General features: G+C 37.7%; 1 protein-coding gene and 1 pseudogene across 2 annotated transcripts; one reads left to right on the forward strand and one right to left on the reverse strand.

Annotated features, from left to right (window-relative positions):
- Nucleotides 1–490: 490 nt before the first annotated feature.
- On the reverse strand, nucleotides 491–43,406 carry APELA (apelin receptor early endogenous ligand). Of its 2 annotated transcripts, XR_002322345.2 has the most exons (4): nucleotides 43,146–43,406; nucleotides 41,311–41,400; nucleotides 28,462–28,556; nucleotides 491–2,582 (listed from the first exon to the last, which is right to left on the reverse strand). XR_002322345.2 is itself a non-coding variant. In XM_020976348.2 (3 exons), the coding sequence occupies exons 1-2, from the start codon at nucleotides 43,219–43,221 to the stop codon at nucleotides 41,312–41,314; spliced, it is 165 nt and encodes a 54-aa protein (XP_020832007.1). In that variant the 5' UTR covers nucleotides 43,222–43,402; the 3' UTR covers nucleotides 491–2,582; nucleotide 41,311. The 2 variants fall into 2 exon arrangements, 1 of the variants encoding a protein (XP_020832007.1); XM_020976348.2 differs by lacking the exon at nucleotides 28,462–28,556 and having other exon boundaries at nucleotides 43,146–43,402.
- Nucleotides 43,407–61,027: 17,621 nt separating this feature from the next.
- On the forward strand, nucleotides 61,028–61,627 carry LOC110200927 (small ribosomal subunit protein eS19 pseudogene; annotated as a pseudogene).
- The last annotated feature ends 10,462 nt before the right edge of the window (nucleotides 61,628–72,089 follow it).

Raw genomic sequence — 72,089 nt, forward strand, 5'->3', positions numbered from 1 at the left:
TCCTACAGATAAAGAAGCTGTGGTCCAAAGAGGTAAATGACTTGACTAGGCACGCACAAGGAATAATCATCATCACAAGCAGGATTTGAACCCAGATCCTGTTACTCTGAGGAAACACTCTTTCCTGTATACCATGCCATGGGGGTTGGGGGTGTGTGGTGTGGTGGAGATATTAAGACCAGAAGTAAAATTTAAGAAAGTAAAAAGAATTTCCCCAAAGTCTTGGCACAATTAATTGCCATTGTGATCATTTTATCTATAAGAGTAATGAAGATATATAAACTAACTTTGTTTTGTTTTGTTTCGCTAGGCAATGGTTTAAGTGACTTACCCAGGGTCACAACAGCTAGTGTCAAGTCTGAGGCTGGATTTAAACTCAGGTCCTCCTGACTCTAGGACTGTATCCACTGTGCCACCTAGCTGCCCCTATAAACTAACTTTGAATGACTGTATTGAGTGCTTTTTTCAGGCTTAAAAAACATGAAAAACAAAAGAAGTAATTTTTTTTATTTGTCAAATATCAGTTAACTAAGAAACAGCTTTTTAAAAATGTACCCACTTAATAAATTTATAAAAGAAAGAAGGTGGATTTAATTTTTTTCTAGCAACACAGGGTCTAATGAAAAAATAAAATAAAACATTGTAAAATGTTATTAAATGAGATATATTTGAAGTGCATAAGGTTTTTTCTTTTTACAAAATATACAGACATATTTATAAACATAAATATCATAGACAGAAACATTATTATTATTCAGATGCATTTGTAGTAAAGACCTACAATTCATCCAGAAATCTAGGATTTTTTGATAACCTAGTTTTTAAAGGAGAGTAGTTTCTTAAAATTCTTCAGTTTATGTTTTTGCTTTACTCTGCATTATTTGAAATCTTTGTACCCAGTAAAACAATTTGAACAATAGATGAAACGAAGAGTCAGGTATTCCAATGTGTTTCCATGAGGTTTTCAATGTAAAATCTACCTATGTCTGAATCCAAATTCTTTCATTTTTATAAAAAAGGATTTGAGATTCCTAGCACCTTTTTTGTTCTACCAAGGATCACAATCACCAGTTTAAGCATGCTGTTTTCAATATGGAAGTTGTTTATGAATTTCCTGAATTTTGTTTTTGAAGCTAACTTCTAGTCAAATAGTGAAAACCATTTAATCCCAATACAATACAAACAAATATTGTATAATTGAAGTCAATCTAACAAACCCAAAATTTCCAAAGATGGTGTATTTTCCCTTCACTCTCCCCCTTTTTTCTCCCTCTACTGAACCTCCTCAGTTCATTAGTAATTTTCTAGTCTCTTTCTTATGGTATTTATTTCATTGTAATTGGGTACTTGTTTTTGATCTTTCCCTATTAGATTTTACGTTCCTTGAAGACAGAAATTTTGTTTATTCATTTTTATATCGCCATCCTCCCCTTAGAGGGGAATCATTGTGCCTCTGAAATAATAGTGCTGAAAAAAAATGTGTTGAATTGATTAATTTCCGTGTTTTGCTAATATTGGTGCAACAACAGGTAAAGTACAAAGAGGAAAAACTTTTAAAAAATGAGATACAAATTAATCTACTTAAGAATTGACTAGTATAATTAAATTTTAAATTCTTAAATGGGCTACCTTGGAAACATGAAATCTTAAAGCTGGATGGCACTTTTAAGATAACATTGCATAAGAATTTATCTTTACAATTTAATTGTATCTGTCAAGCAGAAATCTACTAGGAGTCATGCTTCAGAAATTTAGATTTTTATTTCTCAGGATGTCTTGATGCTAAGACATTTCAGAAATGAACAACTTGAACCTTTAAAATAATCTGTCAATTGAGAATGATTTTATACTTTCCATTTATATATTACAATAGGCATTTGAAAATTTTAAGTGACCAATTTTAAGTGACTTAAATATTAACACTCATTTGTTTAAAATGGCAACTATTAGTTTCCTACTTATAAGTCTTGTCTGGATGCAACCACTGGATTCAGTGTTTTCTATTTTATTTCTACAGTCAGGTTGGTAAAATTCGACTGTCAGATACAGTTGTGTATTAGATTTTTTCTTCTGATCAAAGAAATATAGCTTAAGTAGTTTTTTAAACTTGAAAACTATAGTTAGTATTCCTGGAGTTAGAAACAATAGTTTAAAATTCTTCTAGCTTGTTTGGTTTAGATGCATTTATGGTAAGGATGTATAAATTCACACAGAAATCTAGGATTTTCCACTCTAATAATACCACTATAATTTATGAAAAGTTTTTTTCTTTCAAAACTATAAACATCCTGATTTGCAGAAAAATAAATTGACCAGCTTGGTATGATGGCAGATCAGTAAGAGTAAATTTTCTGGATTCCTGCTTTTTTCTCTGGAAGTGAAACCAGATACTTCAGATTTCCTTGATGCTCACAAATAATCAGTTGTCCTTGGGTGATTTCAGATGATTCTTTCAGTTGGAGGACTCCTACACAGATCACAATGTTGTAATAATGAGGTTTTCTTGAGTAGGACTCTTTGCTTCATTCTTTCTTCCTTCCTCATTTCCTGCCAATCCAGGTTTACTAAGAAATGGTTTTTACCTTTGGGACAAAAGGAAGAGAAACACTAAATAGATGTAATATCTAGTCAGCCAGTTTCCATATATCCTTCAAAAAATAAATCTTAAGCTGTAAAAACAGAATTGGGTTTCAAGGAGTTTTTTGGAGGCACTTTATGGCAGCCATTTTAGTGATATTAACTGAAAGAGTTCTTAGAATGGTGGTTTCCAACCTATTGGCTGAAGAATCCTGGAGGTAATGAATGGGTAACAGTTATTACAAAGAATCTGTGAGTCCATCTACATGGTAACCCTTGTCATTTTGATCTTTTCCTTCCCAAGGCACATAAATGGATTACTTTTTTTTTCCCCTCCCAAATCTCTATTGATAATTCTGGATAAAAATCATTTAAAAGAATTGCTCAATTTATAATAGCTTTCTGTTATGTGTTACGTGTTTCCTCATTCAAGAGATACAACTACTGTATCATATGTGAGGATCTTGGGGATTTTTTATGTTAAAGATCCTCATTTTTTTTTTTTTTTTGCTTTTAGGCAATTGGTCTTGCCCAGGGTCACACAGCTAGTAAGTGTCAAGTGTTTGGTCTGAGGCTGAATTTGAACTCAGGTCCTCCTGACTTCAGGGCCAGTGCTCTATCCACTCCGCCACCTAGCTGCCCCTAAAAAAAAAAGATCCTCATAATAAAAATGGTTGGGAGCGACTTCCAAAGATATCATCTCATCCATTTTACAGCTGAGATACAGGTGAGAGCAGAGATGTTAAATGTCATATAGTCACATAGCCAGTTAACCACATAGCCTGAAAATAGAAACAGTGTTAGCCCTCAAACGCAGGTCTCTCTTCTATGGTACTATAAACATAACAGGGTAGGTAGGTGGCGCAGTGAATAGAGCTCTGGTCTTGGGAGTCAGGAGGACTTGAGTTCAAATCCAGTCTCAGAAACAAGACACTTAATAGCTGTGTGACCCTGGGCAAGTCTCTTAACTCCATTGCCTCACCAAAAATCAGAAAGAAAACAAAAAACAATGTACTTTTCTCCATAAGAATACACACTGAATAGCAATTTTGAAGAGGTCTCAGATGCAGTTCTAGGGTTTTTTTGTTTTCATATTGACTACATTAGTAATTGTGATTATTTTTGGTGATATGTTGAATCAATAGACTGTGAAAAACAGATTTAAGAATAAACAGATTAACTATTTGCCTGAAGCTAAGTTGTTTCTTTCTGTTACATTTTTCTACCCTTACTGCATACCAAAATGTTGCATACCAAAGATTGTTTTCCTTTTAATTAGAGGACCAGATTACTAAAGTTTGTTTGAGCAACCTCAATTAGTATCTGGGTCCCTTATTGTTCTACTTTTACTAATGAGGGGGAGTATTTTCAGTGAAAGCAAATATCCTTGTAATGCAGTCTTCTGTTTGTTTATCATGTTTGATTTCAATTAGGCAAACAGATAACCACTGACTGGGCCTCCCTTCTGTCTATCTCCATTAAGTGGGTGAAGCCTTCCAAAGAGTGGTGAGCAGGCCACTCACTGAAGCTCTGCTAGGAATGAATATTTTAACAATCAGATTCAAAATGTATTCTAGCAGCTGAGAATAACTGTCTAGTTTTCAGTTGAGAGGAAAATAATCTTTTATGGGATAGGGATCGCTGGTACCAAGAACAGAAACAACCAAACAACAAACATTAAAAAGTTACTGTGTGCCAAGTACCATTTTAAATACAAGATAGTCCTGAAATAGTCTTTGCCCCAAGGGAGCATCTGAGAAAAAGTATGCGCCCAAATTATTGTTTGTCCTTCATTTCAAAGAGGGCCAGTGACATCATGGTGTGATGTTTTGACTTGCAAGTGAATTGAATTTGTGAGGTAGAGTTGCACTAAGTTGTCAGCCTCACTTTCTCTTCCAGTCATGGAAGTCCAGTGGCCAGACAAAAGTCAGGATGACTAGAGATGGTGAGGAATGCAGTGGATGACCTTGAAGTCTGTGATGTCTCACCAAGCTCTAAGCTCTCCCTAGCGCCTTCTTCATCCTTTATTGCCATTGGAACAAATTGTTCTCATCTTCCCATTCCACAAGTCTTCACATGTTTGGGGTAGACATCCCTCTAACTCACCAATGGGTTGAGTCCTATTGGTTACCCTCAACTTGGTTTAGCCCATCTGCCAGAAGGTTTTACTAGGTTGTGGCTGCTGCACATGCTACAGCTTCTTGGAGCCACAGGTGAAAATTGAGTGTCAGGTGGATGCCAAAGGTGGATGAGCAGCACTGAAAAAGGCAAGAAGCCCTCACATCAGAGGGACTATCCAAACACCTCATATGCCTCAAAGAAATCAGTACAAAATATACGTAAAATAATGGGGAAAGGGAATCAGGAAAGACCTGATGTAGCACAGCATTCAGCTGAGCTCTTTGAAGGATGCTAGTTAGGCTTCTAAGAAGCAGATGTGAGGAGGGTGGGCATTCTAGGCATTGGGGGCAAGAGAAAAGGAACCCAGACTAGAAATGGATTCTCCAGGTGAGTAGCAGCCAATTGGCCAAATTGGATAGAACACAGAATGCAGAGTCTGGTAGAGTGGAGTAATGTGGGAAAAATACTGGAAGAATAGGCTGGAGCTAGATGGTGAAGGGCCTTAAATGCCAGAGAAGTTTGTATTTCATCAATGTAGTAGAGTGGAAAGATCTATGGATTTGGAGTTGAATACTTGGATTTGAATCCCAGCTCTGCTACTCACTACCTGTGTGAACTTAAATTCTCATGGAATCAGTTTTCTCATCTTTAAAATGGAGGGGGTTGGACTTGATGAGCTCTAAGGTCCTAGAGGCAATAGGGAGCCACTGGAGTTTTCAGAGCAGAGAGTGACATGGATGACAGCCTTGGAAGAAGTTTGTCTTGTTTCACTCTTCCATAAACACTCCTCCCAATCCCTATCATTGTCCTTCACCACCTCCCTGGCTCCTCTCCTATGTCACAAAGCCCGTTTTCCATCCCAGTTAGAGTGCTACTAGATTGTTAACCAAGTACTAAAGTCAAAGCTTAGCCTTGCCTCCTGCCCCAACCCCTATTAGTTCAACCCAGCAATTAAGCATCCACACCTGGACAGCCAGAGTGCTGCAATGGTAGGTAAGGTCTGGATGTCTGCAGAAAATAAGGGGAGGTTTCCAGCTCTTGACCTGCTGAGGCGATTTTATGGGATGACGTGGATAAGAGTTGCACAAGATAAGCAGGAATGAATAAGTTGTTATTTCCATTGTTGGATAGAAGAGCCAATAGAAACCAATAAGTAAGTATAAACTTCCCCATCCCTATAATGAGGAGCTTACATTCTACTGGAGAGTGAGAAGTAGTACAACCTCAGCCCACATAAAGCATCTTCAGGAGGCTGAGAGCCTTAAAGTAAGAGTCTGAGCCTGGAAATCAGAAGTGAGGAGGGTATGCATGCCCAGGAATTGAGGCTAGTTTGTGCAAAAAAAAGGCAGGAGTTGGAATGAGTGTATTTGGAGTTTCAGGGACTATGCTGTTAGGCTACCTTGGCAGGAACACAGAATGTGTGGAATAAATTCATCTGAAGAGTGATGTGCTGGCAATATTGTGGAGGCTTTGAATGTCAGGTCGAAGATTTTGTTTTTTCCCATAGAGAATGAAGATGTCTGAGTGGTCTTCTTCAAGAATTAAGGGTGAATAATAACCATGGGACCCCTTATTCAGCAGGAACTTGCTTAGGACTGGACATTTGATGATGATGATAATAACGATAACTAACATTTATATAGTGCTTACTATGTGCCAGGCACTGTGCATTTATTAAATACCTAGGAAAGGGAATGTGAAATTAAAATACTACATGGTTCTAGATGTCACAGCTCCTTCACTATAGTTTATATATGCACATCATTGATTAATACAAATGAAACATGATGCACAATAAATAAGTACATCAATCACAGAGGTACAAATAAAGAGTTGTGAAGTTTGGATGGGGGAGAGGATACAGGAGAGTGGAGAGAGAAGTTAGTGACTGGAGGTATCTGAGAAGACTTCATGAAGAAAGTAGCATTTGCACTAGGCACTGTGCTAAGTGCTAAGGATACAAACAAAGGCAAACATTCCTCCTTCTCCAGGAATTCACATTCCAACATACAAGATGTGTGTGTGTGTGTGTGTGTATACATACATATAACATGTTTCATATATTACATATATGTATGTATATATATGTATATTTGATAAATTGGGGTTAATCTCAGAGGGAAGGCAATGTGTGAATTTAAGAGCTGAAGTGATTCTTCAGAATAAAGGGAACACATAGAAGTGGGTAAAGTTTCTTATGTGCTGAAGGTGAGACTGGAGCTGAGACAATAGGGAAACCAGGAGGAGGTGGAAATGAGGACTGAGCATTATAAACATAAGGCACAGCTGGTGAAAATGGCTAGTGTCTTGTGTTATGAAAAGCCAGGGAGACCAGTGGACTCCAATGAATGTTTAAAAATTCATTAATTGAAGAGGAAGAGAAGTAAAGAAGTGGGTAGAGAATTATGCAGTTGGTAAGTACCAAAGGTCCCTAATAATGAGATAAAGCTGGAAAGATCTTGTCTCTGTAGGCAATTGAAAGGTTGAAAAAAACAAGATTTATGCATAAGGAAGATGAGTCTGGCTAGAAGCTGAATGGGAAGGAATGGAGAATGGAGGCAAGAAAAACAGCTGACAATCCTGTTCCTTGCTGGGAAGATTGTAGAAGCTTAATGACCTCAAAGATCCTACAAACTTTTAGGTTCTACAGTCTTTGGAATAGTAGAGCACTAGAATAGGAGGGAGTAAAAAGTAATGGATTCTGGTTCTAGAATAGCTTCAACAATTAATAGCTGTCTGACTATTGGCACCTCTCTGACCCTCAGCTTCCTCTTCTTGGAAATGAAGATAATGCTTACTCTGCCTTTCTCACAGGATTGTTGTGAGGATCAAAAGGGATAGTGAATGTAAAAATGTTTTTGAAATCTTTGAAGCACTGTCCTATTATTATAATTATAATTATCATCATCATTACTCGTAAAGCCAGTCTTGACTAAAACTTGCCTAAGGTTTTTAGCTGGGATACTAAAATTTGATAAGGATACCAGGTCAGAGTGTTGCTGATTCAGGTCTTAGAAACTTTTAGACTTTTTTCCGCATGATGAGTGACTATACTCCCTGGCTCATTATTTTAGGCAGATTATTTTAGCCATACTTTTAACCCTCTTGAGACTTCTTCTCACTTGCCTTGCCAAAAGTCTGGCCTCCAGTGTTACTCCCTTTCATATCCTTCCCAGTTATACAGCCATGATCAAAGCAACTCTGCCCTTGTCTCCGGAATAGGTATATTCCCAATGGCCTTACTCCTTCTCTGGCCACCATTTCCCTGAGAGTGTTCCTTCCTTTTATTACCTAGGGTATCTGATAGTTTAATAATTGTATTTTAATATAATTCACCTCCTTTATGACCTATGTATTTTATTTTTACCAACATAATTAAAAAATTCAGTAACATGATAAACACAACTCTTGATGTCTCAGGCAGTTCTGAAAGAAAAAAGTAGAGTGGATTTAATGGAATCAAATCATTGTTCAATTCATTAGTCAGGAAGATGGAATAAACTGTAGAAAATTATTTAACATCTGGGTTTGTTTCCTTTTGTGTAAAATGGAAGAGATGTATTAGATGATCTCTAAGATTCCTTCTAGCTATAAATCCATGAATCTGATTTGCAGTTTTGTATTAAAATTTTGTTATTTTATACGCGTCGTTGTTTAGTACTTTTTCAGTCATGTCTGACTCTTCCTGACCCCATTTGGGGTTTTCTTGGCAGAGATACTGGAGGGGTTTGCCATTTCCTTTTCTAGCTCATTTTGCAGATGAGGAAACTGAGGCAAACAGGGTTAAGTGACTTGCCCAGGGTCACACAGTAAGTTTTTGAGGCTAGATTTGAACTCAGATCTTTCTGACTCCAGGCCCAGCACTGTATCCATAATGGGTTGTCTGGTGTCTTCCAGGAATCAGAAGAGTGGCCAGACATTACAGGAGGAAAATCAAGAGAGAATTGTATCATAAATCCCTTGAGGGCACAGAGTGTGTAGGACGAGTAGATGTTAGTCAAATGCTTCTTGTCATGACACATGAGGACTGACAAATTGCCTTGGGGTTTGGCAGTTAAGACATCATCAGAGCTTTGCAGAGAGAAAATTTAGTAAAGTGATGAGGTCTTGGGGCAAACTGCAAGGGGTTGAGGTGAACGTGACACGAGTCACCAAAACCATCATTTGAATTATTTTGTTTACTTAAAATAATGAGCAAATAAAAAATATCCAAGATATTTTCTTTAATATCAAATATTAATGTTTGTATATGAATGTAGAGTTATTGTAGCTTTGGTGGCCTAATGGATAACTCATTCATCTCAAGGAATTTCTCTACCAGGTGCCTCAACTTCTTTATTCTGAAAAATCCCTTCAGCCCCTAAATTCACACATTGCAAGTCGATCTCTGACCCTCTACCCCATTCCTCTGATCAAATGGATTCTGTAGTATTCGACTCTTCAGGACTTCATTTGAGATTTTCTTGGTGAAGATACTGGAGCGGTTTGCCATTGCCTTCTCTAGCTCATTTTACAGATGAGGGAATTGAAACAAACAGGGTTGAGTGACTTGCCCAGGGTCATATGTGCCTGCTGGTAGATTTGAACTCAGGAAGCTGAGACTTTCTGACTCTAGGCCCAATACTGTATCTATTACACCATCTTGTGCCTGTTGTTGTTTTTTTTTTTTTTCCCGAGAATATACATTTAAAGGAGGGTACCTAAGTCAGCCAAGTCTCATTCCTCTCTAGGCGGTACTTTCCACACCCTCTATCAGGCTTCTCACTTTTTCAGCTTCTTTTTATGTATGTATAGTCTTTCCCCACTATAATGTAAGTTCCTTGAGGGCAGAGTCTGTATTTCTTTCTACTTTTATTTGTATTCCTTGGCATTTAGTGAGAGCCTCTGAACTTTGTAAATGCTTATTGACTGACTGACTAATGGAGGGACTAGACTTTCTGTCATGAACAACTGAATTCAAATTGTGCTTCAGTCACTAGCTCTGTGACCCTAGGATTCTCAGAGCCTCATTTAGTCATCTATAAAATGGAGTTAATAAGAGTATGACCTTCATAGGGCCGGTGTGAGGGTCAAATAAGATAATATGTCAAGTGCTTTGCAAACCTTAAAGCTCTGTATAAATGTTAGAAGCTATAAGGGGGTGTTAGAAGGGGATTTCGAAGGTTGTCGAGTCCAACCTTCTTATTTTACAGATGAAGAAACTGAGCCTGGGAGAGGTTACATGATTTGCCAGGGGTCCCATCTGAGAAAAGATTTGAACCCCACTTTACCCAACTGTAAGCCTAGGACTCATTCACTGCGCCACCTACTGGTATAATAAGTTTTGTTGAAGACTGTTACAGCTTTCTAGCTTGGTGATTGTTATTGTTATACGGCAGATGAACTAGACAATTTCAGCCACGTCTGTTAAAAACGTGTATATAATGACTTGTGGAATTGATTTAGTCTTTTTTTTCTGAGAAAAAGATGAATTTTTCTACCTTTTTGATGAAATTCCCAAAGAATTTCTCAATTTAGAATTAGCTCAAAAGAAGAAAGCATTTTTAAAAATCAGCTATAGAAAAAGCTCTGAGTTATTGTTAATTCAGTAATCTGCTTAATATGGATTTTTAAGTTATTTAGACCAATTAAATGGCATAACTAAAAAATTCTTACCAATAATTAGAAAATTAAAAAACAGTATTTACTTTAATAATAATGAATGATGGCATGTATTTGTATATAACTTTATAATTTTCAATGTACTTCTGTAGCCACTGCTTTACTTGATTTTTACAATTCTATGAGACAGTTGGTAATTATCACATTGGTGGTATTATCCTTGTTTTGCAAATGAGGAAACTGAGGACTAGAGAAATTGAGTAATATTCCCAGTGTCAGAACCTAGATTAAGAGTCAGAAGACCTGACTCCTAATCCTGAAATGTATTTATTATAAATTACTATTAAAGAGGACAATTACTTGATTGTGAGATTAAATATTGGCAAGCTAATGACCCATTAGTAGCAGTTTATTAACTTTTCCAAGAATCATGGATTTGGAGCTGGAAGGAACCATCTAGTTCAACTTCCTTTATGTAAATGATCAAACTGAGACCCAGAAAAGTTAAATGACTTCACCGTGTTCCCACAGGTCCAGGGCAACTGTGAAGTCTCCAGTTGCATTAATCAAAGTGTGTAAAATGAAAAATCTAAACTAGGTGTTTTAAGGCACCCTCCAGTTCTAATGATTCATGACTATTAAGAACATTGTTAGGGCAGCAAGGTGGCACAAAGAATAGAGCATTGGCCATGGATTCAGGAGGACCTGAGTTTCAAATACCACCTTAGACACATAACAATCACTAGCTGTATGACTCTGGGCAAGTCACTCAACCCCAATTGCCTCACCAAAAAATAAATAAATTAATTAATTAAAAAAAATTAAAACAAAAGGACATTGTTCTTGTTGTTGTTCTCTTACGTCTTGACTTTGTGACCCCATTTGTGGTTTTCTTGGCAAAGATACTGGAGTGGTTTGTCATTTCCTTTTCCAGTGTGTCTCCATTTTTTTTTCATGTGGGGAACTGAGGCAAATAGGGTTTAAGTGACCTGCCCACAGTTACACAAGTAGTAAGTGTCTGAGGCTAGATTTGAACTCAGGAAGATGAGTCTTTCTGATTCCAAGCCCAGCACTTTATCTGCTTCACCTAGTTGCACCCTAAGTGTGCTGTAGCCTTTCACAATTAGGTAAGACTTTTACCTTTCCCTATTCTGTTACTCCTACCCCTCAGACTCCTGCCCCCAATAAAGATAATACCCATAAAGACAGATTACAAGATTAAAATCCTTGCTGGTGATTTTGGCCCTGTGATCCTCTCTGGGTCATTATACATCTATTTGGTGTAACAACAACCCCAGTCATTTATACCACTAAAGCACCTTTTGTAGAACTTAATTTCTAGGGAGCTATGGTTCTGTCACAGTTGCTGAATGGTCATTTCCTGCATAGTTTTGTGTGTATGTCCTACTATTGACAGGGATCTTTCAGTATTTTGGGAAAGGCAAAATTCTGCTTGCCTATGGGATATTGTGGGGGCAGGATGGATAGATAGGAGGATACAAATAGATTTCCTCAGTTGGTCCCCTCAAAGCCAAAGGGGAAGGAGGAGAAAGGAGGTACACTATTTTCAAATGCACAGTGGTCTACAAATGTGGGCATGGCTTCCAATCTTGCCATCACTTCTCTCTCTATGCTCATGGTAGGAGGCATGCCCTACCATGAGATATAAGGGAATGATGGATTTTTGGTCAGAGACTCTGGGTTCATATTCTAGCCCTGATACTTACCAAATAGGTAACTTTAGGCAACTTCTTTCTCGGGCCACAGTTTCCTTATCTATAAAATGAAGGCATTGAACATGACGACTCACAATGTACCTTGCAGTTCTAAATCTGAGCCTACAAACTGAACGCTTACATTTTCCTACCTCCTTCATTCAGCCTCTTCTTCGAAGCAGTCAGTGAAGACTGTGCTAAGTACTGGTGGTACAAAGAGAGATAAAATCAGAGATCCTGACTTTAGAGGAGCATATCATTCTAATGGGGGGAGACAACATATGACTAAGTACATGCAAGATATAGACTGAGTAGATAGAAGGTGATCTGAGGGGAGGGCAAAGACAGAAGAAAAAGTCTGATAGACACCAAAATATTCATAGTAACTTTTTTTTGTGGTGGTGGCAAAGAACTGGAAACTAAATTGATGCTCATCAATTGGGAAATGGCTAAACAAATTCTGATACATAAATATAATGGAATATTAATGTGGTATAATAAACTGATTATCAAACATTCATAGGCACATGGGAAGACTTGATGAACTGATACAGAGTAAAGTAAGCAGAACTAGGAAAAACGTGGTAACTATAGCAACATAAATGGAAAGAACAAAACAAACTCAACTGAGTATTGTGTAATTAGAAGAGTCAATCTGGCCCCAATGAAAAGATGAGAAAGTGCAGCTCCCTTCACACTTTACAGAGATGGGAGACTATGAGTGTGGAACATTACAAGTACTGTCTGACTCAGCTAGTCTGTTAGTTATCTTTGCTTAAATGCTTCCTCTCCTGACTCTTCTTCTCTGTGAAACTGATTATTGATTACTGATTGCATAATAGTTACTTCTTGAAGAGTTTTAGTAATCACTGTAACCCGTTTCTAGGACTTAGATTTGCATTTATTTTGTGTAGGCCTTGGTATAAAAGTTTGTAAGAGACTTTGTAGGAGACTGCACATAACTGAGACTGGATCTGCCTCTTGAGGGAGATAAAAGAAGATGGATGGAGGATGATTCAGTCTGTTCCGGAGATGTTTTTTCTAGCACTGGATCTCTCTGTTTAAGGGACGGTATCTCTGGCTAGGAACTTCTAGAGGATGTTCAACTCTGTTTTCCTTCTTATTATGGATTTTGAAGATCCCTCCACCACATATTGTTAGTCATCATAATTATGGACCAATCACAGTCTTGGCTTACTTTGTGTTACTGAACCTTAGGTAAACACCAAACTACATCAAAAGTTGCTCTGATTGTAAAGTATATCTTTGGTCACTGAGGGGGCCACTGACCTCTATTACTGATAATTACAAGCCTTGCCGTGCCAATAAATGGATCATACATGGACTTTTGTGCCTCGGTTTCTCTTCATTGCAGATTTTTATTTTGAAACCCTTTCATCCTTTTTTTTTTAAAAAAAAGATGCTTGACTAGAAAGGGGAAATATATTCTGAAATAAAGGCAATATAGAAACATAAGCGATCATTATTCTATCCACCTACTAGAGAGGTATTGGACTTGGTGCCAAAGGCAACATACATTTTTGAATATGACCAGTGAAAACATTTGTTTTGCTTGACTGTGGGCTATGAAGGTTTTATTTTTCCTCTCTCCCCTGCCTCCCACTACAGGTAGCTGGGAAGGAGAAAAATAAATGCCTCTTAATTGAAAAAGGTAAAATAAATTACATTAAAAAGATTGCATATTCTATCAGAATCTCCCCTCCCCCCACCCCCCTGTTTTTGTGGGATGGTTCTCAGCCTACAGGAGAAAGGAAGAATAAATTTGAAAATGAAGGTGACATAAAATCCAAAGTAAAAAATGAAAATAAAATAAATTTCTCGCTTAAAGGTACCTAGGACTTAATTTTGTTATTCCCCCATCGACTTGGGGGTTTCCATGGTATATACTGAAGGTCACTGATATTAATGCTTCTGGAACCCTGGAAAGCTACACACTCTGAGGGTGGCTCCACCTTCTGTTTGGGAAATCACATAGGGCAATAGAAGAAAAGCAAATGAAGGAGATGTTCTAGAAGGTGGTATAGGCTTTTCTTTCCCCAAGAGCCCCACTGCTTCACAAATTCCACAAGCCTGGGGCCATGTCCCCAGGTAGCTCTGTTTTGAGGAAACTGACTCCTGAAACCTGTATAAAAATAATCAATACGTTTATTTTTGTATCATCCTCATCTCCAACTATAAACCTCTTCCTCTTCTACTCAGAGAGCCATCTTGTAAGAACAAATGAGAGAAAAGAAAAAAACGAGTTTGGTAAAATTAACCAACATAGTATGTACAATGTTCTACTCCCATAGTCCCCCGTCTCTGCAAAGAAAGGAGAATGGTACATTTTCTCTTCTCTTATCTGGGACCAAGCCTGGACATTATAATTATACAGGATTCAACAAAAACTAAATTGTTATGGGATCAAAATTCAGAACCAAAAAGATCATTAGAGGTCTGACACCCTCATTTTACAGATAAGGCCCAGAGTCACAAAGCTAATAAGCATCAGAGGGAGGATTTGAGCTCATCTTCCTGATGCCAAATTAGCACTTCCAGATGCCAAATTCACACTACCTCCTCCTGAGGCCAGGGATCCTTCCTCAGGTGCTTGCTAGCTGTTGGTGATACAAGGGAAATAGTGTTAGATTTGAAGTTGCAGGAGCTGGGATTGGATCTTATTTTGTTACTACCTGTATGACCCGATTCCTCAACTATAAAAGGGAATTTGGAGCAGATGACCTTTAAAATCTCCACCTTTAAATCTATGATTGGTTAATAGCTGTATAAGTGTGAATTACCTTGTTCCTTATGAATAGAGGACTAAATTTGGAGTCAGTAAATTAGAGTTCAAATCTTGGCTTCTGACACTTACTAGCTTTTCCTTAACTAGAAAATGATGATGATAATAGCTACAGTGCCTATCTCTCCCAAGAATGTCATGAGGCTCAAATTAAATATATGTGAAGTGCCTTGCAGAATGTAAAGTGTGCTGTATTAATATTTGTCATTAGTTTTGCACTTCTGAGGGTTCCAGTTTTCTCATGTGTAAAACAAAAAGCTTGGATTAGATCAAAGGTTATTAACCTGGAGGTGTGCAGATGGATTCCAGGGGGGCTATGAATTTGAATGAGATAAAAAAAATTGCATCTTAATATTCACTTGCCTTTGGTTTCCTTTATAATCTTGTATATTTTATGCATTTAGAAACATTCTAAGAAGGTATCCTTAGACTTGACCAGATTGCTAAAAAGCTTAAGAAATTCTCTAAGGTCCCTTCTAGGTCTAAATGCTGAGGGATTCTCTTCTCTTCTAGTTCAAGTGGGTCTCTTGTCTCTGTGTTCCAAGCTTCTCTCATATTCACCACCAGAGGGAGCAATCTGAGAGAGAAGGAGACCTTTCCAGCAGAAGCATTTAGAAGATGGTATTAGGAAACTGTTGCAGATTTAAAAAAAATAATAATAATTAATTTATTCATTTTTAGTTCTGAACATTCACTTCCGTAAGATTTTGAGTTTTAAATTTTCTCTCCCTCGCTTACCTCCTCCCTCTTCAACACTGTGCAATCTGATAAAGGCTTTACTTATACATTCATATTAAACATATTTTCACATTAGTCATAATGGGAGGAACCATGAGGAAGAAGAAACAAAACAAAACAATGAAAGAAAAGGAGAGCAAATAGTATGCTTCCATCTGCATTCAGACTCCTAAGTTCTTTCTCTGGATGTGGTTAGTGTTTTTCATCATGAGTCTTTTGGAGTTGTCTTAGATCCTTGTGTTGTTGAAAAGAGCTAAGTCTATCAAAGTCAGTCATCGCACAATGTGGCTGTTACTCATGTACAACGTTCTCCTGGTTCTGCTCATTTCACTCTGCATCATTTCATACAAGTCATTCCAGGTTTTTCTGAAATCCACCTGCCTATCATTTATAGCACATGTGTGTAATGTATTCCATTACATTCATATACTACGACTTGTTCAGCCATTCCCCAATTGATGGACATCCTCTCCATTTCCAATTCTTTGCCACCATCTATAAGTACTGGGTAAGTACTTTACCTCATCACTACCCTCTGCCTCTCTGATGAAGTTCAGCTTAGATACTTCTTCCTTTCTTACCTGGCTGCACTACTTAGCTACTTCGTCCATACTCTCTAGAATATATCCGTATGTTTACATATGTGTGTATGTAATCTATCTATAAAATACAGAAAAGTACATACATATTAGGGACTTGTATCTACAGAGAGCAAAATAGCCATGGAAATATAAGAGACTATCTGGAACTCAGCAGCAAGCAAGGCGATTAGAATTAGGAAATTTCATTTCTATTTGTGAATGAGTTTCTGTTTTCATTAGGACATGACCAGTTCAAAGCAGATGAAAAAGCTAGCCTCATCCTTTCTGGAGAAAAGACTGAAAGTCCATCCTAAACAAGTTAAGTCTTACTCAGGATGCCCCAGTGAAACAAAGAGGTATTATAACCAGGCAGTTTGTTCCAGCAGTCAATTAAGAGACTAACAAAAAGAAAGACTGAGAACCTGATTTGGAGGAAGAGTAGAGGACAAGGCAATTTTTTTAGTGACCTGCAGGGAGTGTGCTATATTCGTATTTCCTTCAGCATTAAGCAGCACCTATGTATGCACAAAATCAAAGTTGGTCTCATCTTAGAAGAGAATGTAAAAAGGATGGGAGCATCGTAGTATAACAAAAAAGCCAGCTGGGCAGGGGAGACCTGGATTCAAATTCTACACTAATTAATTGACCTCTAAAACTTAGAGCTGTTTTTTAAAAAATTAAATCTTTGAAGTGAGGTTAACATATGGAGAGTCTTTGTGATAATCAAATGCAGTAGTGTATATTAAGGACTTCATAAACTTTACACTGGTATAAAGATCTACATACACTGATGGGCAGTTTGGTGGTGCAGTAGATCAAGAGCAGGGCCCAGAGTCAGGAAAACTCTTCTTTCTGAGTTCAAATGTGGCCTTGGGCACTTACTAGCTATATGACCCTGGGGAAGTCACTTAACTCCTTTTTGCCTCAGTTTCCCATCTGTAAAAAATGGGGACACAGGGGCAGCTAGGTGGTAAAGTGGATAGAGCATTGACCCTGAAGTCAGGAGGACCTGAATTCAAATCCGGCCTCAGACCAAACACTTGACACTTACAAAGCTGTGTGACCCTGGGCAAGTAACTTGACCCCAATTGCCTTTAAAAAACAATGGGGACATACAGGAGAAGGATCTGGCAAACCACTCCAGTATCTTTGCCAGGAAAACCCCATGGACTTTTGTCTGTGAATGATGAACAACAACATAGATGTCTATTACAGAAGAAGTTTTCAAGAAGTAAATAGAAAGGTTATAGTGGCAAAAAGGAATCCAAACTTGTATCTGGAGTTTTGTATCAGGAGGAGGATACAGGAATATGATGTAAGTAAGTAAGGAAGGAAGAAGGAAATATAGTTTTAATATTGTTGTTCAGTTGTTTTCAGTCGTCTCCAACTTTTCATAACCCCTATTTTAGGTTTCCTTGAGGTTTCATTTTACAGAAGAGGAAATTGAAGCAAAGAGGGTTAAGCCCAGGATCACACAGCTAGTAAGTGCTGGAGGCCAGATTAGAACCTAGGAAGATGAACTTCCTGGCTCCAGGCCTCATTCTTAACCTGCTGTGGCACCTAGCTGCCAGAAGAAAGGAGGGAAGAAGTACCAATCAATTAATATTTGTAAACATTAATACTTGGTATGAGACTGTTTCCATATGGGGAAAGCTGCGCTACTTTAGCAGAAGCAGTTTCTTGTACTCCAGAGAATGATATAAATTCACAAATCTCATCTCATAAATCAGAGGAAGAGAAAATAGTGGCAATTGGTTACTTGTTGGAATATTGATTTGCCATGGCATGTATTTGGAAAATACAAGGCAAAAAGTTGCCTAAGACTCATCAAATTGATTGGAACTCAGAAAGTACATAGGTAGATAAAGTAGATACATAGATAAAGCATTTGTTAAACATTATGTGCAAGGCATTTGTGTTAAGCTCTTGGGTATAAAAATATAAGCCAGATGATCCCTGTCTTCAAGGACTTCACATTATTAGACTGTGTGAAAGGGAGTAATATGTAATAAATCTGGAAAGATAAGCTAGAACAAGAGTATGAAGGGTTTTAAAGGGCAAACTGGGACATTTTACACACACACACACACACACACATACACACACACACACACACACACACACATGCACACGGGGGAGCTACTGGAGTTTCATGATCAAGGAAATGACCTGATCAGACCTATGCTTTAGAAATATCATGAGAGAAATGATTATTAAATAACAAATTATTGGGGAGATCCCTGACCTTTCCCAAAAATTTACCCCACCTAGACTGTCTTATCTAGGTAGAGTTATTATTCCACCTTACAAAAAGAAAACCTTACAAAGAATTTAACCTAAGGTGAATTCTGGCCGTTGTGTTCTACTCAGGCTGGTTTGGATAGAGGGGTGGGGATGGGTGGGGATAAGATTCTTTGTCTAGATTGCCCAAGGCTGGGTATAATTTTCATTCTTCCCATTAATTGTTAACTAATCAGAATTGATTGCCATCCTCAGGAATACCTACTCTTTTTTTTCTTTATTTTTCAATATGTATTTTTTATTCTTCATCTTGTATCCATCACCTTTCCATAAGGAGGCAGGTTACACAAATCTTGATAAGTCCCTGGTACACTGGTTAATCATTACATAAGAGGTGGGAATTCTTGCCAAGTTGTTGGCCTTCACAATGTTGTTATTGTTATCAATTACTCTCTGCAGTCTGCATTAGTCCATACAACTCTTCCAGGTTTCACTTAAATTGCCTGTATTTTATGGCATATTATTGTTCCATAACATTCATATATCAAAATTTGTTCAGTTGTTGCCGTATTTATTGTATGAACGTCACATCTTTTTAGTTCTTTGATATAACAAAAGGAGTTGCTATCAATATTTGTGTATACTTGAGTCCCTTTCCTTTCTTGAAAGGTATGTGCCCTTTAGTGGTATCACTGATTCAAAGATTTTGTGATTTAGGGGGAACTTCACAGCTTTAGAGTTTTACCAACAGTAAATTAATATGTCCATTTCCCCAGAGCCAAGAGCACCTGAATTCAAATCTAGTCTCAAACACTTGACACTTACTAGCTGTGTGACCCTGGGCAAGTCACTTAACCCAACTGCCTCACCAAAAAAGCAAAAAAAAAAAGTAAGAAAGAAATCAAAGAGATAAACAGACTCTTAGATAAGCTATATATGATAGACTTCTTGAGAGAATTGAATGGGAATAGAATAAGATATACCTTTACAAAAACTGACCATATGTTAGGCTATAAAAACATTAGAGTTAAATGCAGGAAAGTAGAAATGTTAAGTGTCTCCTTTTCAGATCATAATGCAATAAAAATTACATTTAATAAAGGGCCATGGAAACAGATCAAAAATTAAATGGAGACTAAGTAACCTAATCATAAAGAATGAGAAGGTTAAAGAACAAGACATAGAACAATACGTGTTAGAAAATTTAGTTATGTTAGAGAATCCTGTCACTCTCTATGTACTATTATAAACTTTTTCTGTCTATGCTTCATCCTGAATTTAACATGGTGAGATTTGGATCTAAATTTTAAATAAAAAATACTTTATCCTTTTTTTATTTTTCATAGGTATTTAACTCATCTTTTATATGTATTTAGTTTCATGTTATGTTTTTCTTTATTTCTTTTTTGTTTTGTCCAGTACCAGTTACTTTTGATTAAAATTTCATTGTAATAAAAAAAAAGTAAACTAGAATATTACATGTCAGATTGATGAATTTATGAATAAACAAGAAGCCACATCCCTCTCTGCCAGCTGACCCAGAGGTCTCATTATGCAAAGAGCATTATGGATAATTTTGATTACATTAAATTAAAAGTTTCTGTCATAATAAAACCAATATAGGAGGAGGCAAAGCCAAGATGACAGAGTGAAGGCAGGGAGTTGCCTGAGCTCTCCCCCAAATCCCTCCAAATGACTTAAAAATGTCTCTAAACAAATTCTAGAACAGCAGAACCCACAGAAAGATGTATTGAAATAAATTTACAACTTGGAAGGTTGGTAGGAAAGGTTTGTTGCACTAGGGTGAGAGAAGAAAGCAGGCCAAGCCAGGGCAGACCAGGCCCCAGCAAACCAGGAGCAAGCCTTGGGAGAGACTGAATCGGCAGTGAGAGTGGCTGCTTTTGGAGCTATCAGCTCATAGATGGTAAGAGAGTTTAGCAAATGGTCAGAAGAAGATTACAGGGGTCGTTTTGCTAGCACTGAGTCAGGACCCTGTTGCTTTGCCCATACTTGGATCTGGGTCTTAGTTCTGGGTGGCAGTCCCAGCATGAGGAGGTGCACTAGCATAGCAGAACTTTTGGCCACAGTGGAGGGGGGAACCCACCTCATAGTTCCATGGCAGAAAAGAGTGCTTATGGTCACTCACAGAGCAGAGCACAGGCCGGGAGAATAGTAAACATCTTTCCTTAGATCAGGCCTGCACAACCTGCAGCCTGCCAAAGGATTTCAGGTGGCCTGCAAAAAATATAGAGGAAAACATCCGCTGTATGTAGAGAAAATCCTTTGGTGTGCCTGAAGTGGCCCAAAAGCTGTAAGTCTCCCATAGGCCTGCCTTAACTTAGATCATACCAACTTGGAAGAACTGAAAATTTGCAGGTACCTAGAAGTATCCCTAAAAACAGCTGCACAAAACCCCTGAAGCTTGGAGCAGTGCATCCTCACCCTGGATGCAGAGCCCTAGTTGAACAGAAAATTAAAAGATAGACTGGGAAAATGAGCAAACAATGGAGAAAAACAAAGAAAAAAACTGACTATAGAATGTTACTGTGGTGACAAGGAAGATCAAAATACACACTCAGAAGAAGACAGCGAAGTCAAAGCTCCTACATCTAAAGCCTCTAAGAAAAACATGGTCTCAGGCCATGGAAGATTTAAAAAGGTTTTTGAAAATAAAATAAGAGGTAGAGGAAAAATGGGAAGAGAAATGAGAGTGAAGCAAGAAAATAATGAAAAATGATTGTTAAAGGAGACAGAAAAGAATACTGAAGAAAAAAGGAGACTAGTAGAAAAACCTTAAAAAGCAGACTAGTGGAGTTGTTAAGTGATCCAACTATTCTGGCGCACAATTTAGAACTATGCCCAAAAGGCTATAAAACCGTGCATACCTTTTGATCCAGCAATAGTATTTCTAGGTCTGTATCTCAAGGAGATCATAAAAATTGGAGAAGGATCCACGTGTATAAAAATATTAATAGCAGCTCTTTTTGTGGTGGCAAATAATTGGAAATTGAGGGGATGCCCATCAATTGGGGAATGGTTGAACAAACTGTGGTATGTGAATGTGATGGAATACTATTATTCCATAAGAAATGATGAGCAAGTGGATTTCAGAAAAACCTGGAATGATTTATATGAACTGATGTAGAATGAAATGAGTGAAACCAGGAGAACATTGCACACAGTAACAGCTATGTTGTGCGATGACTGAATTTGATAGACTTAGCTCTTCTCAGCAATGCAATGATCTAAGATAGTTCCAAAAGACTCATGATGGAAAATGCTATCCACATCCAGAGAAAGAACTATGGAGTCTGAATGCAGATCGAAGCATACTATTTTATCTCTCTCTCTCTTTGTTTTTTCTTTCTAGTGGTTTTTCTCTTTGGTTCTGATTCTTCCTTAAAACATAACTAATGTGGGCATCTAGGTGGTACAGTGGATAGAGCACTAGCTCTGAAGTCAGTAGGACCTGAGTTCAAATCCAGCCTCAGACCAAACACTTGTCACTTACTAGCTGTGTGACCCTGAGCAAGTCACTTAACCCCAGTTGCCAAAAAAACCCCAACCCCACCCCAAAACCATGACTAATGTGGAAATATGTTTAATACATGTATGGCCTATCTCAGATTGCATGCTATTTTGGGGAGGGGGGAAAGGAGGAAGAGAGAAAAGTTTAGAACTCAAAATCTCATAAAACTGAATGTTAAAAACTAAACATAAATAAATAAGTAAACAAATGCAAAATATCCCCAAGATTACACCCCCCCACACACACAACTAGACCAGGCCAAAGGGTATAAAATCAGTCCAAAAAGCCAATGAGGAGAAGAATGCCTTAAAAAGCAGAATTGGCCAAATTGAAAAGAACATCCAAAAGCTCACTGAAAAAAATAATTGCTTAAAAATGAGAATGGAGTGAATGGAAGTTAATGACATTATGAGAAATTAAGGAGCAATAAAACAGGGGGTAGAGCCAAGATGGTGGAGGGAAAGCAGTGACTTGCTTGAGCTCTCCTCCAAACCCCTCCAAATACTCATAAAAAAATGGCTCTAAACAAATTCTGAAGCAGCAGAACCCACAAAAAGACAGAATGAAACAAATTTCCAGCCCAAGACAACCTGGATGATTGATCAGAAAGGTGTATCATGCCAGGCTAGGAGCGGAGCGTGGCGTGGGCACACAGGCTGCAGGAAACCTGGAGCGGGCCTCAGAGGACTGAATCTCAGGCAGCTGTGGAGGTTTCCAGGCTCCTCAATCCACCAATGGCAAAGACAACTGAGAAGATCAGTGGGAAAAGTCTGTTACTGTCCATGTGGCGAAAGGAAGGCGGGGTCTCAGCTCCATTCCCCAAGAGCGAGGCCCTGGGGGGGGCACGCAGCTGCTTCCCGAGCTTCCGGCCCACAGACTGAGGGGGAATCCAGTGGCTGATCAGAGAGGGATTGCAGGGATCTCTTTGCCAGTGCTGAGGCAGGAATCTCTTGCTTTGCCCCTGTTTGGATCTGGGTCACAGTTCTGGGCGGCGGTGTTGGGGTGAGGAGGAGCACTGGCTTGGTGGAGCTCGTAGTGGCAGTGGAGAGGAACCCTTCCTCACAGTTACAGAACAGAAAGGAGTACTTGTAGTCACAGTCCAGAAAAGGAGTAAACACCTCGCCCCTTATCATACCACCTTGGAAGAACTGAAAATTTACAGGTCCCTACAAGTATCTCTGAAAACAGCTGTACAAACCCCGAAGCTTGGGACAGTACATTCTCCACATTGGAAGCAGACTCTTACCTTAACAAAGAGTTTAAAACTCAAGTAATTGGCTGGGATCATGAGCAAGCAGTGCAAAAAGAGTCAGACTATATTATCTTACTTTGGTGACAAAGAAGATCAAAATATACAACCAGAAGAAGACAACAAAGTCAAAGCTCCTACATCCAAAGCCTCCAAGAAAAATATGAATCAGTCCCAGGCCTTGGAAGAGCTCAAAAGGGATTTTGAGAAGCAAGTAAGGGAAGTAGAGGAAAAACTGAGAGTGATGCAAGAAAATCATGAAAAACAAGTCAACAGCTTGCTAAAGGAGACCCAAAAAAATACTGAAGAAAATAACACCTTAAAAAATAGCCTAACCCAAATGGCAAAAGAGGTCCAAAAAGCCAATGAGGAGAAGAATGCCCTAAAAAGCAAAATTGGCCAAATGGAAAAGGAAGTCCAAAAGTTACTGAAGAAAATACTGAAAATACTCCTTAAAAATTAGAATAGAGCAATTGGAAGATAGTGACTTTATGAGAAATCAAGACACTAGAAAAAATCCAAAAGAATGAAAAATTAGAAAACAATGTGAAATATCTCATTGGAAAAACAACTGACCTGGAAAATAGATCCAGGAGAGAGAATTTAAAAATTATTGGACTATCTGAAAGCCATGATCAAAAAAAGAGCCTAGACATCATCTTTCAAGAAATTATCAAGGAAAACTGCCCTGATATAGTAGAACCAGAGGGCAAAATAGAAATTGAAAGAATCCACAGATCTCCTCCTGAAAGAGATCCCCAAAGGAAAACTCCTAGGAATATATAGCCAAATTCCAGAGTTCCCAGGTCAAGGAGAAAATATTACAAGCTGCCAGAAGGAAACAGTTCAAGTACTGTGGAAACACAATCAGGATAACACAAGATTTAGCAGCTTCTACATTAAAGGACCACAGGGCATGGAATATAATATTCCGGAGGGCAAAGGAGATAGGATTACAACCAAGAATCACCTACCCAGCAAAACTGAGTATAATCCTTCAGGGGAAAAAATGGTCATTCAGTGAAATAGAGGACTTTCAAGCATTCTTGATGAAAAGACCAGAGCTGAATAGAAAATTTGACTTTCAAATACAGGACTCAAGTGGAACATGAAGAGGTAAACAGGAAAGAGAAATCATAAGAGACTTATTAAGATTGAACTGTTTACATTCCTGCATGGAAAGATGATATTTATAACTCATGAGACCTTTGTCAGTATTAGGGTAGTTGGAGGAAAAAAATTATATGTATGTATATGTAGATAGATAGATAGAGGGCACAGGGTGAGTTGAAGATTAAGGGGTCATATCTGGAGAATAAAATTAAGGGATGAGAGAGGATTATACTGGAGAAGAAGAAAGGGAGAGGTAGAATGGGGTAAATTATCTCACAAAAAAAAACAGAAAAGAAAAGTCTCTTCACAGTGGGGAAACGGGGAAGGTGAGAGGGAATGAGTGAATCTTATTCTCATAGGATTTGGCTTAAGGAGGGAATAACATACACATTCAATTGGGTATGGAAATCTGTCTTACCCTACAGGAAAATAGGGGGAGAAGGGGACAAGAGAGCAGGGGGATGATAGAGAGGAGGGCAGATTGGGAAAGGGTAATCAGAAGTAAATACTTCTGAGGAGGGACAGGGTCAAAAGAAAGAATAGAATAAATGGGAGGGCAGGATAGGATTAAGGGAAATAGAGTTAGTTTTTCACAACATGTCTACTATGGACGTGTTTTGCATAACTGCACATGTACAACCTATATTGAGTTGCTTGCCTTTTCAATGAGGGTGGGTGGGGAGGGAGGAAGAGAGAAAATTTGAAACCTAAAGTTTTAAAAACATATGTTTTTAAAAAAATGTTTTCACATGCTACTGGGAAATAAGAAATACAGGGAATGGGGTACAGAAGTCCATCCTGCCCTACAGGAAAATAGAAGGTGAAGGGGATAAGAGAAGGGGGAGAGATAGAAGAGAGGACAGACTAGGGGAGGGATATTCAGAATGCATGCCATCTTGGGGTGGGGTTAGGGGGCAGATGGGGTGAAAATTTGGAAATCAAAAACTTGTGCAAGTGAATGTTGAAAACTAAAAATAAATTTAAAAAAATTAAAAAAACAAAGAAACAATAAAACAAAACCAAATGAATGAAAACATAGAAGACAATGTGAACTATGTCATTGGAAAAACAACTGACTTGAAAAATGGATCCAGGAGAGATAATTTAACATTTTTTGGGCTACCTGAAAGCCATGATTAAAAAAAAGAGCCTACACATCATCTTTCAAGAAATCATCAATCAAAGGGGCAGCTAGGTGGTGCAGTGGATAGATCTCTGGCCTTGGAATCATGAAGACCTGAGTTCAAATTTGGCCTCAGACACTTGACACTTACTAGCTGTGTGACCCTAGGCAAGTCATTTAACCCCCATTACCTCGCCCAAAACAAAACAAAAAAATCATGGGAAACTGCCTTCATAGTCTAGGACCAGAGGGTAAAAAAGAAATTGAAGGAATCCACTGATCACCTCCTGAAAGAGATCCCAAAATGAAAATTACCAAGAATATTATAGCCAAATTTCAGCATTCCCAGGTCAAGAAGAAAATATTGCAAGAATCGATAAGTACCATGGAGCCACAGTCAGTATAATACAAGATTTAGCAACTTCTACGTTAAAGAATGAGAGGGCTTGAAATGATATGCTGGAGGGCAAATGATCTAGGATGACAACCAAGAATTACATGCCCAGCAAAACTGAGTGTAACCCGTTGGGGAAATAAATGGGCATTCAATGAGAGAGGCCACTTTGAAACATGAAAAGACTGGAGCTGAATAGAAAATTTTGCTTTCAAATACGAGACTGGAGAAGAATAAAAAGGTAAACAGGAAAGGGAAATCATTAGGGACTTAATAAGTTTAAAGTGTTTACACTCCTAAATGGGAAGTTAAGATGTGTAACTCACAAGACCATTCTCATTATTAGGGTAATTAGAAGGAGTATATATAGATAGAGGGCACAAGTCTAAGTTGAATATAAAGGGGTGATATCTAAAAAATAAAATTAAGGGGTGAAAGAGGAACATATTAGGACAAAGAGGAAGGGAGTAGTAGAATGGGGTAAATTATTTCACATGAAAGAGGCAAGAAAAAATTTTACAGTGGAGGGGAAGTAGGGGGAGGTTAGGTGGAGTGTATGAACCTTACCCTTATCAGAAATGGCTCAAAAGAGGGAATAACATACTCATGCAATTGGGTATAGAAATCTATCTTACTCTACAGGAAATAAGGAGGGAAAGAAGGGTGATAGAAGGGAAGGCAGATTGGGGGAGTGAGTAGTCAGAAGCAAAACACTTTTGAGAAGGAACAGGGGGAAAGGAGAGAGAGAATAGAATAAATAGGAAGGGGGAATAGGATAGAGGGAAGTAGCAATACTAACTGCAAGAAAAATTTTGAAGCGTGTTTCTCTGATAAAGGCGTTATTTCTCAAACATATACAGAACTGAGTCAAATTTATAAAAATAAGAGCCATTCCCCAATTGATAAATGATCAAAAGATATGATCAATTTTCAGATGAAGTAACCAAAGCTCTCTATAGCCAAATGAAAAAAAATACTCTAACTGGACATCCAGTTTGAGATTCCTGAAAGGCAGTTGAAGATGTGAAATTGGAAGTAAATGGAGAGGTAGATAGATAAGCTGGATAGATAGATTTGAGAATCATCAGCATAGGGATGATAATTAAACTCATGGGAGCAGATAAGTTCACTAAGTGAAGTGGTATAGAGGGAGAAGAGGCCAAAGACAGAGAGTCCTGTGGGACACTCATGATTGATGGTCATGACCTGGGTGAGGATTCAACAAAGAAGATTGAGAAGGAATGCTCAAATAAGCAGAAGGAGAAGTCAGAGAGAATGGTGTCCTAAAAACCCAGAAAGAGAGCGTCAAAGAGCAGGGCATGGTTGACAGTGTCAAAGGCTGTGGAGAGGTCTAGAAGAGTGAGGATCAAGAAAAGACCATTTGATTTGGCATTTAGGACATTATAAGGCACATTGGAGAGAGAAATTTTGGTGGAATGCTGAAATCAGAAGTTAAATTGTAAGGGATTTAGAAGAAAGTGAGAGGAGAGGAAGTAGAGACATCTATTATAGATGGCTTTCTGCAGGAGTTTAGCTATGCAAGGCAGAAGATATATAGGATGATAGTGGGGATGGAAGGATCATGTAAGTTTATTGAAGATGGGGAAAAAATGGATATGTTTCTAAGCAGTAGGGAAGGAGCCTACAAGGGAGAGAGGGAAGATAAGTGAAAGTGGAGATGGCAGAAGAGGCATTCTGTTGGAGAAGATGAGATGGAATAGGATCACGTTGTGTCCCTAGAGGGATTTTTGCCTTGACAACCAATTAGTATGTGAGGCAGGATTTGACCCCAGGTCTTCCTGACTCCAAGTCTATGGTTCTTTTCACTACATTATTCTTCCGTATCCAAAGCCTACCCCATCATATACCCAGATAAGTCCTAACTCCTTATATGTCTTCTTCATCTGCTCTAGTCTTCACTACTCTTTCTCTTTCCTAAGTTCTTAGAGTATTTATTATCTCTGTCATTTCATTTTCTTTTCTTTTTTTTTTTTTTAGTGAGGCAATTGGAGTTAAATGACTTGCCTAGGATCACATAGCTAGTAAGTGTTAGGTGTCTGAGGCTGGATTTGAACTCAGGTCTTCCCGACTCCAGGGCCAGTGCTCTATACACTGCACCAGCTAGCTGCCCCTACCCTCTCATTTTCTTAGCAGGAATAGAATACCAACAATTCACATTTGGATAGTGCTCACCTTTTTTAAAAAATTAATTAATTGTTAGTTTTTAACGTTCACTTTTATACGAGTTTGTGCTCTAAATTTCCCCCCTCCCTCTCTTCCCCTTCCCCCAAATGGCATGCAATCTTATATAGGCTATACCTGTACAATCATAGTAAACATATTTCCACATTAGTCATGTTATGAAAAAAGAATCAGAACAAAAGGAAAAAACACGAGAAAGAAAAAACAAAAACAAAAAAAGGAGAAAATTATGCTTCAATAGTATGCATATAGTCCTTTCTCTGGACTTGGATAGCATTTTCCATCATGAGTCTTTTGCAATTGTCTTAATTATTGCATTGCTCAGGAGAGCTAAGTCTAACAAAGTCATCGCACAATGTTGCCGTTATTATGTACAATGTTCAGGGTAGTGCTTTCTGTTTTACAAAGTGCTTTCCTCCCAACAACCCTCAGAGATAGGTAGTAGGTAGTATTCTAAATATAATTACACCTTACCGTTCTTGTCCCACTGTCATGTCTTCATTCTCTGATAACTACTTTCTCCTCCTCCCCTGCCATAATCACCTTGCCAAAAACCAACCAAGCAAAAGCTGCCAAGGAAAACAAAACAAAAAAACAAAACAAAAAACTCTAGAGGACTTATAGAATCAACTTGTGATTTCAGAAGCTGAGTATTTGAAGAAGCTATGAACAGCAGGAACAAGTTAAAAGGAACTGACCCTGAGAGGGGTTAGATTACCAGGCTGGGATGAGCTGCCAAATAGTATCTTGCCAATCCAAAAATATTTTTCTTATCATTCTTTGAAATAAATTATGTAAAACCACTGAATAATCTATCAAAAAGTGTTTTTAAAATGCGTACAAATTAAAGTTATTAATTTACACAGTATGAATTAGTGCACTTGGATTATTTCACTCCTGACACCTGAGATCCACTATACTGAAGGAAAGGGAGTTCTGGGTTTGTGTGTGTATATTTGAGACAGGGAAAGGGGTGGTATGTAGAGGTGGATAGGATATTTGGGAGCATGAGCCACTTTGGAGGTAAAGCAGGCCCAGGCAAGGGTGCTGGGAAAGGTGATAATACAGTAGACTACAGAAAAATAGAGAACACCACATGTCTGTATTTCCATATTTTCATATTTTGCCAAGAACTTGCCCTCTGAAGGGAGCATAATTTTTTATTTCTTCTCCCTTGCTTTTCCTTGTGTACTACTATGTAGCTCCACATTTCCAGGTACCAGATTTCAATTTAGTATTATAACTACTATAGCACAGTTATACTTAAATAAGTTCTGCGGGCTAGTGTCAGAACCTTATTGGATAGATTCTTTAAAGCATAGTTTCAATGGGAAAACGTAGGGGGAGTTTTAGACATCAATTGACTCTTGGAATATTTCTAGTTCATGAACTCATAAGTGTTTGTGGTAGTTTTTGTTATTGTTGTTGAATTTTTTCTTTTAATATATCTATATATTTTGGCCTCTTACTAAAATGGAAAGCTCCCTGGGCATTGACTTATGTGTCTTTGTATCTCCCCTGGCATCTAACACAAACTACAAATTGAATGAATAAATTAAAAATAACATGTTATGATTTTTTTAGCATCAGATTTCTTAAATATGTTTGAGGGTAATATTAAAATTATATTCCCCAAGCCCAAACTAACACATGGTAGGGGAAAGAGCCCAGAAGTTTGCTGAGTGTCAAGGAGGAAACCACAAAAATATAGCATATGGCTAGATAATTATAATATGCTTTTCCAAAAGAGGCACTTAGTTTTTTTTACTGATATTTAAAATATTGATAAATTTTAAAAAATAAATCGTATTGATATTTTTGTTTTTATATCAGCTAAATTTTCCCCATTTTTTCCCCCTCCCATCAGAGAGCTATGTAGTATAATAAATGATATTTTTAAAAGGAAAAAAAGGGGAAGAAGAGAAAAAGCAATCAGCAAAAGTGACGAAAACGTAAAAAAATATCTGAACGTAACAAGTGTTCCACACTTGTGGACCTCCCATGACTTCTGGGGAATAGGAGAAGCTTCCTTTTCATATCTCTTTTTTGCGGACATGCTTTAAATGAATGCTGTCAAACTCAAGCAGAAATGGAGCCCACTAAATTGTACATGTGGTGCATAGTCACTTAGATAACCACAAATTAACATTATCTATGTTTTACTGTATTTTTATTTATTTTGTTTAAATATTTCCCAACTACATGTTACTGTGGTTCCTGACAAGTACTGGCCACCTCTGCTTTAAGCAATAGATTTTTAATAAGTTTTCTATTTAATATACAAACATCAAGCCTGAAATGAAACACAGTTTTTGAAATGAATCATAGTAGTCACATTTTTTGCATTTCAATGAGAAAAACAAATTTAAGAAACTTTTAAATATTTTGCTGTTCCTCAATGTGAGGATTGATTTCAGTTTGTGGTCTCCTTATGGCCCAGATGTGACATGAAGGTTAGGCCGGGGAAACAGAAATTTTGGCTGATGTTACAAATGTGGATAGACTTCTATTCAGCTAAATTTGGAGATACTTATCACTAAAAGGATAACTAACAGTCTTTGCATTCATGGTTTTGTGTTTTTGTTTTTTTAATTTTTTGCTCTTAGCAACTCATAGATGACCAATAAGGTAGTGAAAGGATTGTAACCAGCATTGGTAGAGTAGCTTTGTTATGAATACCACAGAGCTTTTGGAGTATTGAAGCCTTCTGCTGTCATTATTGGATAGGAGTACTACATCCAAGAAAACCAAATCCCATCATTATTCTTTGAGAAATCTAGCTTTAAGTCTCTTTAGCTTACTAACAGAAAACTTGAGAAGTAGCAAGTTATAACGGTATAGATTTGACCTGGATTCACGTCTTCACATCCCTTCATCACCAAATCCCTTAAGGACTTATTTTCTTTACCTTTAAAATGAAGGATGATGTAATAGTGAATAGAGCTCTGGGCTCAGTCAGGAGTGTTCAAATCCTACCTCAGACACTTAATAGCTGTATAATCTTGGACAAATCTCTTCAATTGTCTGTCCCTTATTTTTAAATAAGAGCCTCTATGCTCCCTTTCAGCTTGAAAGCCTCTGATCCTCTGATTACATGATACTCTCTAATGTTTCTTTCACTTCTAAATCTGATAATCCATTGTTGAGACAGGATTGAGGCCATAAAATGCTTGTCTAAGCTCAAAAACACCTCTACAAACAAATTAAAATTATTTGTTAAGCCCCTACCTTGAAGACCCAATGGTAGTCACTGAGGGAAGATATACAGTTTAGATAATTCATGGCTAAAGTATGAAACTTACAGTCCAATGGGCTATAAAATAATCCCCCAGAATATATGTTAGATACAGTGGAGAGACACAGAATAAAGTCCTCAGGATGATCTTAGCGCAAAGTGGCATTACCAATATTCAGAATCAGTGAAGACTTTCTGGAGGAAGTGACTTTCAAGCCACAATTTAGTAAGTGAAGGAGGGGAGTATAGTCTAGGAGGTCCTAGAAACTGTATGAGTAAAAGACATTATGTTGGGAAAACAATGGGACAGAATAGTACAGCTTGACTGAGAGTGAGATAACATTGGAAGGGGAAAGTGGCAATTGTGCGTGGGGGGCCTTGAATGTCAGAGATACGAGTCTGAATGTTCCCTGACAGCCACTAGGGAACCAGTGAAGATTTTTTGAGCAAAAGACTGACATGAGCATAAAATTAGCTTCATGTTGATATGACAGATGGATTTGAGTAGGGTAAGAATGGAGGTGGAGGGCAGAGCCAAGATGGCAGAGAGAAACCTGGCAGAATGGAGGTAGAAGACTACTATAGTAGTCTGCATGGGTGGTAAGGAAAGAGACAGGTGGTATCAGTCTGCAAAGGGAAGAAAGAATAGATGCAAACCTTGCTAAAGAAATGGAATTGACAGCGTTTGTGTCAACTTGTACATGAGAGGTGAGGAGAACAATTTATGGAGAAGGGAACAAGCATTTATGAAGCACCTGCTGTGTGTGGCAGACTCTTTATTAATAGCTTAACAAATATTATCTCATTTGATCCTCACACCAATCCCGTGAGGTGCTGTTCATCTCTGAAAGAGTTTAAGAACTCTTATCACTGCAATGACTGATTGCAGGATTCCAGAGGACTGAGGATAAAACATGCTACCCACCACCTTCAAGAGAGGTCATGGCTTGAAGATGCAGAACTAGACATACACTTTTGGACATGGCTAATGTGAGTTGATTTACTTGACTATGCATGTTTTTATGAGGTTTTCTTTTTCTTTTCTTTTTTTGTTGAATTGGGGAATGGGGAGATGAGGAGAGAGAATAAAAGCTTGTTAACTGAAAAAAAATCACATTTAAAAGAAATAAATAAACATGAGCAGTGAAGGAGAGAGAAGAAGCAAGGCCAATACCAAGGTTTCAAACATAGTAGGCTGAATGAGTGCTGGGACCACTGACAGAAACAAACAAAAACACACACACACACATGCTTGCACACGTACAAATATGTATTTAAGAGAATGAGTAGTTTTGGGGAAAAGATTGAATGCTCAGTTTTAGAGCTGTTGACTTTCAGGTAGTGGTGAAATCCTGGTAGAGATGATATTCTATATGCAAGTGGAAATGTCTTGTAGTTAAAGTCATAGGAATGAATGAGATTGTCAGGAAAGACAATCTCAAAAGAGTAAAGAGGAGAGGGTTCAGGACAAAACCTTAGGAATATCAGCTTTAGGGGGAAGAAAACCACTCTCTATGTTGAGGCTTTAAGGGGTCTGGCAGAGGATCAGGAGTCAGAAAGGGAGTCAGTGAAGGAGCATTAGAGAGGTATGAAGTGAACCCAGAAAGTCTTGTGTCTCTTAAACAAAGGGAGAAGAGTGCTGCAGAGAGGTTTAAAAAATAAAAAAGGAGATTGCATTTAGCAATTAGCAGATTATTGGTGCTCCCTGAGAAAGGAGTTTTGGTGAGGAGAGAAGTTAGATTAGAAGAGATCAGGAGGACAGCAGGTAGTGATGTAGTAGTGGCATTCAATGTAGGTATTTCCCCCTAACAAAATTAGCAGCAAAAAAGGAGAAAAAAATGGCTGGATAAGGCCACAAGGTCAGAATTCTTTTAGGATCCAGGTGACTCTAAGCATGCAGATAAGGTGTTATTGGAAAGGGAGAGATACTGGATGCATGGGAAAGATAGGGTGAATGCTAGAGAAATATCCTTCAGGTGTGTGACAAAAGGTAGAAGTTAAGGGATTAGCCTCAGGGAAGAGTAAGGATGCTCCTTCTTGGACTAGAGAGGAAAAGAAGGGAAGGAGGAATGGAGGAAGGCAGTTGAAGCTGTCCCAGTTAGATGAGAAATCAGGGACTAAGTGTGGTGGTGGAATGGGGTGCAAGTCGGGGATAAGATAAAAAGGAAAAGTCATTGTGGGGAATGGCATAGGGAGTCAAGAGTAGAGTACAAGTACAGAGATGGATTTCAAAGAAACATGGCAGGATACAGGTGCTTCAGGTGTCTTTGAAAAGGCATATTCATGAATGATATTTAAAAAAATGTTAACTTCTTTTAGAATGAGAAATTATCACGTTTTTCAACATGAAGGAAGAGAGAACTCTGAAGTTAGTTTTTGGTCTGTCACTGAATATTTTTTAATGGGGGAATAGAACATTTTAAGTGCACATTTATCACATTAACACTGTGACGTTAAGCTAGATGAATTAAAATTTTGTTGTCATATTGCGGAAGATACAGATCATCTCTGAGCTAACAAATTCTAGTAATCTAGAATTGCTTATCTTTGCTAAGTCCTTTTTTTTTCCAGTTAGCTTTGAAATCAGGTCTGCATTTTGGTAAACCAAATTCTACTCTTAATCCCTGCTCCCCTTCCCCCCCATTATCCACCTCTTTCTTACTTCTTTTACCTGTGCTCACCCCCCCCCCCCCCATCCCCATTTAGGTCTCAAGTAATTTAGAAATTCATAGGTGGAAGGGGTATTAGAGGCCATCTAGTCCTACCTTCTTTCCTGCCTCACTCATTTTAAAGAGAAAGAAACTGAGGCCCAGGGATATTAAGTAACTTACCTAAGGTTACAGAGATACTGAATGTTAGAGCTTGAACACTGAAATCAGGGATTATTTCTTCATATTATATAAAATTCCTATGGTCTATACCAGTAGTTCTCAAAAGTGTGTTCTGTGGGTCCCTGGAGGTCCTTGAAACCTTTTCAAAGGGTCAATGAGATAAAACCATTTTATAATAATGCTGAGACATTATTTGTCTTTTTCACTCTCATTCTCTTATTGAGTACATTGGAGTTTTCTAGAGACTATGTGACCTGTTAATTAAAGACTTAGTTGCAAACATGAAGACTGAGTTAATATCTTATCTGAAGAATTGTACTTTTGCCTTTTCTACAGACAGGGCTTGACTTTCTGTTATCCTTGTATATCAATATCAGTGCCAGCTAATCACTGAAGAAGATCTTTTATAAGAATGTTTGGTAACAAACATAATTGGTGCCAAAGTATTCAGAGTGTTTGGATAACTTTTTTTGAGTCTTGTGGTCTATCTAGGAACAATTGTGTTGACAATTAGCAATGATGACGCAAAAGTAAAGATGGGTAAGATTACTGATACTTTAGTACAAATCTAGGTAGTGGCACCAAATTGTACTAGCAGCCATTGTCTTCCTCACTGCCATGCACTCTCTCTCTCTGTGTCCCCTCTCCCTCCTTATCTTTATTTATATCTATTTGTATGTATATATACGCATATAAAGTATGCGTGTGTATACACACATATACAAATACATACACATATATGTAAGATTCACTTAAGAATGTCTTTGATGAAGCCACAAAATTATTAACTGTACTTTTAATATTCTGCGTGATGAAACTACTGCAAACTGTAGTCCAATAGTTTCTTGAGGAAATGCACTCAGGAAACTGTGTGAGTTGTTAGCTGAACTAGTGGCATTTTTTTTTAATAGGACACCATTTTTACTTGAAAGAGCAACTGAGAAACTATGGTTATTCAGACTTGGATTTTTGGCATGTATTTTCTCATGATGAACCCAGTTAGCCTGTTGTTTCAAGGAGAATAACTTTTAGTATTTGTTGCCAATCATAAAATTAAGTTTTCTAGCAAAAATTTGAATTTCAGAAAACTTTTATTTGCCACTGTGAACCTGATAGTTTCCCAATATTTAAAAATTTTTCTGCGACTGGTGGTGATATTAACAAATATGGTTTTTAAAAAACATGGTCTAATGAATGTGTCAACATTTGGAATATTTACATAATTCATTGACCCAGTCTCCCCCCAGCCCTAAATGACCAGTGCATGCTGTTATGAAAACATTCATGGTTAAGATCCATTTAAAGTACAAGAAAGACCAATGAAGTATAAGTTCATTGATATGGCTTCAGATTGCACATTACAGCTAATATTTAAGAAACTATTACTTGTCAAATTTTGGCACAACATCAAAGAAAAATATCCACAATTATCTATAAGGGTTATTAAAATACTCCTTTCCCTTTCACTTGCTGATTTATGCAAGGCTGGAATTTCTTCATGTACAACTAAAATAGCATCACGACAGAACTAATGCAAATATGAGAATTCAGTTTTCGTCCATTAGACATTAAAGAGATTTGCAAAAATATGGAAAATCATGCCATTCTTCTCACTAATTTTTTTTGGAAAATATAATTTTTTTCACAAAAAGATGTTATTTATATGAACATGTGCTTATTGTTATTTTAAAATGAATTAAAATATTTTAAAATTTTATCATTTTAAATTTCTAACATGGTAAATATTTATTCAAGACATAAGCCACATAAATAAAACTGTTTGGGATCCTCAGTAATTTTTAAGTGTGTACAGGGGTCTTAAGTTGAGAGCTATGGGTCTACTGCACTCATTGTATCTACTTTTTCATTTCCACAGTGTTTTGTAATCTGGCTTCTTTCACTTTATTGAACTAGTTCATTCCAATGTTACCAGTGACCCTCTTATCACCAAATTCAGTGATTTCACCCCCCCCATCTTCCTTGACCATCTTGCAGCATTTGACACTTTTGCCTATCCTTTCCCTGATCTAACTCCCCTGTATCCCTTGACACTGCCCTCTAGTGGTTCTCTACTTGCATTTTTCACCCCATAGCCTCTTTTTCTTCCTTCATTTGTCCAGTATTGAAGCTTTCCTTATGGACCTGTCTTTAGTCTTTATATTCTCTTTCTTACCTGTTCTTATGGCTTCAATATTTATTTCTTTGTGGGACATTCCCTATCTCCTACTATAACCTCTCCTTTTAACTTAACATTTTCAACCACCTTCCTGACATTTTCATCTATATCCTACTATCACCTCAAACTCAACACATCCTAAACTGAACTCACTGTCTCTCCCCTATAATCTGTTCCTTTTCCTACTGTAAGCTCCCCATTTCAATTGCTGCCTCCACCTTTCTCCCAACTTACAAGTTTAGAACCTGAGTCATCTTTGACTTTCTTCTCCCTTTCTGGCTTCTACCCTCACACAGTTGATTGTCAAGTCTAACCTATCCTACTCCTGAGATCTCACCATAATCTATTCTCACCACTTTGACTCTAGTTCAGGCAGACCCTTATTTATCTTATGATTGCAATATAGTTTTTGACCTCATCAATCAACTGAAACTGTTTTCTCCATAGTTATTGATGATCTCTTAAGCACCAAATCTTTTCTTAGGTCTCATCCTTCTTGAACTCAGTATTTGATATTATTGACTACTCTCTCCCCTTGGAAACTTTCTCCTCTCTGGGTTCTCATGAAACTACTCTTTCCTTGTTCTTTCCTTCTATCTGCCAGAATCCTCCTGAATCTCCTTTCTTGGCTCATAATCTATATCAAATCCCCTACTGATGGGTATTCCACAAGACTGTCTTGGGCCTTCTTCTCTTTCTACATACACCAGTCTTTTCCTTGAGCTTCAACTCTACATCACAAATTGCCTATTGGACATTGCAAACTGGATATTTCGTAGAGCTCTTAAACTCAATATGTCCAAAATGGAATTCATTAGCTTTATACTCCCCCTTCCTCCACAACCCACCCTTCTACAAAACTTCCTTATTTCTATCAAAGGTGTCAAAGTTTTTCCAGCTTTCCAGATTTTTGTCCTCATCTCTTTACTGTCCTTTACCCCAGAAATCCATTTGGTGGCCAAATCTTGCCATTTCTTCCTCTATGATATTGTTCACATCTGCCTTGTTCTGTCTACTTACTCAACTACTACCTCAGTTCAGATCCTTACCTCCTTTTGCTTAGATTGTTTCAATAGCCTTTTAACTGATCTTCACTTCAGTCTGTCTTCCACACAGCTATCAAAGTGATTTTCCTTTGATTTTCCTTTCCACAGGTCTGACAATGTTACTCCCACATTCAATAAATTCTAGTGTTTTTTGTTTTTATTTTTACCAGAAAACACTTACTATGAAACTCTTTACCAACAGAGGCTACTCAGTATGACCATGGCACACAAAAGACACTCTGAAAAGGGACAGGCAGACACTAAGTACCCTGGCTTCCTCAGGGGCTTGTCAGTCTTTATACTAGAAAAAACACACACATACAATAGTCATGCCATGTTGTTTCCTAGGAGTCCTAGAGAACACAGCTGCCACTTTCTCAAGTCTGGGAAACTTACATGGGTTTAACTGTAGCTCAACAAATAACTCAATCTTTTTTTTTTTTTTTTGCTTTTTGGTGAGGCAGTTGGGGTTAAGTGACTTGCCTGGGGTTACACAGCTAGTCAACTCCTTCTTTACAAAGGCATCAAGGCTTTGGCAGGTTACATTTTCTGTCCATCAGCAGCCAGTAATGGTCTTTTCTAGAAACTCCCCACATACTCCACCTACTGAGCTCCATAAGTTATTTAAATGGCAAAATATTTGCTCACAATATGTTTGTCTTGGTCCTCATATCTCAGAGACTTCTCTAATTGTGATAATAATACTGTCTTGTTGAAATCCATCAAGGATTTACAAGGCTCAAGTCAGGTGCCATCTCTCCTTTGTAAAACTTTTACTCATCTCACCATTGCTCTCCCATCCCCCACCCCAGCACCTTGCAATTTCAATATTCTTTACCTGTAACATTTACTTAACATCATCTTTCTGTAACCCAACACAGTATAATTATTCACATATATAGCTTATTTCTGCCTATTAGTCTTTTGAAAAAAATTAAAACATTAATGTCATTTTCTCTTACTAGATTCTAAAGCCCCGTCAATGAACCCTGTGACCAACACAAAGCAGGTGCTTAATGCTTGTTGAATTGAATTACGAAATATGAGATGATGATATATACTTGTTTCCAGAAATTAGTCAGTTCTAAAATCAGTACCCAACTCTTATCATCAAAATTAAACATACTTGTGTTCCTCAATGGTTAAGAAGGTTCACCTTCAGTGCCCAGAATGTAGAAAAAGCCAGTTAGGTTTTACTGCTAAAAGAGGGAAAATTTGGAAGAGTGGATAAAAGTTGACAAATTCAGGCTACCTTTGGCTGCTACTTATCGCCCTCTCACAAACACTTAATGGAGGATTTTCTGACATCACTGACAAGTATCATCTTGTTCTCCATTCTTATATCAAATCTGTCACTTAGGACTCTAAGGCTTTGTCCACCTAATGCCAAAATAACGAGTCAGTTGAATAAGTTGTATACAGGGTAGCTATTTTAATGAAACCAGCTCAATGGGAAGGGCTAGGTAATTTGTTTAAGTAACAGTGGGGTCAGCATGCATCACTAATAAGTGGACTAAAGAATTCATCACCCAATGGTCTGATCTGAAAAGCTTCCAATGTAAACTACATTTAATTCAGATTGTCTACCCTGTTACATGGTTTGTGCATGTTCTAAATTGAGCTTAACCCTTCACACTCAATTTGTGCTTAAGGCATGCAGAAAACATGGAGGTGAAAGAATGTTGGCCAAGGCTTTAGCAGGGATGAAAGGCTTAGAGAGAGCCTCCAGGCCTTATAGCCCAACTTCCCTTGCTTTGTTAGTGCCCATAAAAAAGGCCTAATAAGGACATGAGATAAAGGGAAGTTATAATTCTGGTAGAGGCCATGTGGGTTAGTGGTATGAACACGAAGTTATAAGACTCAGTTTGCATCTTGGTCTTCCCACTTACTGTGTGACTATAGAAAAGTCAACTTCATTGAGCCTTAATTTTCTCATCTATAAAATGGGGATAAAATGTGCCCTGTCTAACCTGCTGGTTTGTTGTGAGTATCAAATGTGATAAGTCTATTACAAAATGTCACAATGTAATGCATAATTATTCTTACCAAATTTTAATGAGAGGTAGTAGAGTGGAGTGGATAAGTGACCTGGCCTCAAACTGAGGAAGGCCCTGTCTTCTTCCCTAGTCCCTCCCCTTCCCAACCCTGCTGTGGCAGCACCCCTCTTTCCCCCACTCCCAAATTCCTAGATGTGTAGCCTTGGGCAAGTTTCAACTCTTTAAAATTATAAATTTAAAGAAGATTCTGACTGTCATTGGTGAATGGAGCTTCTTCACTTGGGAGAAATAACAGTTCTAGTACCTATTTCTACCCTAATTTTAATATAATATTTTTTAGCAGGAATGGCAGGGTAATCTTGGGAAACACATTAACATTGTGTATGCATGCCTTTAGTGGTACTAATAGGCTTTTTAGTATTAAAAAAAATATCTAAAGCAAATAAGTGCAAAACTTCTAGCAAGACTGTTTTCCTGACCTGGGCATTGCAAAAATGAATGACAGAATTTAAGCTAGAATTAACTGAAATTTTGGGTCACTTATCAGTTGCCTAAAGTTAAGGATTACTGCAAGTTAATTTTAATTCAGTTCATTTAGATTCAAAAGGCATTAACTGAGCTTCTACTATGTGTCAGGCACCTATGAGATGATAGTGATACAAACAGAAGAAAAAAAAAGTCTCTGGCATTCTTTTTGCAAACGTTCTGTCCAAGGTAGAATTTTCTTTAACTTTTTAGACTTTCTTATTCCAACTAGCAATTTGTTTACCTGCAACCTTGGCTGGTTTTTTTATGGCCAGCAGTTAGTGGTGAAAGCCAGGATGACCTGTGGATAAGGGATGCTTTGTGTTTCATTATGCAAGGGTGTCTCCCTCTCTCTTTACTAATATGCAGGAATCTTCTTGCTATTGTCTGAAACAAGCAATGCTCATTGTCATTTATAACAAAATGCTAGGAAAATCTGTAGCGGAGCTCCTCCTGACACATTTTGCCATTATTTCTCCAGATACACACTCTAGTTGTTGTGTTTAATGGGAAACATCTCAATGCTAGCTGCAGCACTATTTCTCAAAAAACTGGTTATAGCAAGTTTCTTCTATCAAGCTTCAGAGCACTGAAAAAAACAGGCTTCTTTCTGGGTTTTAACCTTGTCTATAGTTATCTATCGCTATACCTTTTAAGTTCCTTCTTCTGACTTTTTACCACAGGGCTTTAACCTGATAGGAAAAATATCTAGCAAACAATGGGCATTGCAATGGAAGCCATAAAAAGCGACATACAGGCTAACTGGACTAGTTAATTAGTGTTTGCATATGCACACTGCTCAACTGAGCGGCCAAGCTCCTGAGACCTTTTGAAAGGCTTAAAAACAGGCTTTTAAAAGGAATGTAGACTTTAAAATCATGGCAGTTGAAAACCAACAGGAATGTTTTTATGTGAAGTATTTCTGCTTTAGCACCTTTTAAAAGTTAATAGATTCTAACTGTATTCTTGGTGATTGGGAAGGCAGTTTCCTTAGTGAAAAGATTAGCATTTTGGTGGGTGGGAAATTAAGGGAAATCTAATTTAGGATCCTAAGCTGCAAAAGGCAAATTAAGGCAGCAGCAAGTGCTCCCCCATTTCCCATTTCCCGCTCTCCTCCCCGTTTCCCCTAGAAAGCCTAGTAATCAGGACCAGCCACACAGGAGAGGCTAGGAATACTGCTTTGGAGTTTAGATTAACAAATAGGTTTTGTTCTCTTTTCAAACCCTGTCTGCAGGCAAAAAGAAATGACCAAGAATCAAGACCAACCAAATTATAGCTATGGTTTGGTTAAGAAAAGGCATCTCTAAGTGCTTTAAAAAAAAGCACCATGTAAATCTAACTTGGAATGTGCTTATTCTGGGGAACATGCTCAGCTGCCCACGCAGCATTTCAAAACACATGTTTAGAGGCACATTCATAATTGCATTCTCTTGGCGCCTGATTTTATAACCAACCCAGATATGAATGAACACTGCTGAAATTTTAAGAAAGACACTTTTGCTATCATAAATACCTCAGGGGAAGGGTACCCGGGAATGGAGGGGCATGCATCTCCTCTGGAGACAGCTGTGTCTATGCAGTTTTCTCCTCAGTGCCAGGTTACCTGCAGTTAGAAAAAGAAAAACATTTTTTTTGCTGACACCCCAGAAAATCATATGTCATGTTGCTGGAGCATGCAAAGAAATCTTCTAGAATCAGGCTGCCTGGTAGTCAATTGCTTTTTGCTAGGCGATAATTCATATGACAAGGGGCAGCAGGATGCATAATTCACATGTATTACTAAAATGCTAACAAGGTAATCAGAATGAATCAAGGAGGGCATTTTCAAGCTCAGTGTAGCCAGGGCTGTCATCTTTACTCTTAAAGGGCTGCTTACTTAAACAGAACTTGCCCTTTAAGTTTCTGTCCAGTGAATTAATCACCAATATTTTACAAGAACCTTGACCAAAGTAAACTTCATTCTACAGACTTCGGCATGTTGAAGAACTGAAAGCCATAAACAATGGAACAGGGCTCATTTGGAAAAGTGCATTTTTCTTGTGAATGTCAGAGGGCATACCACATGGATACTGGTTGCGATTTATTCTCTGAGTGAATGAATGAGCTTTTGGCCAACAGCAACAAAAAAGGTAGTCTGTACTGGAGACAGTCATGAACATGTGGTTAACCCTGTGGTCATTCTCTGGATAACCTTTTCTCTATCTTAACTAGAGTAGTAGTGTATACTCTTATGTACCCATTTACTTACACTTTGTCTTTTCAGTTTAACATTTCAGTTGCCTACTTTTAAAATGTCCCCTGACAGGAAACTTAACATATGATCTCATTATTTGAACTTGTTAGTTTGAGTCCCATGGCTTAGAAAAGTAACTCATATTCTTACTATGATGGTTGCCATTTTTTTGGAACCATGGATGTAAAAGGATATTAGCATGTTCTCTTGATTTTCTTTGAAATATAAGTTCCCTGAGGGCAGAGATTGTTGATGTGTTTGTTTGTTTAGTCTTTGTATCCCCAGTGCCTACCACTGTGTCTGATGTGTGTTAGATGCTAAGCAAATATTTGTGGGATTGGTATGATTTTATAATATACCAATTTTATTAAAAACCCTGGTGGCCCAGCACCATAATTGAGATCATTACTGAAGAAGATACTTAAAGCAAAGAAATACTATGCACCAAAAGTATGTATGTCTGCCATACCCAGAACATTTTTGTTTTACATTCATAAAAGCACTACTAGAACATTGCTTGCTCTCTTTTTTTTTTGCTTTTTTTTTTTGTTTATTTCAAGAGAACCACCTCAATTTTATTGCTAGAGATAGAATAGCTACTGCCCTTAAGCAAGTTCAATTGCTTTCTGCTACACAGTGATTCAATTAAGGTATAAAAAACCCAGTTAAGCTTAGCAGATCCCAGTCTTCAGCAAAGGTGCTTAAATGAACTGTTTAGTATTCTACCACTTAGCTATACAAATAAGATTTTATTTAGCACTTTAATGAGCACACCAATTTTCCGGATGGTCAGGACTGCAAAAAAAAAAGATCCCAACAGCTTGGAGTTTAGTGTTTTGAACTCGGTGATGCAAAACTTATATATCTCATTTATCTATATTTGTCTTCAGCTATCACTTTAACGGTCCATCAAAGTAATTAACCAGAGAGTAAAACATGCTTTGGAATTCATAAATGTTTCCTCAAGTCACTATCAATTTTCTCCAGAAGACAAAGGTATATAGATATACACACACCACCGCACACATATACTATACATACGTATGCATATCAATATGTAGACATATCACATATCAGTATGATGCAATTCAAATACGTTAATGTAAAAGTCCTACCTGTCCTTTGTCCATTGATAAGGAGTATACCCATCGTGAAAAAAAGGAATAGAAAAAAGAGCAGCTGAAATCTCATTTTGCTGCCACACGGAAAGCCAGAGCACTCCCAGAAAACCAAACAATCCTTTAAATACTCCTGCAGTATCTGTGTGGCTCAGCTCTCAATTCTAATGACAAACCTCAGAGTGAGTCGCCAGCTGTGCCTTCCAGCAAGGTTAATGATCACATAAGACAAGGTTACTGGTGCTGCACTGTGGTCAGTGCCTCCCTCTTTCCTCAACCCCCTCCTGCACCCCCCCCTCTCCCTTTTCCTGTCACTCCCCTTTATTTTCCATAAGCAAATAATGGTGAAATGGAGCATCCCAGTAAACAACCACTTCACTGGGGTCTACTAGCTTTCCTAAAGGAGAATGCTAAGACTTCCCTTTAAATTCAACCTAGAAATAGAAAAATATGTAAAACAAGGCATGATACTGCCCCCTCCCCTTCTCCATTTGCAACTGTTTAAACTTTGCATTGCCCATATTGGTCCCACATGCAGAAAGTAATGGGAATGACAGGAAGTCTCTCTTTTGTCCCTCTCAGAAAGAATTCTGCAGCCCTTACTTAAGAACCCCTAGTGCTTTGAGGCAGGGCTAGCTGCTGAAATGCTTTCTGTTCCCCAAACTAGCTGCAAAGTGGTGGCTATTCAGGGGGGAATTTGTAAACTACAAAATCTGGTGTGCCTTTTGTACCATGAAGTGTTCTTAGGGTTCAGCATAGGCTGAAATTAGTCTTGAAAATCCTGAGTTTAGAAAACAAAAATTAGGTGTAGAAAGTGGCCCTGACAGATTTATTTTAAGGAAAAAAACCACTTTCACTGCTGGGGGAAAAAAAGTCAGTCAAAACCAGTGGAACATGACTAGTGCTCTATTCTTTTACAATGGCTGTGAACAGGAATTAGAAAAGAAGGAAATATAGGCAAGTTCAACCCCCTGACAGACTCCGGATTTTCACCTTTATGTTAAAAAATTGTTGGATCTCTTACACACATTACAATTTGGCCTTGGTAAGCAGTAGGTATGCTGCTATTGCTGGCGCCATTTGAAGAAGACAATATACTTTGGAAGTTAACCAGAATGAATGATGATGTGATGGGAAAGTGCCACAAGCAGAAAGGATAACTTTGGCTATAATTCATAAATAATTTTTTTGTATTTAATTCCAGGTTCACTGTTAGAGCTATATACATGGCTGCAAAAAAGTTGATTGAACATATTTGGTTGGATAATGCAAACGCTAAGTGCTTACAATGTGCAAGTTAGAGAATTGGGCTCCTTGTGGGATATTAAGATGCATTAGATGAGATCTCTGCCGCCAACAACAACAGCAGCAGTAGCATTTAAAAAGTGCTTTACAAATGTTAGCCCATTGGACTGAAGAAGTTTAGGGGTGGGAGTGGGGAGGGATGTGGGGGGGAAGATAGATGCATAGATAATTATATCATAAATTAAAATCTAAGTTCATAAGATGAGTGAAAACAACATCCTATGGCCAGGACTTGAAGTTTTGTTTTGTTTTGCTGGGGGGATGGGGAAGGCTTTATATATGAGCAATCACCAACCTGGTTCCCTGAACAGTAGTTAGGATTTGGTGAGTTAGAAATTGAATTGTAGAAAGGCAAAAGGGGGAGAGAAGAGTTCTCTTCTTTTAAGAGAGTGGATGGTACAGAGGAAAGAGCACTAACTCTGATATCAGAAAACCTGGGTTTTGATCCCTCCTCAGACTCTTAACTGTAGGACTTTGGACAGATCACTTAATCTTCTCTTTATTCTCACTTCTCCATCTGTAAAATAAGGAGATTGGGTTAGATGGTCTTTGAGGTTCCCTTTAGCTCTCCTTCTGTGACACTGTGAATCTATTCTAAGTTAGTACATTATAAAAACAAACAAAGAGATACGGAATAAGATGCCAGGAATACGGAGAATGGTTTTCCAGAGTGTATAGACTACATTGTGTGGTAAAGTGGTATCACCGATGAAAATTTTTTGCTTTATTTAAGTTTCCCAGGTTTAGATGGTTAGTAGTGACCCTCCTGTTCTTTTTTTTTCCCTGTTGTTCTACTTCCGGTGAGGCAGTCGGGGTAAAGTGACTTGCCCAGGGTCACATAGCTAGTAAGTATCAAGTATCTGAGGCTGGATTTGAGCTCAGGTCCTCCTGACTCCAAGGCCAGAGTTCTATTCACTGTACTACCTACCTGCCCCTCCCTGTTGTTCTTTGGGCTTAAAATCAATCCATAAAGTTATCCTGAATCTAGAAAACAGTTCATAATCTTTTACTTAGTTAACTAATTTCATTGAAACCATAAACATATAGAAGTTTCCAAAATAAAAACTTCCGTAGTGTCTCAAAACTTATCAGTGTTTCTAGACTTTTTACTTGAAATAACTTAGAATTTGTCCTTATTTCCTTCTGAGTGCTTATATCCCATCTTTTCCCCTCCCACACACAGTGTAATTCATGAGTTGAAAGAATTGTAGCATTTCAGGCAGCATGTATTTACCACTTAATATGGATTACCAAGTGAGGTGTTCAAGTCTTCTCCCTCTTTTAGGATATAACTAACACTAACATTACCCACAAGTTCACAGAGAACCAATTTTTTCATCTGCCCAAGAAATGCCATCTTTCAGTTATATCTTACCTTCTGTGTCTAGGTGTGGCCCATTAACAATGGCTCAGCTTTAGGGAAATCCCTGTGATAGCCTTATGGGAAAAGGATTGGCTAGACATCACCCACTGTACCTGCCCTTGCATTACAATAGTTTTCTTAATATTCTCTCCCTTTCCCCACCTGACACTTCCTCAGGTTTAGATGTCCTGAGATCATACTTCTTTTCTAGCATGTAATTCTCTTTAAATACTTTTTTTATTTTTCAATTAACAAGAGTTTATTTTCTCTTCCTCCCATTGGGAAAAAAAGGAAAAGAAACCTCTTGTAACAAATATCTAGTTTGTAGGTCTCAAACCATTATTGTGTATATTTAAAATCTATCATATTTTAACATATTTCTTAGTAAAAACCTTGAGGTGTGGGGTGGTGAGAGGACTCATCCCCTGGTCCTATTTCAGCAGGAAAACCATAAAGGAACTATAGTTTTTGGGTGTATTATCACTTTAAAGGCATGGCTACATAAAATTCGTTAAATACCATTGGGCCTGTTATACAGTATTACTCCACAAATGACAAGGGACGCCATCAACTAGGACTGGACTTTTTTTTTTAATTTTTAATTTTTCTCCGGTTACATACATGTAAAAACAATTTTTAACATTTGTTTTAAAAACTTTTTCAGTTCCAAATTCTCTCCCTTCCTCCCCAACCCCATTGAGAAGGCAAGCAATTAGATATAGGTTATACATGTATAGTCATGCAAAACATACCTATAATAGTCGATGTTGTGAAAGAAAACATAGACAAAAAATTTCAAGAAAAAATAATGTAAAAAAAAGTATGCTTCTATCTGTATTCAGATCCATCAGTTCTTTCTATGGGGATAGAGAGGACTTTTTAATCATAACTCCTTTAGAGTTGTCTTGGATCATTGCATTGCTGAGAATAGCTGAGTCACTCACAGCTGATGGTCTTACAATATTGCTGTTACTTTGTACACAGTACATTCACTTTGTATCATTCCATGCAAATCTTTCCAGGTTTTTCTGAGAGCATACTGCTTATCATTTCTTATAGTATAATAGTATTCCATCATAATCACATATCACAACTTATTTGACCATCCCCCTCAATTTCTAATTCTTTGTCCCCAGAAAAGAACTATTGTAAATTTTTTTACACATATAGGTCCTTTTCCTTTTTACCTCTCTTAGGATACAGATGTATCTGTAGTATTGGTAGGTCAAAGACTATACGTGGTTTTATAGCCCTTTGGTCATAAGTCCAAATTGCTCTACAGAATGGCTGAATGAGGTCACATTTCCACCAACAGTACATTAATGTCTCATTTTTCCCACATCCTCTCCCCCATTTGTTATTTACCTTTCCTGTCTGATTAGCCAATCTAATAGATATGAGGTAATACCTCAGAATTGTTTCAATCTGGATTCCTCCAATCAATACTGAGTTAGATTATTTTTTCATTGTGCTATAGAGAGCTTTGGTTACTTCATCTGAAAACTGATGAATTGGGGAATGGCTCTTATTTTTATAATTTGACTCAGTTCTGTATATGTTTGAGAAATGAGGCCTTTATCAGAAAAACATGTATCAAAATTTTCTTCTGTAGTTACTATTGCTATTTCCCTCCATCCTATTCCTCCCTCCTGTTTATTCCATTCTCTCTCCTTTCACCCTGTTCCTTCTCAAAAGTGCTTTGCTTCTGAGTATTTACTCCCCCAATCTGCCTTCCCTTCTATCTCTCACCCCACCCTTATCCCCTTCTTGTAATTTCTTGTAGGGTAAGATAGAATTTTATGCCCAATTGCATGTATTTTTATGCTCTGTGAGCCAAGTCTGATGAGAATAAGGTTCACTCATTACCCGTCATCTCCCTGTCATCCCCTCCATTGTAAAAACTTTTTCTTACGTCTTTTAGGTGAGATAATTTACTCCGTTCTACCTCCCTCTTTCTCTTTCTCCCAGTACAGTCCTCTCTGACCTCTTAATTTTGGACCCAAGACTTCTATTGCCAAATGTAATATAATATAGTACTTAGCAAACTCTTCCCAATGGATATTAAATTGAATTAATTAATTGGATTAAAAATTTGAAAAAGCTAACATCTTTTGGAAGACTGTCAGATAAGAATATCCTTTCTTTTGAAAACATTAATTTGCTCTTTATTTTTATTTTTTAAAAAGAATCAGTGCATTAATTTTTGGTCATATTTACTGTTTTAAAAATAGATTTTTATTGATATTTTCATTTTTCCATTGCCTAGATTTTCCCCTCCCTCCTCTCCTTATTATAAGAAAAACAAATTCAAAAGAAAAAAAAGAAGAGAAGAAAAAAAGCACCACAATACATTTATAAAATATGACATTATATACAATCTAGACTCCTTCCCCCAACACACTTGCAAAGGAGAGGAGAGGGATAATCTTCTCATAACTCTTCTTTGTGGACAAGCTTCTTTTTTGTAACTTTACAGTGTTCATTTTCACATGTTTTACAGTGACTGTTCTTTCTATTGACTTTGCTGCTGTCATTGGTTATATATTTTTTGGGCTGTGTTTATTTCACGATGCACCAGTTAATGTAAGTTTTTATATTCTTCCTTGTGTTCATCATGTTTGGAATTTCTTATAGCACAGTAATATTCTACTACAAACAATATTATTTCAATGAAACCACGTGGGCCAGTCAATAAGCTTTCATTAAGTGTTACTTATACGTCAAGCTCTGTGCTAAGCATTGACAAATACAAGCAAAACAGGATGATACCTACCCTCAAGGAGCTTGTGTTTGAATAGGGAAGAGAGCATATAAAGGGAAGCTAAAAAAAAGCGATGGGAGTGAGAAAGAAGGTACTAGCATAGAACATGGTGAAAAAGCCCAAAGAAATACAGCCTGGTAGGAAATGAAGAAATAGCTGCCCTTCTTAAACAGACATTTTGGGAGGAACTCTACCATCTGATCCTCCAGTAAGAGAGAGGGGTCTTGTAGTGGGGTACTTCCGAGGTATGAATTCCAAGGCAGAAATGATCTTTTAGAATGAAGAGGTTTTGGGAAAAGTCCAGAAGAGTTTTACATGATGAGAAATGAGGAGAAGCTAAGAATGTGCAAAAAGTAACCAGTCTCTAGTCTCTTCAAGGGTAAGACATGGCTCTCCTACAGACATCATATCCAGCTTTTGGAACAGTTTCTTCTACTGGCATTTTTTAACAACTACATTACAATAACAACCATGATGATATTTTAATGATGTGTAATTTCATACTTGTAGTATGTTATCTATTCATGTGGGTCACAATATTTTCATACCTAGATGTTATGGCCAGAAAAATATGGCCAGCTATTTCATTTGGTGGACAATTCTTCCTCAGTTAGACTTGCTGAATTTGGCTAAACTGGTCTTTAAACAAAAAAAATTAAGTCTGTCACTGGGTACCTATGTGAACCCTTTCCTTTGGTAACATAGTCTTAGAAAAGCCAGAATTACCTCCATGCCATGATGAGACATTGGAATAGGATTTTAGCAGAGTATTAATAATAATAAGAATTTAGTTTATATAGCACTTTATTAAAACAAAGTACTTTATTTGGACTATCTTACTTGATCCTGATAACACTTCTTCAAACTAGGCAGAGCAGATATTATTCCTATTTGTAGATAATTACAATAACAACAATAATAAAGATGTATATAGCACTTTAAGATTTGAAAAACACTTTACATTTATAATCTTGTTTAATCCTCACAAAAAACTGTGAAGTAGGTGACAAATCTGAGATTCAGAGATGCTCTATGAGTTGTTGCCATAGTTAGAATAGGATTCATATTGTGATCTTCTAACTTCCAGGTTGAATATTCGTTCCATTATATCACTTGAAATGCTGAAAAAACAGGGCCAGCTAAGTGGCACAATGGATAGAGCATTGGGCCTGGAGTCAGGAGGATCTGAGTTCAAATCTGGCCTGAGACCAAACACTTGACACTTAATAGCTGTGTGGCCCTGGGCCAGTCGCTTAACCCCAATTGCCTCAGCAAAAAAAAAAAAAGTTGAAAAGCCAATTTGATTTTCAGCTCTTTGGAACTAAGTATCAAGTAACCCGTGGAGATAAAGAGATTGAAAAAATCATGGAATTGCAGAATTGGAGGGCATTGTGTTGGCCATTCTTGTTTGCTAGGAAAGACTGAAGGAGGAGAGTTATAAATACAATTTCACTAATGTGGAAAATAAATACATGAATTCTCATAAAGAAATTGTAAGGTAAATCAGAGGTCACATGCTCCAACTTTTATTCAAACTATACATATGAGACAAGCTGATAGGGAAGGACTGACTTTTCTAACACACTATGGGCCTTAGAATGGGAGACACACGAGTAGAGGAGAGCCCTCCAGGAGGCCTGGCATCTATTAGGAATAGCCACTTTGCCAAAGCTAGCTCCTTTGGTCAAGTGCTAATGAGCATCTGAGCCAACCAGACCACAGGAGTCATGGCAGTCCAGCTGTACTGTAGACTGGGACATGAGACAGATACTCAAGACAAGGTGCACAGATACCAGAGTAAATGAGGGAGCAGAAGTCCCAGAGGAAGCAAGCAAAAGGGAGACATTGACCCCCATCTTTATTAAAGTTTTCATCTCCCCTTCCTCTTGGTACTTCTTTGATTGTCAATGCCAATTTGTTGATGTGGGGAGAGGAGATTAAATTACTTAGAAGGGAAGGATACTACCTATATTATGGGTCTATAGAATCCCAAAGAAGTTCATGGATAGATTTTAGGGGGTCTGGGTACTTGAATTGGAAAAACAAATTAAAACTATTTCACTAAGATTGTTTTCCTTTGTAATCCTATGTATCTTATGCATTTAAAAACATTTTTCTGATGAGGTCTATTGACTTCCCTAGATGGCCAAAGAGGTCCATGAGACGATAATTAAAAGGTTCTTCAGTTGTGTTTGACTCTTCATGACTCCATTTGGAGTTTTGTTAGCAAACATATGGAATGGTTTGTCATTTCTTTCTCCAGGTCACTTTACCTATGAGGCAACTGAGGCAAACAGGGTTAAGTGACTTGCCTAGGGTCACAAAGCTAGTAAGTATCTGGCAGAATTTGAAATTGGGTCTTCCTGACACCAGGTCCTCTGCTCTATCCACTGTGCCACCTAAAAAGCCCTTAAAAATCTAAAAGAACCTTTTTCATTTGGCAACTGGGACCTCCACTATGTTAGAATTAATGTTTTGTGTCCAAATGCTTCATAGGAGCTTGTTGTTCTCATATGGTCTGAATTCTTTGGGGAGTATTACAAATGGATCTCATCTATAACAGCCCCAACAAATGAATCATCAAATCTTTTCTTGACAACCTCCAGTGGCAAGGAGCTGACTGACTGCCTGAAAGGCAGCCCATCGCATGTCTAGATATTTGTTAGTTTTCTCTTATAGTAAGGCTAAATTTTCCTATCTTAAATTTCAATCTTTTGGTCTCATTTTGGCCCTCTAGGACCAAGTAGAACAAGTTTTAGTCCTCTATGTGACAATCCTTTAAAATACCTGAAAGTAGCTGTCTTGTCTCTCTTACATCTTCACTAGGCTACTTATTTGATCTTAGTATGACTTGATTTCCAGTGTTTGCCATCCTGATCACTCTTCCTTCAATGTGCACCAGTTTACCAAAATCCTTTCTCAAATTTGATACTGAACCCAGGACATCAGATGTGATTTGACCAGGACTGGGTACAATGGGACCATCGTTTTTCCCATTCAGGATACTATATTTCTCTGAATGGTATATGCATTAAGTAGACACATATTGGCCCTGCAAACAGCAGCTTTAACTTTGATGTGTGTTTCAGTCCTTGTCAGATAAACCAGACTTTTGTTAAGCACTCTCAATTAAAGGTGTGTCATTATTATTGTCCCCCTTTTGGTTTTTGCAGTAATGACATATATGTATGATACATGTGTGGATTTAGATGGTATTATGTAATGAGCTAGTAACTGACTTAAAGGAGACAAAACTATGATGAGGTCAGTATACAAAGGATGTGGGAAAATGAGTTGAAGAAAACCTGAGGGGCTTTGGAATTATTGGAGAAGGTGGGACAGTAGCTGGTGAAACTTGGCTTGGATTGTGGAACTTTGAAAAGATATAATTTTAGAGCACTCCTGGTATAGAAAAATAGGCAGCAAAAACATTAGGATGTTCTGGAAAGAGAAATTTTTAGTGGAACTTGGGAAATGTCCTTGGAATTCAGTTAAATAGTTAATTGAGAAACATTTGTTAACCACCCATTATGTGTCAGGGACTGCTCAAGGTGCTGGGAATACAAAATTTTAAAGTGAAATAGCTAGCTAGCTAGAATATTTATGCCATATACCAAGCACTTTGCTAAACCCTGGTGATACAGATTCAAACAAGTCATGTAATCTATGCCTTCAGTGAGCTTATATTCTACTTTAGGTAGGGGAGTTTGAAGGTATAATGTCTTTTTTTCCTCAAAGGTTTTAAGGGCCTGTGACAAAACAAAGCCTGTAACTGGCAAGGAGGTGAATACCCCAAAGCAGAATACCCTGACGGAGGCAATGACCTGGACAAAGTGGGATTCCTATGTACTTTTAATGGATTTACCAGTGAAGTGGAAGATCAACTTCATGGAGTGTGTATGGGAGTGGAGTGAACACATGTGTTGAACTCCTCGTTTCTTTGGGATGACACAACAAATGCTGGGTAGCCCCTTGTTACCTAATTCCATGATATGCTGATGTGGGGGAGAGGAGATATTGGCTGCTAATCTGAGTAGAGTAGCCCATTTAGTGGACCTTAAAAAGCGAGTATGATTCTGTGAATTCTCTCTCTCTCTCTCTCCCACCCCTTCTCTTTTTGTTCTCTCTCTTCCTCTATCTGCTTCTTTCTGTCTCTTTCCCTACTGATCTCTGTTTCTCTAGGTCTCTATCTCTGTCTCTCCATCTATCTTTCTCTCTCTGAATTTGTCTTTTTTTCTGTCTCTGTCTCTCTATTTCTCTTTTTTCATCTCTCTTTCCTTTTCTGTCTGTTTTTTTCTCTGTCTCTTTCTCTGTTTCTCTCCTTTTCTCTTTCTCTCTCTCCCTCCCTGTCTCTGTCTCTCTGACTTTCTCTGTTTCTCTTTTCTCTGCACTCCTTTCCTTCTTTCTTCCTTCCTGCCTCTTTGCAGTTACAGTCCATACTTGTCTATGGAGAGGAGGGAAATCTGCTTCACCATCAGTGAATCCAAGATTGGTCACTGCATTTATCAGCATTCTGATACCTCTAGCACTCTCACATCTTTCAATGTTTGCTTTTATTACATTATTGTGATCGTGTTTTAGATTGTTCTACTGGTTTTGCTTACTTCACTCTGTGTTAGTTCATACACATTTCCAGGTATCTCTGAATTTTTCAAATTCATCTTTTCTTACAGCTCAGTAATAGTCCAGTTTATTAATATTCCATAATTTGTTCAGTCATGTCTTAACCAATGGGCACCCATCTTCTTCTTTTCCTCTTTTTGCTTGCTTGCTAGCACAAACAGGGCTGCTGTAAATATTTTTGTATTTACAGGGCCTTTCTTTCCTTAATTGATTTAATCTAATGAGCATTTATCAATGCTTACTCTATGCCAGGCCCCAGGGATATAAAGACAAAAGGAAATGGTTCCTGCCTCACTCTTTATTGGGAGTAAGACAACATTAACACAGAAAAGGACGCACAAAATATTTACAGAGTAGATACTTGAGGTCTCTGTCAATTGAGGGAATCAGGAAAGGCTCTGTCTGTGTGAGAAGTGGCACTTAAACTGAATCAAGGGATTATATGAGGCAGAAATGAGGATGAAGTGCATTCCATCTATGGGGGACTGTCTGGATAAAGTCATGGTGACAGAAGATGAAAAGTCATAGATGGGAAACAGGAAGCAGGGCATTTTGGTTGGAATGCAGAGTGCCTGAAGGAAAGTAATGTTCAGTAAGGCTGTACAGGTGGGGAGAGGGAAGGGAACACTTATTTCATTCCTATCATGTGTCAAGCACTTTGCCAAGTATATTACAAATATCTTGTGTGATCCTCACAACAACCCCGTGAGGCAGGTGCTATTATACTCTCCATTTTCGGTTGAGGAAACTGAGGCAGTGGTTAAGTGGCTTGCCCAGGGACAGACAGCTGCTAAGTGTCTCAGGCTTCCTGAGTCCAAGCCCAGCACTCTATCCCAGACACAGGTTATTGTTTGTCCTTCATACCTGAGGGGTCAAGGGTACGGTGGTGGGGGTCCATCATGGGAGGATCCAGGTCCAGGCATTGAGGGAGAAAAAAAGGCAAGATGAATCTGAGGACTAGTGAGTCAGTGTAGTTTAACTGGAGCAGAGGGTGTTGTCATAAATGAAAAACCTGAGACAGGCAGTTTCTGGGTAATTAATAATCAGTTTATTTCTATTGGTAACCAAAGACAAAACCAAGGAGACACTGAATGTTTTAAATACTTTTGTAAAAGGGGTTCCCCTGACAAGTGAAAATCAACCTGATTGGTGAACAATTAATGAGAAGGTAGGCTAAAAAGTCTTTAGCTCCTTCTGCAAGGAACATGGCTTGATTGTGAGACCGACCCAGTTGCCTCCAGCAATCTGGATAGGGGGATCCATCTTAATCTAGACCACTCTGGTTGGTTTTCTCCTTCAGGAGATGAGTTAACCTAAACTCCAATGAAGGGGTATAAGGACATGAGGCTTGTTTTCTCAGGGCAAGAATTCACTTAGATTAGATTCTATTTATATTTCAAATAGAAGTAAGGTCTCCTAGTTGAGAGGGGTCCTCACCAAGATCTGGGAGCATGTACGTGGTGGATTAGGGCAATCTCCTCTATCAGCCATACTCTTCATAGACTTGGTTGACTGACCTACAGGGGCTGGCCCTTGAATGTGGAAATAAAAAGCCTGGATCCTAATTGATAATGGTTTATTAACATACTAGGAAGCAATAATTTCTCAGTATCTAAGGAGGAACATTAAACTGGAAAGCTAGGTCGGAGGAACTTGAATGTCAGATTAAAGAGTTTGAACTTTATTCTGAAAGTAATGGTGAACCACAGTGGTGTGCCTCTCACAGAACTGGCACTTAATAATGTGTGCTGAACTGCTGAATGATGTGACCAGAACTGAGATGGGAGGGGATAGGGTCAAAGATAAAAGTAGAGGGGTTGGTGTTAAGAAAGGTCATCTTTCTCTAAGGCTACAGCAAAAGAAGAGAGTGGGAGAAGATGTCTTTTGACCCCTTAGGATTATATGCCCAGTACTGATTTCCTGGGTCAAAGGGTAAGAACAACTTAATGAATTTTCAAATATAATTTTACATGGTTTTCCAGAACAGTTGGACCAATTTTAAGCTCTACCAACAGTCTATGAATGTGCCTATCTTCCCACAGTCTTTCCAATATTTACCATTTCTATCTCTAAAGCTATATTTTCCATGGTTATAGGAAAAGGTGAAGTATAAATGTTTTGGATGCCAGGGTTTACAGATGGAATACTGCATGTGGGTAAAGCATTTATTCAGCAGAAACCTCATTTAGATTTTTCCCATGATCTTTTTGGGCACATGTGCTGGCTGGCAATGTATAATTTATTATAAGTGCTATATCAACCCAAACTGATGCCAAAAAATATATTTGTTCAAGAGACCATAACTTCCCAAAAGGCACATTTTGGAGACTGTGGACATCTTTATAAACCCTCATATGTCTGGAAATCTGTTAAATGCTATGGCTATGAGCATTCCTAGACTCAATTATCTAACATAAAAAATTAATGGATGTTGCAACACATGTGTTGTGTTCAGATTGCATATTTAGTTGTAGTGATTCTTACCCATATTAAATTGTTAAGTTAATCAGCAAGTTCAAAATTGAAAAAGTCGCTTTTTTTGGCCCATTATGTTAGCAGGAACATAGAGGACTTTCCTCTTGGTTAGGAGACACAAATAGGTATCTCTTATTCAGTTTACATTGGAGAATAGACCCTATTTAGTAAATTTCCTGTTGTGGAAAATATTTAGTGGGAATTCTTTGGGCGCCTTCTATTCACAACTCCCCCACAGACTCCTCTTTCAGCCTTTCCATTCTTCTGTGATTTTTTGAATAAAATCCAGTTCCAGCATTTTCACAATAAATCTTAATTCCTTCCTAAGCATGAATTATGATTTATTGGAAGAGTTAAGCACACTCAATCCTCTAATAAACCTTGTCATCTCAATGTTGGAATTTTTTAAGGGGATAGTTATGGGATCTTGAATGTACATTCACATGTTGGACTTAGGGAATTTTTTCTATTCAACAGGGGTTATTTGGATACAGATCCAGAGAAGTTAAGTGTAAGTTCCTGTTTTGGACTGTGCCAAGTTGGCGTGTGACTGCAACTGGTGCCTTACATTTGGGGATCTACGCCAGTTTAGTTCCAATTGTGTAGGAGCTTTCTGCTGTTCATTTAGAAACTGTAGTGTAATAAAAATGGCAGTAAGGGCTAGCATTAATATAGCACTTTAAGGTTTATGAATTAGGGTTGCTATTATTATCATCGCCATTTTGATCTATGAGGTAAGTGACGCTGAGAGAGATAAAATGAGTGGCCCAGAGTGAAATGGATTGTAAATGTCTGAATAAGGATAGGGTTGGAGTGCTAGATTTGGAGATAGAAATGCTTGGTTTCAAATCTAATAACCCTATGACCACCAGCAAGTCATTTAATCTATCTGAATCTCCTATTCTATATCTTAAAATGAGGTAATAATATTTGTACTAAAAATACCTCAGCAACTAGGTGGCACAGTGGGTAGGGCAGTGGGCCCGGAGTTAGGAAGGCTCATCTTCCTGAGTTCAAATCTGGCCTCAGACACTTACTAGCTGTGTGACCCTAAGTAAGTCATTCGGCCCTGTTTCTCGCAGTTTCCTCACCTGGAAAATGAGCTGGAGTAGGAAATGGCAAACCATTTCAGTATCTTCGCCAAGAAAACCTCAAATGGGATCACAAAGAGTTAGATACAACTGAAATGACTGAACAACAAACATTACAAAGCTCAAAAAAAAGATTTTAAAGTACGTTTTAGACCTTTTTTTATTGGGAAAGGGAATAATAGCAATGACGCAAAGGTTTCAAACATGATTCTCTGTGCTTGGAATATATTCTTCTTTTTCCAACAAGGTTGCTCTGGCTCCCATATGAGGGCCAGACCTGTTATATTTTACACCTGTCCCTTCTTGGGTACTGTGAATGGGTTCAGATTCTCTCTATACTACACTAGCTGTGTCTCCAGAGGGGTGCCCCTTTATTAGGAACTCAGAGATTAACACTCCAATTCCAGTTAAACATAACATATTTATGGCAATATAGAGTAAGAATAGATATACATTTTCTTCAACATCTTGGGGGCATAATCCCCACCTTCTTCCAATACAAAGGAGTTCAGTTTCTGGGAAGAGGAAAAGAATAAGGCTTACAATTTAACTCAGTTCCTACATGGCATTAGTCCTACCAAATTCCCCAGTAAGGCCCCAGTGGGGTTAGTGTCCAGCACCTTTGCTCTCTAAGTCTTCATTGCCAGACTGGCTTTAATACCTGATCTAGATTCCTAAACTCTTGCATACTGATGACTTAAGTTCCTGGGTCTGAAATTTCACTTCTGCTTCTAAAATGGAAAAGGACCAAGGGAAAGGCCAGACCCTGAGGTCCCTTTCTTGGCTGGGAGCCTTCTGTATGACTGGGGGAGATGGCTCTCAGATCCTCCACTCTTATTTTATGGTTCCAACTACTATGAGTGAAGGAGTTCTTCACCATCAAACATGAATGCAGGAAAAGCCACAGCTGTTCATCAAGTCAACTCTTTTGTAACAATGCTGACTGTTCCAGTTATACAGCCAATGGGAAAAGGATACTGGCAACCATGAATTTGACCAACCAACACAGAATCTCTACCCATCCAACAGTTCTCCAGTTTCCAGGCAGCAGATCACTGGCATCTTGCATGTGGGGTATCACCATCTTAGATAATCTGTACGTGTGCCAAACCCTCATTATACTTAAAAACTCAGTGCTAAAGTTTTACTTTCTATTATAGCTGCTAGTGTCCTTTTTCTCCCGTTTATCTTGTATTCATTTTGAAAACAGGGTCACACAGGACTAACAAATTAACGTTTGTTGATTTTTTTTTGTCCATGGGTTGCTGTTGGCCAAAACAAGAGTGATATATGTTGGTTCTCAAAAAAAAATAGATGTAGTCTGTTCCAGCACCATATTCAAAGCTTAAATAATTTTTTTTTCAATTTGCAAGCATTTATTTTATTTCTCACCCCCTCCTCATTTTTTGAAAGCAAAACAAAACAGAATACTTATAACAATATCTATAGTTAAGAAAAACAAATTTCTACATTGGGTATGTCCAAACATAGATTTCATTCTGCATTTCTGAGTCCATTAATTCTCTGTCAGGGGATAAGTAACATAGATTACTATCAGTCCTCTGGAATTGTCACTAGTCATTGCATTGATCAGAGTTCTTAAATCTCTTTGTTGTTATTTTATAATTGTCATTCTTATATAAATTATTTTCCTTGCTCTGCTCACTTCACTCTGCATCAGTTTTTACAAGTCTCAGGATTCTCTGAAACCAACTTTTTTATCCTTTCTTAAAATACAATAGTATTTCATTACATTCATATGCCACAATTTATTCAACTATTCTTTAATTTATGGACACTCCCTCTTAGTTTCTAGTTCTTTGCCACTATAAAACACTTCTATATATAATTTTGACACATATGTCATTTTCCCTTTTCTTCAATATCTTTGAGGCCTAGTATTGGTATTGCTAGGGCAGGTGAAATTTTTTTCAGTATGATAGAACCTGCCAGAGCTTATACCCTGTTGGTATGGCCTTTGGTAAGTGAGGTTCATCTTCATGCCACAATGAGACAACAGAATAGGATTTCGTGGAAGCTTCTGTACAATCTACAAGTCTTGGCCCCAGTATTTCCGTATCAAGGTTTCTCATATTTTCTCCCCATCCTCACCTCTCACCTTTGTTTTGAAGCCAGCAAGACATGTGGTTTTCCCTGTCAAAAGTCAACTAAGTGGTGCAGTGGAGAGAGTGCTGGACTTGGAGTCAGGAAGAACTGAATTCAAATCCAGCCTCTGATATTACTAGTTCTGTGACCCTGGGCAAGTCACTTAACCTCTGTTTCAGTTTCCTCAACAAGGAGATAATAATACCTAATGGCTCCTACGTCCCAGGGTTATTATGAAGATCAAATGAGATAATATTTGCAAAGCACTTAAAATAGTGCCTGACATTTAGTAGGCATTTAATAAATTGTGCCTTGTTTACTTCTTTTCTTCTTTCCTTCCTCTTTCTTTTCCTCCCTCTTTTCACTTCCTCCCCCCGTCCTCCCCAGAATATAATCTTCTAGGGTACAGGGATTGTTTTTTTTTCTTTTTCCTTGAGTTCTCTGTGCCTAGTATAACAGTCAAGAAATACTTGTGGATTGATTGGCTGGCTACTCTAGAGTGCGCTGCCCATTTGTCTGATGGCTGCTTGTGGATTGGTACCTCTTGATTTTGTAGGTCATCTATAGAGAATGCTTTCACCCTCTCATCTCTTCAGTAATCTTGCACCCTAGGTGAAATCATGTAAGGTATTATTGAATTGTAGAGTCCTCTTCTCATAGGCTCTAGTTCCAGGAGTCCTATCCCTGGAAGCTCTGTCCTGTTGCTCAGTGTAGTGGCATTTTTCCTGGCCTTCATGCAGAAGATATGGGCCAAGAACAATTTGTGACATTTTCCCTTTACCTCTGAATTGTCTCACTTTTCTTTTTCTACCATAAATTTCACTGAGGGTAGAAAAGTGCTTCTATGCTATTCATTTTGAGTTGACTATAATGGGATTTTATTCTGTGATTTTATGTTGTTACCATTGCATTCCCAAAAATTTGGGAATGGAAATGTTTTATGTCAACCCCTAAGTGATTGTCTTTTTTTTTGGCACATTGGACCCATTTTACAAGTTAACATAATATGAACTATCTTATATGTTATTGTAAGCCATAGAAAAGACCATGAAGATTTCAAATTCACTACCAATAATAGGTTGGTACATTTAATGGGAGGCCAATATGGAAGTTATTATTCTGCATGGGAATTAAAGAAATTCATGTCATTTTACAAAATTAAAGTTTTATTCTTTAATACTTTTATTTTATTCCCTCTTTTGTTGTGTATAAGAGTCTGCCTCCTAATTGTACTTGACTGTGAATTGAAAATGAGAGTAAAGTGATGATGTTACCACCCTATGTATGTGTTTGGTTGGGTACATGTATAAATATAAGCAGAGGCAGCCTGGTGTAATGGACAGTGCCCTGGACTTGGAGTCAGGATAACCCTAGGTTCAAATCCTGCCTTAGATACTTACTAGCTGTAAATGTCTGTAAATACCCTCTGTACTAAATCTTTTTTCTCATTTGTGAAATGGGGACAATAAACTTCACTAGGACTTTTGGGACACCTTGTATATACATTTTATACATCTTGTATACATATGCATATGCAAATGTATGTACATATACATAAACACTAATATGTGTGCATTTGTGTAGGGAAAGTTGAATTGTTTATAGGGGCCATCTAAGGGGGCTTCCTTGTAAATATACAGGGACTTTAAGGACAGGATAATTTAACATTTGGGTTCGGAGATGCCATACTCCTTGGCTACTCCTTCTGTGGTGACCTAGTGCTGAAAAAGCAATATGTAGGCATGATGTGGCAAACTCTAGGTGTTTATGTCATCTTCCTCCTATCCCTTGACAGCAGGTATCATATAAAGGTGGTACAGCTTCTTACTGGCTTTCTCTTTTTTGACCATATTGGTGGCATCATGTAACTCCAGGACTCCCAGTTGCATGGGAAAGGGCTGGCCTTTCTACACCCTAGTATCATGCTGATCTCATTAATGTATCAACCCATGTAGGAGGCTCAACCAGTCGGGTTCCTGGTTGCTTTTTTCTGCTTTGGTGCTTGTTCTTTGCTAATATTTGGTGAATGAGTATCTCTCCTGACATGAAAATGTTCAGGCTTGGAGGTAGCCATGTGAATTTTAGAGATCCTCAGTCCGTGGAGTGAAGTTGACTGGCATCAAAAGGAATTTATTCAACAGAGAAGATGTCTCACATGACGCTTGGAGTCATGGTGAAGGATGTAAACCAGCAGGAGTTCGCCTAGGCCCTGGCCACCTTTTTTTTACTTTTTTTTGAGGCAATTGATGTTAAGTGACTTGCCCAGGATCATATAACTAGTAAGTGTCAAGTGTCTTGTCTGAGACTGTATTTGAACTCAGGTTCTTCTGATTCCAGGGCCAGTGCTCTATTCACTGTGCCACCTAGCTGCCCCCCTGGCCACCTACCTTAAAAAGTCAGGGAAGCTAAATGTCCCTGAATGGGTGGACATGGTCAACTGGCAAAACTGAAGGAGTTGGTGCCCTATAATGAGAGCTGGTTCTACCCCTAGGCTGCCACCAAGGCCCATATGCCTCTGAGGCAATATAGGTGTGGGATCCATGGCCAAGATCTATGATAAGTGCCACCACAACAGGGTCATGCTCAGTTACTTCAGCAGAGGCTCTAAGAGCATAGCCTGAAGGGTCCTGCAAGCCCTGAAAGGCCTCAAGATGGTGGAGAATGACAAGGATGGGGCTGGAAGCTGACCCCTCAAGGATAGAGAAACCTGGACAGAATTGCTAGATAGGTGACAGCTGCCAACAAGAAGCATTAGGATAAACCACAGCGAATTCGTCAATAAATTGCCTTGTTTGTTTGGAAGAAAAAAAAGATGATGAGAACACGATTGGCCCAAATCTGGCCTGCTTTTACAAGCAGATATGTACAAAGAATTGTTTGGATAGCACAAAGTTGAAGTGAAATGTGATGACTAATCATCAGTCCTACAAACAGTTTGTTCCAATGAAGTTTCAGTATTAGTCCTAGAAGATTGAAGCAGTAATTATAAGTTAAGTTAGTAAATCCTGTTTTTTAAGTTTGTGGTCAAATTGTGCTTGTTAATATTCTGGGTTTAGAATTTCCTTTGTGAGTTTTAGTTCTTCTCTTATATCTTATTCATTAAATACCTTTTCTCTCTCTCTCTCTCTCTCTCTCTCTCTCTCTCTCTCTCTCTCTCTCTTTGGTAGAAACTGGATAATAGACTGCATGTAAAAGTTTTAAATTATTTGTATATATGTTAGTTTGTGTGTTATATGCATACCCATATAACAGAACTATTTTCAGTTCAGAAGTTCCTTTGGCTTCTTAGGTATTATTACATTCATTCTTTTTGTAAATATAAATGCTTTTTTGATATTCTCTTTTTACGTTGCTATAATTTCCTAGTGACTCCACTGCTCCTCTACCCAACAATGATTCTTGAATTTCTCAAGTTAGCCAGATATCAACAACTACTATGGAAAAGCTGGAAGAAACAGAGTTTTATGAATTTTGTTGGAGAAACATTTCCCATGATAGTACTTAGCCATCTATAAAACAGAAATGCTGGAAAAGGAATGGACTTTGCTACAATCTGAACAATGGCACAGTGTTGCAATTAAATTTTCTATATGTGCTTAGAGATTTCAAATGACCGAAACAAACAAATATCAGTTTCTAACCATGTTGTATATTAACCCAAGTGAAATATTATTTTGCTGGCTGTGGTTTTAAAAATTTCTAAGTATCTTTTAGCTTACAGATGTTTTCAAATTTAGGCACTTTATCCTTTCTGCAATTAACATTAAAACACCCAATTACTCCTCCACACATACATACAAAAATTAGTAAAGAGGTCTCTAAACAAAGGTTCCTATGCTGTTTAAGTTACCAACAAACAGCTAGATGAATAATTGCAGGTGTGCTTTTACTTCTGCCTTCTTTCAGGATTGATTGGAACAAAAACCACACACTTCAAGTATGTTTCTTTTAAAATTCCTCATAGCTAGCACAGATGGATGCAATTATCGAATTTTCTGTGGAGTCGTAACATCACCAATGCCTACTGATTTCAGCCACTCTGTTAGATATCAACATGCAAAATCCTGAAGGATGACTTAAGTGTAATTGACCCTTTGTCTCTTTTTGAAGAATACGATAACTTGGGAGGGAAGGAAAGAGCGAGAGAGAGAGAGAGAGAGAGAGAGAGAGAGAGAGAGAGAGAGAGAGAGAGAAACTATTCAAGTATTATTTGATAGGAAAAAATTGAAAAAGATCAAAGTGGAAGAAAAAGAGAAAGCTGAGTAAAGAAAATGATTATTAGGGAATTTCAAATGAATCTTCACTTGTTTATCAGAAATTTGGTTTGCAAATTTAATTATGTGTTAAGATTACTTATGGTAATTAAGTAAAATTAAAGTGTGAGGGATGACACTAACAATCTTCTGGAATAGATTTAAAAATGTGAAAATACTGGACCAGTCAGTGAAGACACGGCAGCCTCATTATGAGAGACTCAGATTTGGTAAACATATAAATGAAGTCCCATTGTAGTTGAGAGTCTCATTATTTTATTTTTAAGTCTTGTCTTCAAACATGAAAATTAAAAGGTGATAAATCTTTGAATTTTAAGCCTTCTACTGAGTTCCTGCCCTGTCTCTAGTCAGAGAAGGTTTTTGTTATCGGAAAGGGTAGGGTAAGATGGGGAAGGGAGTATTGCAAGGAGAATAAGATCAGATGGAGCTGTCCTTGGAATTCTTTAAATTTCTCTGAAACTTTGCTGCTTTTTTCCTGATGTCCCTTTTCAAGGCTGTGAAGGTTGAAGAAACTCTCCAAAAAAGGTTAGTGGAAGGAAAATTTATATTACAGGTCTGATCAATGAGAACTATCAGAAAAGAAGTTCTGTGCCTTCCTATCCTTAAGAACCACCCATGTGATTTAACATTAAGGTTAAATAAAGGCTAAAATATCTTGTTTGCCTCCAAATCAGAATGTAGTTTCAACAAATTATTTTTGTCTACAAAAGTTTAATTTAATTTGATTTCTGCATATTTTTAGAGGAATAGGATATATTTGACATCCTGGGTTACTAAAATTCAACAAATGCAACAATAAACATTTGATAAGTGCTTAATATGTGCCAAACACTGTGCCCAGAAAAACAAAACAAAACAAAAAAGTTCCTGCCCTTAAGGAGTTTGCATTCTGTTGGAGAATTCAACAGTTCCTAAGAAAGGAAATACTAAGAACATACGATAGAATTTCTTTTTGAGAGGTTGGGATAAAATTTGCCATGCATCCAGTTGAATCCAACAAAGTAGGAGTTACAATCATGCTATCAGGTATGTTTCGATCTAATATGTACAAATAAGATATATTTTATATGTATATACACATATATGTACACACACATATAAAATAACTTGGAGATAATATCAGAAAGAAGGCATTAGTTAAAAAAAGCCCAAACCAATATAAATTCATAATATCAAGAGATATAATAGGAACTGCACCCAAAGGAAAACTTGTATAAACCAGGCATAATGTTTATATATACAGCATATACAGTGCAATTTCAAGAGGGAGAATGTTCATAATGGGGAAATCAGGAAAGGCTGTATCTAAGAGGGGATAGCTGAACTGTGTTTTGAAAGAAACTAGGGATTCTAGGAGGGTAAAGGGAAGAAGCAAGATTTTTTTTGGGGGGGGTGCTGTAGGTGGGTGGATATGTGTTTTTGTTGGCATAGGAAATTCCCAGGGAAGAAACTCCTTCTCCTGATACATCTCCTGATCCATACCTGTCTTACGGCTTTATATAGAATCTTTGCACTGCTAATGCTGCACCAAAGATCACATGGTCAGTCCAAACTAGAACTCAGGTCTCTATCCATTGTTTCAAAGTACATGAATATTAGTTTAGATAGCTGCAAACACTCCTCTTGATTTAGAACAAAACCGTTGAGTCATTTAAAAGCTATGATAAAAAAATTCTTCTGCATAATAGGTGCTTAACTTCTACTGATCTCTAGAAAAACCCATGCTCTTAAGCATTAGCTATTACAGTTCTCCAGTACATATTTCTGACCACTTACATGCATTTTGTGTGGCTTTAGCTTCTATAGTATTTGAGTTGAGAGTGCCAAACCTTCAAACCTACTTTGATTGGTTTCCTGGCCTGAATATGTATGTCTTACAGGGTTAAGGAAGGGTAGCTTCCTATCCATCTCCCTGTTTGCACATCTCTTAAAGGTTGTTAGGATAAGAATGTAAAGGGAAGATGACTGATGAAGAACAGACATATGCTCTAAGGGTTTGTTGATTTGGCAGTGAAAATTCTTGACTAGAAGACTATATACAGGGATACATTTAAGAACTCAGCACTGTAGCTCTTAGCATACATTCTCTTTTACATTGAAATATTATTTTTATAGTTCATGCTTTGACCCAGCAAACCCATGATTAGGTTTTTACTTTGAGGGGGCAAAGGGTTTTTGTGAAAAACAAATGAAATAACAGGCACAGCACTTTATAAGCCTTAAGTTGATATCTAAATGGTAGCTTTTATCATCATCGTTATCATTGTTGTCAGGAAAAAGAGGCCTTGATATGTAGTTTAAATCAGAAAAGTAGAGAGGCCCATTATTGTATTAGACTGTTCCTGAAGGCAGTGGAGGGAGCAACCTCAAAGCTTTTGGTCTAGATTTAAGATTTACTCATATGCCTTTATGCTGTGGTTTTGTAAGTCTGTGTCTATTCTTCCCATGGACGCTATGTACATTGGTGAGAGAATGTTTCCCAAGTTTATAGATGAAAAATTATTGTAAAGTTAATTTTGCTTTGCCTTTTGGCTAGCAAATATTTCTGATTAAGAGTTGATGATACAAAAAAAAGAGTTAATGGTGTTACCTTAGCTGATTTGTTACATGGGAAGTACATTGGTGGGGACTCTGGAGTCTAGCTCTTTGTAGTAGGAGCTGCTTCACATGAGAAATTTGCCATATGACTGCAAATTGGGGGATCAAGCTACTCAAGAGAAAGAAAGGGTTGGTGAGGTATGACTTCCATATCATGGAAGTACTGACGTACTGAACTTCTCTGTATTAGTTTAGAAGCATACTGGGGCCCTCTCATTTTTCCTCTTTTGGCTACATATAACCAAAAAGAAAAATTAGGACAGTGCCATATTCTGAAGTCTTTGTCCTAAACTGTATGAAAAACTCTTAATAGTCTTTCTTATTTCCTGTAGGGCTAAAACATTTTTCAAAGCCCAAGAAGAATTCTTTGAGGTAATTAGGGTGCAGATGAAATTGAGAGAAGGAACAAGTCCTTGATTAATTCGATCAAGAGATGTGTCTCTTGAGCTTCCCTTTGATCAGATGGAAAAGAAAATCCTTAGAGGGAATGGCTAAAAACGAGATTAAATGACTTCAAGAAAAAGATTCTTCAGGGTGTGACAAAAATTAAGAGATTGTTCTGTTTGATGAATGAAAAGTGTTCCCTAGATTGTGTCCTTTTTGTTCTTGACTGTGGAATTAATCTTTGGTTTTGAATTCTACAAATTATACCTTGAAAATTGCTTAGGTAGAGAAATTTTCAAAGACAGGATGGATTTTTTTGTCCCTTTGGATTTTATCGCTATAGAAGCAGATATTTAGAATAATTTAATAAATTTTTCCCCGGCAGATTTTTGTATCAAATGCAGAATACAACATTTTACTTGCACATTTGTATTGATTGTTTCTTAAAGCCTGGCAGTATTCTGTTATGTATCACAATTTGTTGAGCCATTCCCCAGTTGATGGGCATCACAGCTGTCTCCAGGTCTTTGCTAATAGAAAAAGTGCAGTTATTAAATTTTTTTGTATATGTGGGAGTTACTTCTTTGCTGAACAAAGTACATAGCCATCTTTTAACAAATTGTAAATGACAAGTTTATAAAATTATGAGTAGACCTGTTTAAGAAGTGAGTGAAGGGAGTAGCCCCTTTAATAAAAAAAAAAACACAAAAATAAAAACTGGAAGGGGAAGACCCTAAAGGTTGCTGGCCAAAAGAGAAACAATTACTATTTACATTTACTGTGTGCCAGGAGAGACCAAAAAATAACCTTTCAATGGTGTTTGGGCCTAGACCTATTGTTGTCTAATCAGTGAGAGCCAGAGTGAATTTTTTTTTTTTGTCTAGAATGAATTTAAGTCAAGGTTTAAGGCGTGGTCTTTTAAGAAAGAAATCTAGCCAGTAAACCCAAGATAACTAGGTAGGTTTTAGCTATCAAAATTTACTGTCTTTGGGCAGAACACCCTTGGGTGTAAGGGCATGACACCTCAAGTTGACAATGCACCTTACTCAAAGTGAGAACTGGGGAAAGATCTTAGCTTAAAAGAGCCAAGCTTGCCCACTGCATCATGAGCCAACTCCAGTCCTCTTGATGTATATCTGGCCACTGGACCCAGATGGATCTTTAGGAGAAAGTGAGGCTGATGACTTTGCACAGTCCTTCCTCACTCAAATCCAATTCAATTGCAAGTCATGGTATCATCTTTCTGATGTCATGATCCTCTTTGAGAACGAAGGACAAACCACAACTTGTGAGCTGCCCCAATGGGGACCCCTGTGAGGTGGCCAGTTCCAGTTGGGCAATTAAGCTCATCCTCCCCTCCCCACATGGAATGTCATGACAGGACCATATTCTATTTAAAACCATTTTGACTTTGAAAGAGTATCTTGATGCTTTTCGGAAAGGAGAATAAACAAATTTCTTCTTCCTCATCCACATGCCCCAAATATTTATTAAGCTGTCAGATCCTGGTTTCTGGCAGGTTATAGGCATTTGGAAGGTAAGAATGAATAACAGGGATGTCAAAAAAACCCAATTTGAGATGACCCTAAGTCCAAGAGATTTGGAGCAAATAATTTTTCCACATATTGTTCAGTTTCCAATGTGTAAAATGAAGAAATTATTATTCATGGCTTCTTGCTTTAAAAAAGGATATTATAAGGGGGCAGCTAGGTGGCGCAGTGGATAGAGCACTGGCCCTGGAGTCAGGAGTACCTGAATTCAAATCCGGCCTCAGACACGTAACACTTACTAGCTGTGTGACCCTGGGCAAGTCACTTAACCCCTTGCCTAGTCCCCCCCCCAAAAAAAAAGAAAAAAAAGGATATTATAAGAGTAAGTTAATGAAAGTGCAAGAACATCTTTGATATGGAGATTTAGGATAGAATCATTCAAAGTTTCACAACATTCAAATATGCAATCTCTTGAACATAGGTATTCTTTTCAATGAGGAAGATTGGGTTCAATCTTGCCTGTCTAACATATTTCACCTATAGGATCAGAGATTTAGGGTAGGAGAGGACAATCTAGTCCAACCACTTGTATAAATAAGGAAACTAACATGATGCAGTGGATAGGGCACTGGGCTTGGAATCAGGAAGATGCTCTTCCTGAGTTCAAATCCGGACTCAGACACTTCCTAGATGTGTGACTCTGGGCAAGTCACTTAGCTCTGTTTGACGTGGTTTACTCATCTGTAAAATGAGCTGGAAAAGGAAATAGCAAAGCACTCCAGTATCTTTGCCAAGAAAACCTCAGATAGGGTCACCAAAAGTTGGACATGACTGAAATGACTAAACAACAACAAAATAGCCCATAGAAAATGAGTGACTTGTCCAATGTAAGTGACAGAGCTAGGATTCCTAGGTTCTTTGACTTCAAATTCAGATTTCTTTCAACTCTACAGTCTTTCCCAAATCACCCCATAAATTCACCAACTGGAATCTAATCCTTCCTTGTTTTCTTTTGATGTCATGAAGATACCAATGGACTGCATTGGTTGTCCACTGATTATCCTTTTCTCTCCCCTAGTAACCATCCATTCCTATTTTTTTCATATATTTCTTTGCTGACATTCTTTTTTCAAAATTAGAATTTTACTTTAATTTTTTGTTTTTATATTCTTTAAAATTTCCCCTATATATCACTTTCTTCCCCTCTCAGAGAGTTTCACCTTGTAACAATTACTTTAATTAAAAAGACTAAGATCAAAAAAATTAGTAAATCCTATCAATACATCAAAGAAATCTGACATCATAAGCAAAGTCCTATACGCAGGGAGCCCCTATCTCTTGCAAAATAGCAAGGAGAGATATCTTCTCATATCTCTTGGTTGGAGATATATCTTGTTTTTTATTTCTAGTTTTGCAAAATTCATTTGAATATTTAATTTTTTTGGTTAATTGTTTTTCAAAGATCTGTCCTCTCTCTCTTCCACCTCCCCTCCCATCTCATTTGAGAAAGAAGGAAAACCCAAAGCCCTACTATACACATTTATAGTCAAGCAAAACAAATTCCTATATTATTCCAGTTCAAAATTATGTCTCGATATTCACTCTTGAGTCCATCATTTATCTGTCATGAGATGAGTAGCCTGTCATATCATGAATCTTCTGGAATATGGTTCACTATTATGTATTCCATTCATTTCTGTTTGGTTTGTAGTTATTGTTCTTACCCTATATATTGTTGTAGTCATGTTTATTGTATTCCTTCATTTGCTTACTTCACTATCCATCAACTCATGAATATTTTTTCCTATGCTTCTCTGCATTTATCATGTTTGTCATTTCTTACAACACAGTAGTATTCCACTATTCATGTATCTTAATTTATTTGCCCATTCCCCAGTTGATGGGCAACTACTTTGATTCTTGTTTTCTGCTATCTCAAAAGTACTGCTATAAATAATTTGGTGTACAATCTTTTTGTTCATGTGTTTCTTTGCCAACATGCTTTCCTCTTATTCCCTAATTCCCTAATCATGCTAATTCATGATTGGTAATGTATTGTAATGGGTTCATTCTCATAGTATACCTTCTATTGTTTTCTAGGTGACACTCCTCTTCAACTCTTTTTTTTTTGTCAAGGCAATCGGGGTTAAGTGACTTGCTCAAGGTCACACAAATAGTAAGTGTCAAGTGGCTGAGGCTACATTTGAACTCAGGTCCTCCTGACTCTAGGACCACTGCTCTATCTACTGTGTCACCTAGCTGCCCCTTTCCTTTTAAACTCTTGAGAGACCACAATCCTCCATGTCTTCCAGCCATATATCAATGTGGGCAGAATATCTGTATTAAGACAGAACAAAAATGGACTTTTTTTCACATAGTAGTTTGGAGTCATTTGAAGAACTTGGCTATTTTCTAAAAGGAATCCAGGCCATTTTTTTTCTTGTTGTTCAATTTGGGGCCCAATTCATTGTCTATTTATAAAATCTTTCTTAGATCTAGTTGGTAGGATATACAGGTTGTCCATCTAATTGCATGTTATTGTTTAGAGCAGGAGTTCTTAAATTTTTTGGGTCACTGACTCCCTTGGGCAGTCTGGTGAAGCCTATGGATCTCTTTCAAAATAATAGCTTTAAATGCATAAAATAAAATATTTAGGACTATGAAAGAAATCAATTATAGTAAAATACAGTTAATTATGTGTATATTTGTGTGTGTCTATGTATACACTCGCAAGCATACACACACACACACACACACACACACACACACACACACACACTGGGAAATAAGTTCATTGACCCAAGTTAAGAGCCACTGGTCTAGAAAAGAGGCAAACTTTATTCATTTGGCTTTTCTAGGTTTCACTCTAGGGAGCGTATGAGTATCTCTTCCAAGACGTTCTGCACTGTGGGGTCCTTCCTGTAACCAATACATTGCCATCAGCAACCAGGAACATCTGGAGGTGCTCACCACTTATAGTGAAGCCCTCTTCATCTTGGTTTATATGCTGGCCATCTTCCATAAGAATGACAAACCCTTTTGGCAAGCAAACACCTTCCTGTTTTATGTCTTGTCTGATATTAATGACCATAAGGTTGTCAAACAAGGTTATGTCTGCTTTATCTTTCAAGGCATTTTGTATAATTTTGAGAAATCATTTGAGAGATATCTTGTTCCCAGAGATCCTTGAAGGTAGTATTTTGCTGTGCTGAATCAAAAGCTTTTTTAAAATGACTAGGAAATAATAAGTAACATGGAATCTCATTCACTATGTCTTGTAATCAATTGTGAGATAATAAAAATGTGGTCTGTTGTGGAATACTGCCTGTGAAAGGCTGCTTTGTTGAAGATGTCATTTAAGGCACGTATACATTATTTTCACACAAAAAATTTATAGATGAAATAAGCAGGCATAGAGCTTAATAACTATTGATGCTTTCTTGCATGCTGTTTTTAAAAAAATTAATAAAGTCTGAGGGCTTCGCCCCATATACCTCTGTTATCTCCCTTTCCTATGACTCCAATCAATGCAATAACCAGTCATGATTCTAGAAGACTGATGAGGAACTCTGCTATCGACTTCCTCACAGGGAGGTGATGGGTTCAATGTAGGTTGAACCATAAGTGGTTCAAAACAAATCACATTCATGGAAGAAGAGAGACGTTTTTGCACTTGGAGAATATGGGAATTTGTTCAGCTTACTTATTCAAGTTAGTTACAAGGGTTTTGCTTTTCTTTTAAATTGGGATACTAGGAGAACAAATAAATGCTGACTAATTGAAAAATAAAGTAAAATAAAAAATAAATAAATTAAAATATAAAGAGTTTCAGTTCTGACAACAAATAAAAAAATAAATTAACTCACATTTGTGTTGCTACCAGCATAGACCTCTCTATAATTTTAGTTCAGCTCATCTCTTGTATCCATTTTTGGTCTCTTTAGTGCAATTTCTACTTCCTCTGTAAGCTGTGAACCATGGTACTAAAGAACTGTGATAGTAAAAGTCTTAAGTGTTGTGGTCATGTTGTCCTTGATGCTGAAAATTGTTTATCATAAATTTTTTCTTGGTAGATATTTTCCATCTTTTATCTATTTGTTATTCTTCCAGTTGCATTTTTAAGTGCCCTCTGGCTGGTTTGGGTGAGTTAGGTCTGTTACTTGGTTTTCTTTAAACTAATTTTATCCTTTCCTGCTTTCTTCTGTTTTATGAGGTGATACTGCTCATAATCTTCAATTGTCCTTTACTGTAATATTTTACAAATGAGTTTATATTATAAATCTATGTTGCCTTTAACTACCATATTTTTTGCTTGCCAAGTAAGTAGTTTGGTTACTTAGTTCCTTTTTCAGATTTTTAAGTCCTCTTGTTATGGATTGATTGTAGTAGTTAAACTTCCATATGAAATTAGTGTAATCAGTGTGAATGTCATTTCTTTTATCCATATCCAATGTTTTGAGATTAATAACTT

Source organism: Phascolarctos cinereus, unplaced genomic scaffold (genome assembly GCF_003287225.1).
Source record: "Phascolarctos cinereus isolate Bilbo 61053 unplaced genomic scaffold, phaCin_HiC Scaffold_9;HRSCAF=440, whole genome shotgun sequence".
NCBI lineage: Eukaryota > Metazoa > Chordata > Mammalia > Diprotodontia > Phascolarctidae > Phascolarctos > Phascolarctos cinereus.

What these genes read in the sequence shown, in the direction of transcription:
- APELA (XM_020976348.2), bottom strand. Translation starts at nt 43,221, where the DNA reads ATGAGATTTCAGCTGCTCTTTTTTCTATTCCTTTTTTTCACGATGGGT. An exon ending in TATCAATGGACAAAGGACAG is followed by an intron (nt 41,401 to 43,145) that starts GTAGGACTTTTA and finishes TTCTAACTGCAG; the next exon opens with GTAACCTGGCACTGAGGAGA.